A 72,089-nucleotide genomic window follows, 5' to 3' on the forward strand; every position below is an offset into this window, starting at 1 on the left:
ATCAGACCAGAGACCCTGCATCTTATAGAAGAAAAAGTAGGTCCAAATCTTCAACTTGTTGGCTTAGGATCAGATTTCCTTAACAGGACTCCCATAGCACAAGAAATAAAAGCAAGAATAAACAACTGGGATAGATTCAAACTAAAAAGCTTTCTCTCAGCAAAGGAAACTATCAGAAATGTGAAGAGAGAGCCTACAGAGTGGGAGAATATCTTTGCCAACCATACCTCAGATAGAGCGCTAATTTCCAGAATCTATAAAGAACTCAAAAAACTCTACACCAAGAATACAAATAACCCAATCAACAAATGGGCTAAGGAAATGAACAGACACTTCACAGAAGAAGATGTACAAGTAATCAACAGATATATGAAAAAATGTTCAACATCCCTAGTAATAAGGGAAATGCAAATCAAAACTACCCTAAGATTTCATCTCACCCCAATTAGAATGGCGATTATCAAGAATACAAGCAACAATAGGTGTTGGCAAGGATGTGGTGAAAAAGGAACACTCATACATTGCTGGTGGGGTTGCAAATTAGTGCAGCCACTCTGGAAAGCAGTGTGGAGATTCCTCAGAAAGCTTGGAATGGAAACACCATTTGACCCAGCTATCCCACTCCTTGGCCTATACCCAAAGGACTTAAAATCAGCATACTACAGAGATACAGCCACATCAATGTTCATTGCTGCTCAATTCACCATAGCCAGATTGTGGAACCAACCTAGATGCCCTTCAGTTGATGAATGGATAAAGAAACTGTGGCATATTTATACAATGGAATATTACTCCGCAATGAAGAAAGATAAAATTATGGCATTTGTAGGCAAATGGTCGAAATTGGAGAATATCATGCTAAGTGAGATAAGCCAATCTCAAAAAACTAAAGGACAAATGATCTCGCTGATAAGCGGATGAGGACATATAATGGGGGGTGGGACGGGCTAGCATTAGGTTTAGGGTTAGGTTTAGAGTTAGGCTAAGGAGAGCAGTAAGAATGAAGGAAAGAAGGACTGTGTAGAGGGAAAAGAGGGGTGGGAGGGGTGGGAGGGGTGGGGGGGGAGGGGAAAAATAAAATAAACATCATTACCCTATGTAAACGTAAAAAAATAAAAAAAATTAAAAAAATAAATAAATAAATAAATAAAATAGGCAACCTATGTTAATTATCGATTTATCAGTAAAACAAGCAAAATAATAGAAGTATTTTCATTAAAATCTCTTATAAAAATGATACTATGTGATACACTCCAAATGGATTATTGCAAATTTTCTAGCAGTTCTGTATCAGGAGACAAAATTTGTTCAGGTCATTACAGCACTTCTTTCAAGATGATAGAGATAGCTGTGACAAAGAGAAAACTCAAACTCCAGGAAATTGATTTCAAAATCTGAACTTTGCCCATTACACCTTTCTGTGTCCCCAAATCATAACTGTACTACAATTTGCTCATGGGAGTGTTTGAGATATCAAACTAGACAGGTTCATTAGGCAGAAAAGGTTTATTGGGGTTAGGCCTAATGAGTGTTTTTAACTATTCACCAGTCTTGGACAACTTTTTTCCTACTTCCACCAAGGTCTCAATAGTCTCATAAACAATATTGAAATGAGCTTGAAATACAGAGGAAACACTAATCCACTTGTGAGGGAGACGTGGAATGAACAAAACTCCTAGATTAAAATTCAGAGACTTTAACCAACACTTGTAGGTTAGTTTTAAGGTTATTCCATAGGCATAGAATAAATAGTAAGGAGATTCTGTTGTCAAAATGTAGGACTATAGAATATAGATGAATGGATAATGACAATGTGGTGTATATATATACAATGGAATATTATTTAGGTTTAAAGAATATTGAAATTATGGCATTTTCTGGAACATAGATGGAGTTAGAGACTATCATGCTAAGTGAACTAAGCCAAACCCACAAAATCAAAGGTCAAATGTTTTCTCTGATATGTGTACACTAATCACAAGGTAGGGGGTGATAGGGAAAAATAGAATTACTTTATATTAGGTAGAGTGGAGTAAAGGGAAGGGAAGGGGTATGAGGGTAGGAAGGATAGTAGAGTGAAACAGACATTATTACCTCATGTACATATATGACTGCATGACTGATGTGATCCTACAATATGTAAAATCAGAAAAGTGAGAAATTAAACTCCATTTATGTATGATTTATCAAAATGTATAAATGCATTCTACTGTCATATACAACAAATTGGAACAAATTAATTTTTTTAAAAAAGATTATAAATATAGGAAGAGTATAGTATATAAGGTATGTTCTAGAATAGAGACTATTAAAGGATATAGAATGTATAGATACTGACAAACATGTAAATAAATAATTATGAGAAAAACAGTGAGAGATTTGAAATTAGATTGCTTTGGTTCAAACATATATTCTACCACTTATTGATATTATAAAATCAGGCATATTAATCAGCATCCCACTCCAAAGTTTTTTTCATCTAGAAGTGAATAGATCAATAATCTTTTATTCAAATGTTGATAGAACGAACAAGAAAATATATAGCAATGTATTTAGTAAAATATGTGACACAAAGAAAGGACTCCAGTTTCTTTCTCTGTCTTTCACATACGCATGCATACACACATACAAACACACACATGTGTACTAACAAATATAATGAACTTGAGGCAGTCATTTAACTATGCCAAGACTTATCTTTCCATTTCTTAAATTAAAACAATAATACAATTTCTCAAAATAGTATCAGAGAATCAAAGGAAATGCTGTTTAATTATTAAACCGTGAAACATATAAAATGAAATCATTGGTATCAAAGCAGAAGGAAGTGCAATTTTAGTAGAAGAAAATCATAATAATAAAATGTAGGAATAAGTACACATACTTTAATATCAGGAGAAAATGTCACTAAAATTTTTAGGCAATTCAGACTAGGTTTCAGGTATGAATTCAAATAATAGAAAATGGAACATGGTATTTTGCACTGCAAGTACTGTAAACACAAAAGTAGCAGGTGGGAAAGTGAACACAGACATCTGAGAGAGGGAATACATGGTGAGACTATAGACAATCCCCTGTGAAGTAATACATTTGCAGATAATCTAGACAAAGAGTTTGAAACCAGATCATGAAAAACTTAAAATTGTATGTTTACGAGTCCAACCACTTGAGTTATATAGCAAATTAGGTTTATTGTCTATTCTTAGAAATAATATTTATTGATGCAATTTACAAGCAATAAGCTAGCCTAGAAATTAATTTTCATTTCCTGCTACCTACCTCATAATGTTGTCATAAAGATTTCATAACATGACAAGAACCTAGTATATCCTTGGAACTCAATAAATAAGAGATATAAACATGTAGGAGGTAATTTAAAAATAAATAAAATGAAGAAATCCTTTATATTGTATATCATAAACATATGAGATTATAATCTCAGAAAATTAGGGACATTGTGCCTGCAGTACAATTCTGAACATAACAGATTCTCAAATTTTATATCTTTACAAAAATTAAAAATAATTATCCCAGTGAGAATTAAATAATGTATATTAAAGCATTTTGTTGGCTTCAAGGTGCAATTTTAAAACAACTATTAATTATACATAGTTTGGGGTGAGAGTGTTTTTCAGCAATAAATCCATAAACAGTTAATAAAGCACCATGAACTCAGCTGGTAAAAGCTCACATGGCACATGGGAGTTACAAAGCCAACAGAGCTATCAGGACTTTTTGAAATAGGTTATATTTAGGTTTGAAAGTAGCCAAGAGATGAAGTCAATTCTTCTTTTTTTTTAATTTCTTTTTTATTTTTTAATCTGATTTGACCTTTGCTTATTTGCTTATTTTGCTTATTTGACATTTGCTTTTGATACTTGCTGTGAAAATACGGGAGAAATGAAGTCACCAATTCTGTACCAGTTTAAACATATGAGTTTCCTGCATTCCATGATATGGCATCCAGAGCTACAAACCCTACTGAGTAGTCTTGTCAGATATTGAATGGTAGTAAGTTGATTTCTCCAGTGTGAGAGAAGTATTGAATTAACCAAATTTCTTGAACTCTCAGCTCAGGACTTCAGTGAAGAATCACTTGTGGCATGTCTCTCCATCTGCCTGTCCTCTTTTCATCATTAATGTCCTAACCCATACCCAGGGCCATGCCTTAGTTATGAGCACTAGTCTGTCACACAGAAACAAAGTCAATCCAGAGCAGTCCCAAGGACAACCCTGCTGATACACAACTTCTATAGACTACAGATTTGAATTAGACCTGGGCTACATTTCATATAGAAAGCAGAAATTCTTTGCACTCTTTTTTTCTTTCTTTCTTTCTTTTTTTTTTTTTTTTTGTGGTACTGGGGATCGAACTCAGGGCCTTGTGCTTGCAAGGCAAGCACTCTACCAGCTGAGTTATATTCCGCCATAAAGAATGATAAAATTATGGCATTTGCAGGAAAATGGATGAAATTGGAGAATATCATGCTAAGTGAGATAAGCCAATCTCAAAAAACCAAAGGATCTCGCTAAGTGGATGATGACATATAATGGGGGTGGGAGGGGTTAGCGGTTAGCGTTAGGGTTAGGGTTAGGTTTAGGTTTAGGGTTAGAGAGGGGGGCAAGAATGGAGGAAGGAAGGACTGTATAGAGGGAAAAGAGGGGTGTGTGGGGTGGGGGGGAAGGGGGGAAAAATGGCAGAATGAATCAAACAACATTGCCCTGTGTAAATTTATGATTACACGAATGGTATGCCTTTACTCCATGTACAGAGAATCAAAATGTATCCCATTTGTTTACAATAAAAAAAAAAAAGGAAACAAATTCTTCTGAACAAATGGAAATTTCATATAATTGGGAGTCAGAGCAAGACAGCAGGTGAGTAAAATCTTTCAGTAATCATTTCCCTATAGACATACCAGTTTGAACAGCTATTCACACACTAAACTACTTTCACAAAAGCCAAGGAAGTCAGATAAAAGACCATGATGTCTGGTTTTCGTATAAGAACATAAACAACAACAACAGATACAACAAAGAAGTTAGGAAGAAGAGGGTTTCTGGTGTCAGTCTTCCCCCACTCTAAAGAACTTGGAGACACATGCTTCCAGATTGGGAGAAAGGGCGGGACTTAGTAAGCTTTAAACTTGACACCAAGGCAACACTCTGATACTGGGTGTCAAGATGTGCTGAGCAATGTCAAATTACCCTTACCCTGGAACCGATAACCACAAACTGAGCCACTGGTTCAGTTAGCCAGGTGGCTAACTGTTTCTAACACTCTTCTCCCAACTAGTAGTAGCTGGATGATCAATACTACAACCAGAGAGTAGGGCATGAAGGGTAGCATAGAACTTTGTGTTGGAGTTCAGAACATGGCCCACCCTGTTGAGAACCAGCACAAGGCAGAAACCAAACGCTTCATAGAGGGAACCTCTGAACCTCTCCCAGCATCTGGAAACAATCTGTGCACCAGCAGGAGAGACACAAGTTTTGGCCTACATCAGTGACAGAGTTATAGTAGGCCTAGGGAATATTTTTCCACTCCTGAGACTATGTAATTATCTGAACCTGTGAAACATGGGCGTGACCTAGGTTAATATCAGCTTAAGTAGTCAAAAGATTACCTTCCCAACCTCAGGAAGTATGGATATGGCTGTGTTAATGCTCTAATACAGCTGTAGTCCAACCCAGGACCAGGCAAAAACCCATGTGCTGGTGGAATGGACTCATGTTTTGATCTGCATTATTGCCAGCTGTGTCCAGGGCCTCGGTGGATCCCAGAGACCACATGTTCTTGTGGCTATCAAATGCAGTCACAACCCAGGTTAGTACCAGTCTAGGTTGCCAAGGAACTGCCTTCACTAATACTACCCAAGCTGGGGCAGCAAGTCCTTAGTCCAAGCTTTGCCTTGGAACTCAGTACTATGGCAGTGAAAATTAACAGTGGACAGAACCTAACACTCATCTCCAGGTTAGTTCCTGCTGATGGAGCCTTGAAACAGCCCTAGTGCCAGGCAGAGATATCCAGTTATAGTCTATTGGACTTTTATTCTGGACAGCATCACCTATGGCTAGGGGCAGTGAGCTGAGGTCACAAATTAACCTCTGATGTAGGTAGCACATGGCAGTATGGACCTTGTTTTTACACTGGGTTTTATGCTGTCTTGGCAAGCTGGGGGTCCATGGTGTGATTTAGCTTTGGAGATTTGGTGGTCACAGACATGGCATAAGGGTCTGAGATTGATCTCTCCAGACCGATTTTTCCTGGAGCCAGAATGAGTTTCTGTACTGCATGACCACAGGCCAGTAACTACAGATGAGGTATCTGGGCCTACCCAGTCTCAGAGAGAAATGTGAAGGGATTACTACATTTGTTAAGTATTCCCTTGGTGCTATCATTGAATTAAAATTGCCCACAAAGCCCATATGATAAAGGTTTAGTCCTTAGTTTAGCACTATTGGGAGGTGGTAGAAATTTTAAGAGGCAGAGCCTAATGAGAGGTTTTCTATTCATTGGGGACAGGTCTTTGAAGGGGATTGTGGGATCATGGTCTCTTTTTCTCTCCTTCAATTCCTGATGATGAAGTGAATAGGCCTCCTCCACCATCACTCATTCTTTCCATGATGTACTGTGTGGCCACAGCCCAAAGAAATAGAGCCAATTATTCATATATTTAAACTTCAAAAACAAAGTCAATGTGAACATTTTCTTTTTAAGTTGATTTATCTCAGGTATTTTTTATAGTAATGTAAAACTAACTAACACATGTGGCTCATGTTGTGCTGTATATCAAACTGTGGATTTGGGACAAACCTGGGCTTTGATCATCCTCTAGTGCTATAATGGTGACAACACACAACAGCAAACTCATGGCATATCTGGATTTAGGATGTTGTTTATTGGTAAAATAGAAGAAATGACTAGAGGACCAGAAAATAAGTGACTGACTTAGAATTTCTGGAAAGAAAGGCACAAACAAAGCCAGATCGTGAAGACTGGAATAAAACTCTCTCTTTCCACGGTCAGACAACATTGCACATCCAGCATCAAAAGCTTTTAGGAAAACATGACTTCACCTAACAGTCAAAATAAGGTGCTGGAAAATGATCAGATAGTAATCAGTATGCATGAACTCTTAGGTGGATAATTTAAAACAGAAACTTAATAAGTTAAAGAAACAATAAGCTTCATTAAAACAGAAAAAATTCAATATTCAAACTGAGAAATATAGAGATGGAAGAAATTTTTAAAAATTGAATGGAAGTCCTAATGCTGAGGGAAGGATAAGGGATTATACTAGGGAATAAGACTGATCAAATTGTGTTAAGTGTAGGTACAAATACGACAATATGAATTTCACTATTATGTATAATTATAATGCACTAATGAAAATTAAAAGAAAAAAGAAAATGTAATAGATGGCATCAATAGCAGAATAGATTAAACAGAAGAGAAGATTAGTGAGATCAAAAACAGGCTACATGAAAATACATGGCAGGAGTAGTAAAAAGAAAGAAGATGAGGAGGAATGAAGAAAGCCCATAGGAACTTGGGAATTTCATCAAATGCCCAAATATCTGGGTGACTGAGGTTCAAATGGAACTTGAGAATGCTCCAAGGATAGAAAGATTATTAAAATAGCAATAAGAGGTATGGTTGGCAAAGATATTCTCCCACTCTGTAGGCTCTCTCTTCACATTTCTGATAGTTTCCTTTGCTGAGAGAAAGCTTTTTAGTTTGAATCTATCCCAGTTGTTTATTCTTGCTTTTATTTCTTGTGCTATGGGAGTCCTGTTAAGGAAATCTGATCCTGAGCCAACAAGTTGAAGATTTGGACCTACTTTTTCTTCTATAAGATGCAGGGTCTCTGGTCTGATTCCGAGGTCCTTGATCCATTTTGAGTTGAGTTTTGTGTAGGGTGAGAGATAGGGGTTTAGTTTCATTCTATTGCATATAGTTTTCCAGTTTTCCCAGCACCATTTGTTGAAGAGGCTATCTTTTCTCCATTGCATATTGTTGGAACCTTTGTCTAGTATGAGAAAATTGTATTTATTTGGGTTTGTGTCCATGTCCTCTATTCTGTACCATTGATCTACCTGTCTATTTTGGTACCAATACCATGCCGTTTTTGTTACTATTGCTTTGTAGTAGAGTTGAAGATCTGGTATTGCAATACCCCCTGCTTCGCTCTTGCTACTGAGGATTGCTTTAGCTATTCTAGGTTTTTTATTCTTCCAGATGAATTTCATAATTGCTTGCTCTATTTCTGCGAGGTACATCATTGGGATTTTAATTGGAATTGCATTGAATCTGTATAGAACTTTAGGTAGTATAGCCATTTTGACGATATTAATTCTGCCTATCCAGGAACATGGGAGATCTTTCCATCTTCTAAGGTTTTCTTGAATTTCTTTCTTTAGTGTTCTGTAGTTCTCATTGTAGAGGTCTTTCACCTCTTTTGTGAGATTGATTCCCAAGTATTTTATTTTTTTCGATGCTATTGTGAATGGAGTAGTTTTCCTAATTTCTCTTTCTGAAGATTCATCACTTATGTATAAAAATGCATTGGATTTATGAGCATTGATCTTGTAACCTGCTACTTTACTGAATTCACTTATGAGTTCTAAAAGTTTTCTGGTGGAATTTCCAGGTTCCTCTAAATATATAATCATGTCATCAGCGAACAGGGATAGTTTGAGTTCTTCTTTTCCTATTCGTATCCCTTTAATTTCTTTGGTTTGTCTGATTGCTCTGGCTAGAGTCTCAAGGACGATGTTGAATAGAAGCGGTGAAAGAGGGCATCCCTGCCTTGTTCAACAAATGGGCTAAGGAAATGAACAGACACTTCACAGAAGAAGATGTACAAGTAATCACCAGATATATGAAAAAATGTTCAACATCCCTAGTAATAAGGGAAATGCAAATCAAAACCACCCTAAGATTTCATCTCACCCCAATTAGAATGGCGATTATCAAGAATACAAGCAACAATAGGTGTTGGAGAGGATGTGGTGAAAAAGGAACACTCATACATTGCTGGTGGGGTTGCAAATTAGTGCAACCACTCTGGAAAGCAGTGTGGAGATTCCTCAGAAAGCTTGGAATGGAAACACCATTTGACCCAGCTATCCCACTCCTTGGCCTATACCCAAAGGACTTAAAATCAGCATACTACAGAGATACAGCCACATCAATGTTCATTGCTGCTCAATTCACCATAGCCAGATTGTGGAACCAACCTAGATGCCCTTCAGTTGATGAATGGATAAAGAAACTGTGGCATATTTATACAATGGAATATTACTCCGCAATGAAGAATGATAAAATTATGGCATTTGTAGGCAAATGGTCGAAATTGGAGAATATCATGCTAAGTGAGATAAGCCAATCTCAAAAAACTAAAGGACAAATGATCTCGCTGATAAGCGGATGAGGACATATAATGGGGGGTGGGAGGGGCTAGCATTAGGTTTAGGGTTAGGTTTAGAGTTAGGCTAAGGAGAGCAGTAAGAATGAAGGAAAGAAGGACTGTGTAGAGGGAAAAGAGGGGTGGGAGGGGTGGGAGGGGTGGGAGGGGTGGGGTGGAGGGGAAAAATATAATAAACATCATTACCCTATGTAAACGTAAAAAAAATAAATAAAAAAAAAAAAAAAAAATAGCAATAAGAGTAAACTTTCCAGACCTAGAGAAAGATTCAAATATCCAGGTACAAGAAGGTCAAAAGTCACCAGTCAGATTAAACTCAACTAACTCTACAGAAACTCATTAAAATTCAACTCTAAAACTGAAAGATAAAGGGAAGATTCTCAAGAACTCAAGATAAAAGAAACAGATAATTTCATCTAACAGCAGACTTCTCAGCAGAATCTTTACAGGCTAGTTGAGAGTAATATGAGATTATCACAGTGTTGAAAAAAATATCAACTGAAAATATTGAAAATACTCACTAGAGCTCTTCCTCAAAAATGGAGAGATAAAAACAATCTCAGACAAACAAAGCTGAGAGAATATATCTCCACTATACCTATTGTACAAGAAATCTTAAAGGTTGTTCTTCAACTGAAAAATGAAAAGATGTTGAGTTAAGTGAAAATTTTGGAAGGAATAAAATTCACTGGTAAGTGTAAATATGCAGACAAATTCAGAATGTTCTAATATTGTAAATGTGGTACATAGCCATTTGTATCTTTAGTATGAAGACAAAAAACTAAAATAATTAAAAACTAATGACTACCTTAATATGTTAAGAAATAAGCAATGTAGAAAGATGTAATATGGGACATCAAAAATTCAAAATGTGGGTAAGAACGGAGAGAAGGTGTAGTTTCTTTATTAATATATTTTACTTTTCTCTTGCTTTTCTTATTATTATTATCATCTCAAGTTTTTGTTATTTCAATTTAGATTATTATAATCAAAAAATGATTTTTGTAAGCATCATGGTAACCAAAAGGCAAACAACTATATTTAACAAACCCAAAAGAGTAAGCAGTTAATCAAGTACAGTATTAGAGTAAAACGCTTAACCCAAAAGAAAATGTAAGAGAGGGGAAAAAAGAATTAGAATGAAGTTAGGAAAAAAGTTATAAAATGACTTCAGTAACAACTTACTTATCGATAATTACTTTAAATGTAAATGGATTTCATTCTCCAATAAAAAGCCATGGAATGACTGAATAGATAGAAAATCAAAATGCAACTATATGTTGCTTAGAAGAAATGCACTTTGCTTCTGAGGACTTGTGTAGACTGAGAGCAAGAAGAATGAAAACTAAAGTAGGCCTAATAATTAGATCAGATAAAACAGGCTTTAAATCAAAGGCAATACGAGAGACAAGAAAGGTCATCAGGTAATGACAAAAAAAAAATCATCAATTCAGCAGAAGGAAATAACAAATTTAAATATATTCACTTAATATTAGAACATCAAATATGTAAAGCAAGTATTGATAAACATAAAGGGAGAGATAGACTTCAATAAAATAGTAGTAAAGGACTTTAATGATACATTTTTAGCATTGGACAAATTTTCCAGACAGGAAGTAAAAAAACAAAAAAGTAAAATAAAATAAAAAAGCATCAGAGTTATATCCAAGATCAAATGAGACTATCATACATCAATGTAACATTCCATTCAATAACCACTGAATGAACATTTTTTCTCATTAATACATGGAAATATTCTAAGACAAATTATTTAATAAGCCACACAATAAGTCTCAACAAACTTAAAATTATTCAACTCATATTGAGTTATCTTTTTTGATCAGAATGCAATAAAACCAGAAATTAATAACAAGGAAAAACTTTGGAAAATATAAAAATATGTAAAATTTAAACATATTAATATTGAACAACCAATGAATCAAGAAAGCAATTAATAAGGATTTTTAAAATTATCTTGAAACAAATAAAAATGGATAGACAACATAGACAAATCTGTGAGATAGAGCAAAAAATGTTATAAGAGTGCGATTTATAGTAACCAATATTTACATCAAAAAAGCAGGAAGAAGTTGGGCATAGTGGCGTTTGCCTGTAATCCCAGAGGCTAGGAAGCTGAGGCAGGAGAATTGGGAGTTTAAAAGCAGCTTCAGCAAAAGCAAGGTGCTAAGCAATGCAGTGAGCTGTCTTTAAAATACAAAATAGGCCTGGGGATGTGGCTCAGTGGTCAAGTGCCCCTGAGTTAAATCCCCAGTACCCCAACCCCTCCCCCCCAAAAAAGTAACTGCTGTCTCAAGGTACAAGGAAAACAAGAAAAGACTAGACTTAAATTAGAAAGAAATCATAAAGAAGAATCCAAGTAATTTGAGACTAAAAAATCAAAAAAATCTCAAAAAATAATAAAATAGATCAACAAAATGAAGACCTGTTACTTTAAAATGATAAACAATTTGACAAGATGAAGAAAAAGATAGGGATAGGCATAAAATTATAGATAAAAAGGGAGACCTTATGTATGACACCCCAGAAATAAAAAGAATCATTAGAGATTATTATTATAACTACCTGCAAACCATTTTTATAACATATCAAAAATAGACAAACTCCTTGTTACGTATACCTTACCAAAAGGTATGAATCATGAAGAAATAGAAAATCTGACCAGATGAATAACCAGTAAAAAGATTGAATAAGTAATAAAGTTACAAATCAAGGAAAAGTCCAGGACCAGAGGAATTCACTGCTGAGTTCTACCAGACATTTAAAAATAATGCCGATTTTTCTGAAATTACTCCAAGGAAAAAAAATTGAAGAGTTTGGGATTCTCCCAAACTCATTCCGTGAGGCCAGCATTATTAATCTCAAACAAAAACCAGAAAAGAACTCAACAAAGATAACAATAATCAAGTGTTGCCAGTCAATATCCTTTAAGAACACAGATGCAGAAATCCTCAATGAAATCCTCAATGAAATGCTAGCAAACCAAATAAACAGAAGACTAAAAAGTTTATTCATAATTTTCAATTGGGATTCATCCCAAGAATGGGAAGGAGTTTCAACATGAGCAAATCAATACACATGATATACATTGCAATAAAGACAAAGCCCACAAGTTCATGTTAATAGGTTAAGAAAAGGCATTTGACAAAATTTAATATCTCTTCATGATAAAAATTCTGAAAAAATTAGGTATAGAAGGCACATATTTCAACATAATAAAGGTCATTTATAATTAGCCAACAGCTGAAAGGTTTCTTTCTATATCCAGATGCTACATAACAAAGATGCAAACTTTCACTAATTTATTCAACAGAGTTCAGGAAGTCCTAAAAAGAACAATCAGGCAAAGATAAAAGAAAGAAATTTAGGGCACCCTAATGAGAAGAGAAGTCAAATTTTCACTATTTGCAGATAGCATTATCTTTTGTGGTGTCTTTAGATTTTTTTTTTTGTTGTTGTTGTTCTTGTTGAAAACTTATGCATCCATGGCAACCAATTTTCAACAAAAAAATTTAAAGATTTCATAAAAAAAACTGTGAGAACTGATAATTTCATCAAATTTGCATGATACAAAATTAACATACAAAATCCGTAGCATTTCTATATATTCTTAGCATTTCAGAAACAAATCCAGAAATAAATCTCAATAGTTATAAAATTATAAAATGACTAGAGAAAATTTAACCAAAGAGGTTCTTATCAAACCTATAAAATATTGATGAAAGAAATTAATGAGACAATTTGAAAGGCATTCTATGTTTATTATTGGAGCGATTAATATTGCTAAACTGTCCATACTATCCAAGGTGATCTATTCAATAAAATTCCTGTCAAAATACCAATGATAATCTTCACAAGATAGAATAGTTAATCCTAATATTTATATGGAATAACTAAAATTTGTGAGTAACCCAAGGTCATCTTGGGGTGAAAGTAAACTACAAGAGATATTGCCCTTCTCTGACTTCAAAATATATTGCAAAACTCTAGTCATTAAAACAGAATGGCATTGACATTAAAACAAATACATATATTCATGGAACTTAATGGAGAGATTAAATTAAACTCACATACATCCAAGGCAACTGATTTTCAACAAAAGTGTCAAGAACACACATTGGAGAAAAGGCAATCTTTTCAATAAGTGGTGCTGAGAAAATTGCATATTCACATGCAGAATAATGCAACTAGATCCCTGTCCCTAATCATGTACAAAACTCAACTGACAACAGAATAAAGTTCTAAATGTAATATCCTAAATTATGAATCTGAGTTTATATTTTCTTCTGAAACCATGGGGAAAATACTTCAGGACATAGCTGGGCAGGCACAGAGGAAAAAAGGAAGCATAAACAAATGGGATTAAATCAAACTATAAAGGTTCTGCACAGCAAAGGAAATAATCACTAAAGAGACAATTTACAGAATGGCAGAAAATATTTGCAATGTTTACATCTGATAAGGGATTAACATCTAAAATATACGGAGAACTTTAAAAACTCAACAGCAAATATAAATAAATAACCTTATTTAAAGTTGGGCAATAAATCTAAATAGACATTTCTTTAAAAAGATATCCAAATGACCAACAGGTATGGGAAAAATTGTTCAGCACCACTAATCAAAAGCAAATAAAGACCACAAGGAGATAACCTCCTTTCAGTGAGAATAGCTATTATCAGAAAGACTAAAGAAGCAGGCATGGTGGGGCATGCTTGTAATCCTAGTCACCTGGAAGGCTGAGGCAGGAGGATTGTGAGTTCAAAGTCAGTCTCAGCAAAAGTGAGGTGCTAGGCAACTCAATGAGACCCTGTCTGTAAATAAATATGAAAAATAGGGCTCAGGATGTGGCTCAGTCTGGAATGCCCCTGAGTTCAATTCCTGGTACCCACATCCTCCGCAAAAAAAAAAAAAAAAAAAAAATTAAAGATGACAGGTTCTGGTGAGGACATACTTAAAAGTTAACACTTGCACACTGTTCATAGAATGCAAATTATTACAGTCTTTAAGGAAAACAGTAAGGAGACTTCTCAAAAAATTAAAATAGAATTGACATATGATATAACAATCTCACCCCTGTGTTTGTGTACAAAGAAAATGAAATAAGTACAGACAGAACCTCTGTCTCCCAAGTTTATTGCCGCACTACTCACAATAGCCAAGAAATGGGAACCAATTGTGTCCATCAGCTGAATAATGGATAAAGAAAATGTGGCACTTACACAGCATGGAATAATTTTCTCATAAAAAATAATGAAATCCTATCAACTTGAATAGAGCTGGAGATCATTATTTTAAAAGAAATAATTTAAGCTCAAAAAGTATCACATGATTTATTTATATGCAAATATGATCTTTACTTTGGCAGTACCAATAGTGCCAATAAATTAACTAAATCATTTTTTATAACTTTGTTTACTTGCTTTGGATTTTAACAAGCTCTAGGCTCAAAAGTCATACTTCAATATGGCCATCTCGGAACATTGGATCCAAATTTGCTTTACCCATTTAGTTAGATTTTCATCACTTATTTTTGTTGTCATTTTCCTTCACAGTTCTCTCAGTTCACTTATTATTTTTTCAGATGTTTATCATTCTCTTTCTGATTTATATAATCATTCCATTAATGTGTAGTCTACTAAGTGCCAGGCAGTAATCTAGGCAATGAGTCCACAGCATGTTTACATCCAATTAAAAATGACCAGTTTTACTTATTTCTTAACAGTTTGGTTGACAGAATCAAGACTTTAATGCATATTTTAGTCTCTTATAAATTTTTGTTTGAATTAATAAGAAAAATAAATAAATGCATAAAAGAGTATCCACTTCAAAGAATGCCAAAATTTAGCCTGCCCAGTGTATCAGGTTCTTCTGTACCAGGACCTATTCCTCAAGCCTGTTTACTTCAGTGTTCTCCAATCTATTACCGTCTGCTAATACATGCATCTCAGTTCATGCAGGTTTTGTCTGAAGCAGAGCATAAATGGAAATTCTTATACCCAAAAAAAACCTAGGGGCTGAAAGGAGTTAGGTACTCCAAGTCAATTGTCCTTCTCGTGCCATAATTCCAATGCATGAGTTATGTTGTTGTACTATGTCCCTTGCCTTTATTATGCACCATGTACTGGTTTTCTTCCCTTACATAGCTAAGTTGATGACTCTGACTCCTGTGTCTCCTGCAACCCCCAAGTAAATCGTTTGGATTAATTTGCTAATGTCAGGATCATCTTCTGGAGTATCCAAATTCAAACACACACTTCTTACATATATTAATTGAATTCTGGAAAGCCATATTACTGTGGTTAAGTTAGCACCTAGAAGAAACATTTGGTAGATCCTATGCCAATTGATAGTTCATCTCTGTTTTGAAAGAGGCCTTTGGTTTATTTCTCCTTTTGTACATAATCCCCTCCCTCTTTTAAAACACTGTGAAATATTTATGGGCTCATTACTCATTTGTCTCCAATGAATTCTAATTTACTTTATTCATCTTCCAAATCTATTCTAAAGTCTTCTTTTGTTTTACCTAGGAGAGAAAACCCCATACCTCGTTCCCTATTTGTATTCACTCTTAGATACCCGACTCATCTACAGAGTGCAAAACCTTTGCAAATAGTTTCTGAACCTTTGTTTATAATTGAACATGTTCATTTAATAATTAAGACTCCTACACAATTTTCAACATATATTCATCTCGGGCATGTGTATTTAATAAATCACCATGGATTATAAATTTTAATCTTTATTTGTTGAGTCACAATTTTAATTGCTGCAGCTCAATGTGCATTTTACTGTGATACATAAAATATTTAATTACAATTCCCATTCCACTAATTAAATCTATTATCCATCATGATCAAAAAGCAATAATTATTTTCTGTATAGCATTACACAAAGCAAATCATGTGTCCTATAACACTTTATACTCAAAATATAAAATATCAATGCACACCAATATCTTAAAGCATATATAGTATATATTTATAGTATTAATATTAAACAAATATTGATTTACATTTTAGTAAGCAAAGTAAAAATACTAAAATTCAAGTTCATAAAGTCTACTTTAGCAATTGAATCTATTAGAGTTAGAAGTTTGACTTAGAACTCCCTCAAATAGTCAGCTTCTCAATAAAATTATCACATTTTTCTTTTTTCTTTTTCTTTGTCTTCTTGTGCTGTGCTGGGGATGGAGCCCAGGGCCTCAAGTATATGAAGCAATGCTGTAACACTGAACCACATCCCCAACCCTCATGTGTTTTTCTTATAAAACACTTAACTTTATGTAATATTTTACAGCCACAATTCACTTACTGTGGCTCTTTATCTAACAGTTGTCAACTCCCCAAAAATTTTCTGTATTACTGAAATATTTATAAAAATAATTTAGTATATGTACTACATGGGTTAATTATATCAAATCAGCAAACCAGAACCAATATTTCACCAATTCAATACACATTGTGGATTAATTCCTAATCATGTGTATATTTGAGGTCAAAGGAATGTTGTGCCCTGGATTTAGATCAGTAATTAATAAGTGCTAATTCTGAAATTCACTTGGGTGCTATATATCTTTTAAGATGAAATATAGGACTTAAAGTAGTGAAAGATGGAGAACTCATCTGTTCTTTCATTTGTTGAAGGTTAGATTTCAAAACATTGTCATATCTTCAAAAGAATGGGGTTTAGTTTGTTGAAGGGGTATCTTCCATTAACTTGAATCTGGAGGGACAAGAACATTAAGGCAAAAATATCTAAATTAGATATATTGGAATATTGTATTTCTGAACTGGGGAAGGAATGGGAAGAAGTAAAATAAACCTATAAATCCCCAGACTTTGATGGTTATAAACATTGCCTCCCAAATTTTCATTAGTCCTTTCATTCAAAGAGTTGGGGGTCTTTCTCTTATGTCCATGAATTTCAGGTGAAATGGATTTATTTTAACCAAGGGAGTAATGACTTCCAGGGACAGAAAAAGCCCTGTCACTTCCACTTGGTTCTCTTAAAATGCTTGTTCTCCAGAAGCCCAGCCATATGAACAGACCTCATGCAAGTGCTCCAGTGGAAAGCCTCAGATCCATCCTTTTAGACAATACCAACCACTAGATATGTGAGTAGAGATGCTTCTAGGCAAGTTCAAATCTCAGTTATCAAGCTGCTCTCAGCCATGGTGCCGTTCCATGTAGAGATGTCGTGGAGCAGACGAAAGTTATCTTCTCTACAATCATCCCAAATTCCTACCCACTGAGTCAAGTGCATAATAAAATAACTGTTTTATTTTGGGGTTGTTTGTTACACAACAATAATAATTGGAACACCGACTGAGTAATTAATTATAAATGCTTTAGTAAAATAACATTGTAGGAAAAGAATGGTTTTAAAAGAAAAAGTTATTGGAATAAATAGTGTCTTCTAAGTTCTCCCAGTAGAACAATAATAGTGATTGTTTAATCAAGTTTATTAAAGATCATCAGAAGTATAGGAAGGCATTACTTCATTAGGCATTGGGCCAACTGCTTTACATAGGTGAACCACTTCACTCTTTGTATAACTCTTGAAGTAGATAATATATTCTCCCCTTTACAGATGAGGGTAGTGGGGTTTTGGAATTTTACGTAATTGATTTAGAGTCATTAACCCTAGATTAGAATAAGGCCCAAGTAGAAATATATTTTGTCTGCACACAAATCCTTTGTATATAATCTTCACTTTTTCCATGTGTTTTAACAGTTTGAAATATGTTTATTTAATTTTTATGTGAATTAGTTTTTCATGGCACTTATTCAAAATAGATTTTTGTTTTAGAAGTATGTGTGTGTGTGTGTGTGTGTGTGTGTGTGTGTATGTAATTGAAAACAAACAAAAGAAGTAATGCTGTACAGGGATTTAGGAAATTGAAAAAATAATGTGACTCACATAAGAATACTTGAGTTTTTATTTTTTTCAGGGAGTTTATTTTAAAAGAAATTTATGAATATTGTGTTCTCCAGCATTGATTTTGCTCTTCAGTTTTTATTAAAATAAAATCAGCAAATTTTTAAAGGCATTAGGGGCTTCCGCTGTATTTTTGTGTTACTTTTTTATAGGACAAATATTTAAAATATTTTATAGGACAAATATTTAAAAGATGACAAATATGAATTTATAACACATTCTAGAACTAAAAGGAGTGAACTTGACTGAGATTTGTTCAAAACTAATTTCAGTGTTAAATACATGCACTGATGTCCACTCTTATTCCTTTTTTAAAATATAGGGGTAAAAAGTTAATTGATTCTCTAATATAATAGCAAACTTCTTGAGGATAAAATTTCAAAGATACATTTCAATGCTTATCTGGATGATTTGGCATAATGTCAGCAAAAAATACTCTATTTCTAAAACTGAACACTTGGTATCATATATGCAGAGCCAAATATGAGTTTAGTTTTAGAAAAGTTAAAATAGAGTGATGATTTCAGTATTGTTTGTTCATTTGGTTTTATCTTTGCTGTAACGCCCACATTAGAAAAATCTTTATATTGGCCTAATGTAACATAAATAGATATACTGTGCCAATAATTGCAGGCTGACTTGGCCATGAATCTCAGAATTCTGTGTAAACTCAAATTTGGCTCTGAATGAATATATTAATAACATAATCTTATGTTAATTATCTATCAGTTTCTTCTAGTTTGTAAAAGAGTAAACTATAGATTTAACTGTTCATTTTCTCTTCCAATGTCATAAGCTAACCATTTTTGGAAAGTTTGAAAGTATCTTTTTTTTTTTTAATTGTTGTTAAATGAATCATTTAGAAGAGGAAAAATGAAATGAGAAAAACCTAGGGACTTCTGAAAAAGATATGTCTTGACTGAGGTAAAAAGACTATGGTTGTTGAATAAACCACATATACCACACACATACCACATATTTCCTCCACATATACCAACATACACACAAAATCTGTACCAAACATTTACCCATTCCTACAAACTGTTTAGGGTTTGTTACTGGTAACCTCATGCTATTTCTCACATCCTTTTCCTTAAAGATTTTTGTTATTTTTGCTTAGAAAATAATCAACTTGATAATTATATGCTAATATTTATAATATTATATATACATAAATATATAATATTTATTTATAGCTAAATTGAGCCCAAGTCTAAATTCTTTCAACTTTCACCAACACCACAAGGATATCTCTGGAAGAAAGAAAACTGAGCAAATTAGAGTAAGTTAATAGGTTCTCCCATTCTCCTCAGGTACAGAGCTGGGTTTTATTTACCTTAGAGTTTTTTCCAACCAGGACTCTTATTTCACCCTAAGCCAGTTGACAATTATTAAGAGTCTTCCTTTCTCTACTGGCTTCTCATACCTGTCAGATACTGAGGTTCATACCACATCAAATCTGACTATAATTTCTTTGAATTTGAGTGTTCCTTCCTCCAAGGAAATGAACTATTGTCCTTGAAAATTCATCCCTATCTCTGTATTGTTGGAAGAAAGAGCCAACCACTATACTAGGCTAGTAGATTAACCCACTGAAGGAAGGATTATAGTTGCCAATGAAGTAATTGGTCAAGGAGGTTATCATATAGCCACTTTTGGAAGAAGAAGTTTTGCTATTTGAGATTTCCTAAGAAAACCTAAATGAAGTATGTAAGGATCTTGAGCAGGCAAATGTTTTAGTGACCATTTACATTCTTAAAACATGAGCACAAATGTATCTACATTAGTTTCTAGTAATTATGAATATTCCAAATTATATCAATAAATGTTAATTTGTAGTTAACATTTAATTAACTATGATTTATGTTATTTGTAACTTATATGAGATGGTTTTGTATTCTTTCTAACTCTAACTGCTTAAATAAAAGCAGAATATTTCCTCTTTACTTTTTTTATTTCTTTTTTTGCTGTTGTTTCAGCTTTTAACTGTAATTTTTCAAAAGAGAGAACTCCTTGAAAACATATTTAAGATTTAAAGTATAGATAATAGAATAAGCTACATAATTACATTAAGCTGCATTATATGTTAAAAGACATTTTATGTGACTGTGCCAGGAGTATCCAACTGGGATTGTTCTGCCCTTGGAAAGGCAGTTTTCAAAATTTACTTTTTATGTCCAGTGTATTTTAAGTTTTACTTGGGTTAGTGCTTTCTTTGCATGCTCTCTCAGTATTCTATCATATTTTAGGGAAGCTGCCCAGATTGCCCAACTTAAAAATGGAACTCTTTTTTTACCCATGAATTTCTTTTGGGTTTTATGTATTTATTGAGACCATGGGCAATCTCATTCCCTCAGGCTCTCATCAGGGTCATCCCGATCTCTTCCCTGACACCCCCACTGGATTGCACAGGTCATACCATTTTCATAGCATTGTGCAATAAAGCACAAGTCAGTGCTCGGATTCAGATTTTAGAGTTCTGGTCTCAATTTTTAGAATGCTTTCTCAACTCTAAAATTAGAAAAGTTGCACCTACCTTATTTCTCTTATAAATATTTTAATTCAATAAGCGAAATGAATGAATAATTTTTCCTATATATGATCTGTTGAGCTGGGGAAAGTAAATACTGCACACTTTAGCTAAGAATTATGGTGTTTTGCTTTAAAAGTCCTTTTTTGCAAGAAAGACTCCACTTCTTCCATCAAATCTCCAACCTCTAAATTACTTTCTATACAGATATTTCTACTTTCCTAATTTGTTCCTATCACGGTCTCAGGGCTATGAAGCCTCATGAGATCCATAGTCATATTTTCTCAGGACAAACACAGTTATTTCTTCATTGTAAGTATTGCAACATCTTAAGACATTCTTCCTTCAATGACTGGAGATTTCATTTATTGAGTACCCTCTGCCTGGACGATGCAAATGGGGAAGAGTATTAGCAAAAATCAAACAACAAAAAAAGAAAATTAGTACTGTCCTCTTCATGTATTATACTATTCTCACGGAAAAGCCATAAACACATAGGTTTACAAATAATATCAAATAGGCAATGCCTGTAAGAACATTGTTGCACTGTAAGTGCATTAGCTTCATTTGAATATATATTAATAACACTATAATTATTTAAGTTCTTCCTATTTTATTTTTGATAAGCAGGTACATATGTAATCACTGAAATCCTCAAAATAGCACATGATATAGGATTTATTCAAATCATTTATGAGATGAAGCAATTAACAAATAACTTGCCCAAAGTCGCCAGCCGAGGAGCTATGATTTTAAGTCAGGTTTATCTAAATATAAATCTTGTGATTTTTTTTTACTACTATGCTTTCCCCCCATTATTAATGAAAGAAACACTCTAGATCTGGAATGAAAAATAACTACAGCCAACTTTGCTAATTGCTGACTAAAGTGCTAATTCTACCTACTTCCTTGTTAACAAAAAATTCTATTTTTTCAGGTGTTGCTGGGGAGGCTGTTTACTCAGAAAGGATTTTTCTCTAGCCTGTATTAGTGTAAATCATCATTGGTCTCCATTATGACATCCTTACTCCATTAGGGCACCAATTAACCAAGGGTTAGCATATGAACTAGTATTGCCTGAGGAGTTGTTAAGAAAACTGCCGAGGTTTCTGGGAAACAGTTTCCGTGCCCATAAGCAAGAGATTTTAGGTTATTCTGCCTCAAACTGGGAACTGTCACCTCCCAAGTTCCTATTGATTACGAGCATTTGTGTTTATTATTTAAGATTGTATATTTCAGGTTTTCAGCCACTTTGTGCTAAACATAGCTGGAAAGAAAAGGCCTTCAATAAATTGAAGAAGGATTAATTAATGTAATCTTATAAATTGATAAAAGTTTTAAAAAGCAATCTCATGTTTGTAGTTACATAGTTGGATTTTTAGTTTACAAATATAAGTTCACTCATTCTCTTTTTCTTACAAAATATATAATAAAAGGAGTATGATAGTTCTGAATAAACATTTATTCATTCAATAAATATTTATTGGTTACCTATTATACATTGATTATCTGGGGAATTTATCAGGGAAATAATTTACAAAAGTTCATGAAGTTTATATTCTAGAATTTGAGTGAAAGGGGACAGACAAGAAATATAATAAGTGAATAAAATTTGCACTATATTAAATATTATAATAAAACTATGGAGTAAATAGAGTAGAGAAAGTGAGACAGATTTTCTGGAATGGGGTGGAATTGTAATTTGAGTGTTCCTCAAATTAAAGGGAAGTTCTTCCTGGGAAGGAGACATTTAAGTAAAGATTTCAAAGATGTTAGAGGTATGTGAGGGATGTATACATGTGGCACAGGGAACAGAAAACGCACGTGACCTAAATTAGGCACATTTATTGCTTTCAGAAGATATATCAAAGTGTAGTCACAGTTGAGTATGTGACAGTCAGAAAAGTGACTTGCAAGTGCATCTGAGTATGACCTCTGGGCTTTTGTAAAGACTTTAACCATGGTTTTCTGAGAAATGGGGAGCCATATGGAGGATCTGAATAGAAGAGCAGTGCCATCTCAGTGTTGATTTTAAATAATGACTCCATCAATGCAGTTGAGATTTGTGGTACAGGCATAAAAGTACAGAAATATGAAGAACAGTTGGGAAGTTATTGGAATGATCTGAGTGACAGATGGTGGCATCTTGGGCCAGGGTGGTAGCAGTGTGAATAATACAAATTGGTCAAATTCTGGTTGTATTTAAAGTACACTCAATATGTCTTGCTTCCAGATTAAATGACATGTGAGACAAAGTTAAGAAGTCAATGATAATGAAGAACTTGGCTTCTGTATCTGGAAACATGGAGTTATTTCAAGAGAAACAGACTTAAGGATATATGAATAACTTATTTATAGATGTTTCATTTGAAATGTTTCTATCCAAATGGAGGTTCCATAAAAAGTTGGATATACTAGAGTACATACTTAATAGGAGAAGTCAATGTTGGAGATAAACATTATAGAGTCCTTAAGGATTGGATGGTAAAGTCAAGCATCTGGATAAGATCACTTAGGGAGAAACCTAGGTAGAAAACAGAAATGGTCCAAGAATTGAGTATAGTAGCTCTCCCATATGAAGAGTTCTGGGAGATAAGACCAAAATGGAAAATTAGATAGAAAAGAGAAACCAAGTTAGTAGGAGGGAAGCTATAGCATATTGTCAGTCTGGGGGAGGGGGAGAAAACAGAAAAAAAAAAAAAAAAAAAAAAAAAAACAGAGACATACAATATTAAATGCTGCTAATATCTTTTTTGAGTTTATTAATATGAAGATTCAAGTTTATGCTCTCAAGGGTGTACTGAGAGAATTATAAAGGTAAAGTCTGACTGAGGTAGTTTTAATAAAAAAAAAAAAAATAAGATGAGAAGACGTGGAGACAGTAAGCACATAAGACTCTTCTGCAAATTTTCCTGTAAGGTCCTCTACAGAAATGGGGCAGCAGTTTAAGGAGGAAGTACAGTGATTGGAAAATTTTCAAGTAAGGGAATTTAATACTTATTTAAGAATGAGAAGAAGATAGAACACTATAATCAAGTGGGTTTTGTCTCAGGGTTGCAAGATTGACTGAACATACACAAATCAATAAATGTAATTCACCATACAAATATAATTAGGAACAAGAATCATGTAATCATCTCAATAGATGCAGAAAAGACTTTTGATAAAACACATCACCCATTCTTGTAAAAAATCGGGAGAACTGGGTATGGTGGCCCCCACATGTAATCCCAGTGATTTAGGCAACTGAGACAGGAGGATCACAAGTTTGAGGTCAACCTTGGCAACTTAACAAAGCTCTAAGTAAGTTAGTAAGACTCTGTCTCAAAACAATAAAAATGGTCTGGGAATGTGGCTCAGTGGTTAAGCACCCCTGGGTTTAGTCCCTGGTACCAAAAAATTGATTCTGGAGAACCTAGGGATAGAAGGAAACTAACTCAACATTATAAAGATTATATAAAAACAACAACAACAACAACAACAACAACAACAACTAAAACAAGGCCAACATCATACTGAATGGAAAAAGACAAAAGCATTTCCTATAAAATTAGGAATAAGATAAGGATGTCAACCCTCACAAATCCTATCCTATTCAACATAGTTCTTGAATATTCAACCAGGGCAATCAGATAAAATAAATAAATAAATAAATAAAATTAAAAGGAAACATATAGGAAAGGAAATCAAATTAATTCTGTTCACTAGTGAAATAATTATGTATCTAGAAGACCCAAAACACTCTACTAGAAGACTATTAGAGCTGATAAATTCAGCTAAGTAGCAGGAAACAAGATCAACGTACTATAGTAGTGAATCTGCTGAGAAATGAATGTAACTATATTAAAAAAAAAAAAAGAAAAGAAAAATATTGGGAATAAATCTAATCAAGGAGATGAATGACCTGTACAATGAAAATCATAGAATACTATAGAAAGAAATTGAAGGAGACCTTAAATATAGAAAGGCCTCCAGGGCTCTCGGATAGGCAGAATGAATATGGATAAAACGACCATAAAACAAAAGATTCAAAGCAATCCCCATGTGTTATGTTTGGATGTGAGGTGTGCCTCAAAAACTCATGTGTGAGACAGTGCAAGAAGGTTCAGAGTAGAAATGATTGGGTTGTAAGACTTTTAACCCAGTCTCTGATTTAATCTTCTGATGGGATTAACTGAGTGGTAACTGAAGTGGCAAGATGTGGTTGGAGGAGGTGGGAACTGGGGTGTGACTTTGGGTATACATTCGTATTTGGTAAGTGGACACATTCTCTCTCTCTGCTCTCTGATCATCATGTGAGCTGCTTTCCTCTGCCATACTCTTCCACCATGATGTTCAACCTCACCTTGAGCCCAGAGGAATGAAGTTGGCCTTCTATGGACAAAGACCACTGAAAACATGAGCACTCTAATAAACTTTTTCTCCCCTAAAACTGCTCTGGTCGATCCGTTAGTCACAGCAGCCAAATAGCTAACTAAAATACCATCGAAACACCAATGACATTCTTCACAGAACTAGGAAAAAGAATTCTCAAATTTATTTGAAAGAATAAAAGAGCAAGAATACCCAAAGCAGTACTGAGCAAGATGAGTAACAGTGGAGGCAACCCAGTACCAGATTTCAAATTATACTATAGAGGTATAGTGACAAAAAACAAGACGGTTTCAGCATTAAAATGGAATAGAATATTACATATAGAGACAAACCCACATAGATGCAGGCATCTGATATTCAACAAAGATGCCAAACATATATTGGAGGAAAGACCCTTTTAAACAAATTGTGCTGGGAAAACTGGATATTCATATGTAGAAAAATGAAACTGAATCCCTATCTTTTACCCTGCACAAAAGTTAGTCAAAATGTACCAAAGATCTAGGAATGAGACCAGAAACTGTTAGAAGAAAACATAGGGTCTGCACTCCAACATATTGGTACAAGCACCAACTTCCTTAATAAGAACACCACAGCTCAAGAAATAAAACTAAGAATTAATAAGTTGGATAGCATTAAATCAAGAAGCTTCTGCCTAACAAAGGATATAAGAGTGAACAGAGAGTTTAAAGAATGGAAGAAAATCTTTGCCAATGACTCCTCCAACAGGTAATTAACATCCAGAATATCTGAAGAACTCAAAAAACGTAATGCCCCTCAAAATCATAATAATAACTCAATTAAATTGGCAAAAGAACCAAACAGATATTTCTCAAAAGAGGAAATATGACCCAAAATATATGAAAAAATATTCACCATTTCTAGCAATCAGGCAAATTCAAGTTAAAATTACACTAAGATTTCATCTCTTTTCAGTTATAATAGTAACAAAATAAAATATTAATTGAAATTTTTCAGTAAAGGCAAAAAAAAAAGAATACAAATAATGAACACTGGCAACAATGTGATAGTGGAGCTACACTCACATATTGTTTGTGGGACTGCAAATTATTTAGAAAACAATATGGAGATTCCCAAAATACTAGGAATAGAACCAACAGATAGCCCAACTCTCCCACATTCGTAATTTATTTACGAATATAATATAGGGATGCAGGCACATCAATGTTTACAGCAGTACAATTCATGATAGCCAAGTTATGGAGCCAGCCCAGTTGCCTGTCAACAGATAAATGGATAAAGAAAATGTGGTCTATACATATAATGGAATTTTACTCAGCTATAAAGAAGAATAAAATTATGACATTCACTGGTAAGTGGATGGAACTGGAGAACATTATGCAAAGTGAAATAAGCCAAAATCAGAAAGTCAAAGATAAAATGTTTTCTCTCATATGCAAAAGATAAAGGAAAATAAGTGGAAAAAGGAAGGAGATACTATGAAAATGGAGGGGAGATCAGTGAAGTAAAGGAAGGAGATAGAGGGGGACAGGAAGGATTGGAAAGGATTAAATGTGCAATCAAATCAACCAAATTATGCTATACACACACACACACACACACACACACACACACACACTACAGTGAATTCCACCTTTAAATTTATCTATAAAGTACCAATGTAAAAAACAATAAATAAATAGAAAAAGACCCACAGAATACAGGAGAGTGAATGCAGGGGAAGGGGAAGTAAGTTCTAGGGACTGAAATGGAGCAGATTATATTCTATGTATGTATGATTATGTCAAAATTAACCCCAACTTTATGTATAACTATAATGTACTAACAAAAACATTTAAAAAACAAAATGAGAATAATCAGGTAGGGAGAAAAATCTAAGGATACACTTGCTCCATATATAGTACTTTATAAACTCATGTATGTTTTCATTTGGTTTCTATACCTTCTAAAATTCTAATATAAACTATTTAAGCATCTGTCCTTAAGAGACCATTAAAGTTCACAAATAAATGAATGTATTTTTACTATCCCCAAGTTCCACTCAAATAATAGAAAATGAATTATATAATTCTAATTTTTGCTTCTTTCCAACTAACTTCATATAGACTTCATATTTTTTTCTTTTTTGTATTTTTATTATTATTTTTATTTAGCTTTTAATTTTTTATAGACTGCATTTTGATTCATTGTACACAAAATGGGGTACATAATTTTGTTTCTATGGTTGTACACAATGTAGATTCATATGATTTGTGTAATCATACATGTAGGTAGGGTAATGATGTCTGTCTCATTCCACCATTTTTAATACCCCCCCATTTTTGTCTACATATTCTAAAGTTCCCCCATTATTCTCTCATTCATATTTATTCTTTTTAAACAATGTGGTATTGAGAAATTATTTCAAAGATACCTTCCAATAAATGATCTCTGGAATTTAAAAAGAATATTCTGTTGAAGAATAAACCATAAGTACCTCACACAACTATGTATTTATTTTGGACTAAAACACATTGGATTTCAACAATGTTTGTATTACTTAATTCATAATTGTTCAACATTTATTTATTCTACATTTAAAGTATGAACAACTTAGAAACATTTATGGCAAACAAAGTTGATATATTTGTGAATGAATTTCTTTATAATTCTACAGGGAAAAATACATAATTCATAATAATTAGCAATATTTAACTGTATTCATAATTTAAAGTGCTATCCAAAGGAAAGAATTGAATTAAGTAAATCAGAGTAGATATTTAGAAATTTAGAGTAAGATCTTAAAATTCCATTCCTTCATGAAAGCAATGAGACAACTGACCCAAAAATTGCTCAAATCAAATTTTACATAATTCTGAAAATTAATCAGAGATTTCCAGTAGTACAAAGATCATATATTAAAGAAATATGCTGAAATGCAATATGAACTACAAGCTTTATGATATTTTTAGCCACTCTTTCCATGACTTCTCTATAGCCTAAAAGATGAGTAGTCTCACAGTAACTATGAAAATCATAATATAGCAAAAGAAAAATAAAAAGAAAGAAATAGGTTTAGAATGTCTGAAACTGGCCAATTTTGAGTGTTTGCTATTTAACTTATCTAGAAACTTCCTGAAAAAAGCCCTAGTCATAGGACAAAATATTATTTCTTTTTTCTGACTTGCTTAGTGGGAAAATCCTTATTACACAGATTATTAGAATTAAAGTAAGCATGTTCTCTGAAAAGAATAAAATGTATATCTATAACAATAGGGAATGAAATTTGGGGAATTCACAAATACATAGAAATTCAATGAAACCCTATTGAACAACCAATTTGTAATATGAGGAATGAAAAGGGAACTTTGGAAATTCTTAGAGATTAATGAAGAACAACAAAAAATGCATCAAAACTCATGAATGAAGATAAAGGAAAATTAGATTCTCAGAGTTAAATGATAATTACAAAAATGTATGTTTAAAAAATCTCAAATCAATATCCTTAGCTTCTACCTTAAGAACTATAAAAGGAACAATAAACTAACCCAGTGCATATAAAAGCAAGAATTAATGGTAATGGAATGGAAATCTGAAAACTAGGGAGTATAAGACCATTGAGAAATTCAGCAATAGCAAAACATGGTTCATTAGAATGACTGATAAAATTGAAAAAAATTTACTTAGACAACGCACAAAAGAGATAAGATTCAAGTTACTAAAAATAAGGAAAGTAAAAAAGTATCACTACTAATCTTGTAGAAATAAAGATAAATTAATTCCCATCCTTCATAAATTCTTCCAAAATATTTCATAAGGTGAATATTATCTTAATAAACAAATTCAGATAAAGATAAAACTAAAAACAAAAGATTAATAACTTTTATGACTATATAAACAGAAATTCCCAATAAAATACAAGCAAATGAATACAGAGACAAATAAAAAAAGATTATATACCCTGATCACATGGTATTATATCTGAAAAGGAAAGTTGATTTACTAGAATCAATCAATTACTGCAATACATCTTGCTGAAAAAGTAAAAGAGAAAAAGCATGTGATCACCTAATACATAAAAAAAAATGTTTTTCTGGAAAAATTCACCACCCATTAATGGTAAAGTATATGAGATGAATAAAAAATTCTTTAAGAATTTTTACTAAAGAAAAAGTAGATGGGCACTTCTTTGACCTAAAAAGAGCTTCTACAAAAAAACACAAATCACCATCAGATTTATGGCAAAACAATATTTTTCTCCTAATATAAGACACAAGACAAGAATGTATTTGTACTGAAGATTTTATGAAGGATAAATAGACACGAAAAAAACAAGTATAAAGTAGAAATATATATATATCTCCACATGTAGTCATATTTTTATATAAAAAATCCAAGGGAATACATACACAATTATTTGACCAATAAGCATGTACAGGAAGGTTGTGGGAAACAAGATTAAAATACAGATCTAATTGTATTTCTATACATTAACAATGGCCAATTTGCAAGTGAAATTTAAAAAGTCATTCCATCTAAAATAACATTAATAACAATAAAATACTTTTGAATAAATTAACAAAAAAAGTGCAAGTTGTATACACCGAAGAGTATATAACATTGTTGTAAGAAATGAAAGAAAACCTGTATTATGGATAGATAGAACATAAAAAAATGGAGCAGAGAACATTAATAGACTATATTTCTCAAATTGGTCTACAGACTCAACATATTAAAATAAAACCCACCTAGATCTTTCATGAGTTTTGAGGTTACTTTAAAATTTACATAGATGTGTTAGGTACTCAAAATATCCAAACCAATCCTGAAAAAGAAGATAATCGAAATGCTTATACTTTCTGATTTTGAAACTTACTACAAATCTAAATAATTGACACAGTGCTTTACGAACGCAACAGACATGTAGATCAATGGAATAAGATTCATGGTTCAGAAGTAAACAATTATTTTTATGGACAATTGATTTTGAGAAGGGTTCCTAGAAAATTAGATGCAGGGAAACACATTTTTTCAACAAGTGATTCTGGAAGAATTAGACATCCACATGCAAGCGAATGAAATTGGATCTCCAAGTTATTCAACACACAAAAATTATCTCCAAATGGATCAATGACCTAAATAGCAGAGCTAAAAATATAAAACCATTCTAAGAATACATATGAATAAATATTTGTAAGTTGGATTAATGTATTAGGATTCTTTAGAGGAACAGAACCAATAAGATTTGATACATACATAGATATAGGTAGAAATAGACATAGATATGATTCTAAAAAGGGATATTTTATATTTTAGATTAATTTACAGGATCAGAAACTGGATAGTCCCACAATGGCCATCTGCAGACCAAAGAGCTGGAAGAAACAGTAACTGCTCAATACAAGAAACTGGAGCCTCCGAAAAGAGGGATCAATGATGCAACCCCAGTCTGAACTGGTGGTCTGGGGACTTTCTGGAGAATTGTTGATCAGAGTCTGCTTTGGAAGAGTGGAGGAGGTGGAGTCTGATGTTCTGAGGTAATATCAGCAGTAATCCAAGTCCTGCTGAAGAGAGAGAAAGGGTAGTGTTGACTTCCTCCTTCCTCAGTCTTCTTCAGACCCCCAGCCTATTAAGATGCACTGCCTACATGAAGGTTGGGATTAGCCTCCTCAGGTTGCTCTCCACCATCAATACACACAAAAGTCTCTTAATCCAAACAAGTTGACAATCCATATTAATCATCACAGTGAGGCAATGAGTTCTTACATACAAAAGCAAAACTACAAGCAATACAAGAAATAATAAATTGGACTTCTTCAAAATGAAAAAAATTTGTACCTCAAAGGACATTAACAAAATGAAAAGACAATGTAAGGAGAAAATAAATGCATGATTGTGTCTGATAACATCCAGAATACAGAAATAATTCTTACACCCAAATTTAAAAATAGGGAAACAGTTTGAAAAGTCAGTTCTGCAAATTATATGTAGAAAGAATAAGTAGGCACAAAGAAAAACAACCAATATTATTAATCATCAGGGATATGCAAACCAAATGGTAACAATATATCACATTACATCCACTAGGATGACTAATATCTGAATGAAAGACAGTAGCATTTTTTGATGAAAACCTGAAGAAGTCAAATCTTTCAAATCATAAAATAGATACAAATTGATAGAAAAACTTTAGAAACAGTTGGGCAATATTTTATTAGACACTTTAATTATACAGAATAATGGGTTTCATTTAGTATATATACATACTAATAACTTACTTTGCTCATATAAACCCTCATATCCTCCTTTACCCTCCTTTCCATCCTTCCCCAGATCCCTTTCATCTTCTCTATTAGTTTTCCTGTGACTTTCATGTTTTTCCCCTAGATTCCAATATGAAGGAAAACATGTAGTACTTGTCTTTGTGTCTGTTTATTTTTCTTAGCATTGTAATCTTCAGATCCATCCATTTTCCTGAAAATAAAATGATTTCATTCTTCTTTATGGTTGTGTCGAACTCCATTGTGTATGTATGATATAAATATATATACATACATACCACACTTTCTTTATCTATTCATCTGTTCACAGGCATGTAGGCTGATTTCATAACTTGCCTGTTCTGGATTGTGCTTCAGTGAACATGGGAGTGTAGGTATACTATAGTATGCTGACTTTAATTGCTTTGTGTATATGATGAGGAGGGATAAAGCTGGATCATATGGCAGTTTCATTTTTAGTCTGAAAACGATAAACATAGAATGCTCATGTTACCCACTCTAGCTTGTCCTAGAAAAGAAAACAAACATTCATACAAAAACACAAAACATCAATATTAGTGATGCATATTCCTTTCTTAATGTATGGATCTTTGCAGAATCTTTTGATTCCTGATCAGCAGAAGAACCCCATTTCACTTGAAAGTGGAAAGTTCAAAGCCTCTACTGATAATAAAGAAAACAGATAACTATTCATTTAATAAAGAAGTTCTCAAAGCTGCCAAGATTACATTAAATTATGCCTTGAAACCAAAAGTCTGGAGAAAATAGAGAAAATTCTTTACTTATGATGCTTGGGGCAAAAGTCAAGTGTGCTCCATCTCAAACTGCCAAGCCTAAGAAAGACTGCTCTGAAAGCCTAATTTTCAAATTTTCAGTAAGTGCTTTTATAAGGCAACTATGGAATTTTTGTGCTTTCTTTTAGTAACTGTTATTGTTGGAAGTGATATTTCTATAAATAATCTCTCACTATTATAACTTTTAACATCAATCAAGAACAGAAAATAACATCTTCAAATGTCCAATGGGCTGTGAAAGTTTATTCAGCCTACAGAAGACTTAATGGTTACTGCAATATAATATACACAGGCTTATACAAAATGAAAGGACGAGGTGTTAGAAGAAAACTAATGTTATGTAATATTCATTGTCAATCTTTTGTTATGGAATATTTAGATACCTTTGTGTATCAAAATTGGTATATTTCTGGGGTAGCAAGTATAGCTCCATGGTAGAACTCTTGTTTAGCATGCATGAAAACCTGGATTTAATCTCCAGAACCACAAAAAACAAGATGGTAACATTTCTGACTTAGTTGTCTCAGAGATATCTTGAACACATTAAAGAATAGCAAAATTTAAGTTGAAGCGGTGGCTCCGCTTGGAGAGCACTGACCTAGCATACGCAAAGAATAGCAAAATTTAATGCTTTTGACGAAAATGACATCATAACCTTATCATGAATATGTTTGTGAAGAATCATGCTTTCTGTATTTGTTTACTTTTGTGAAATATGAAATTGGGCATAGCACTCAGTTGAAGATGAAAATTTTGAATCCATGCCTACTCTAAAAGTTAGCTACAGAGATCTTGCCAATGATAGATCTTGGAATGGAAAGAAATTTGAAAACCAGTACATTTATGATTAGCCCAAGGCAATGTGAAATACCTCAGATAATGTGCACATCCTCAGAAGTCCAGCTAGTAACCTTGGGTCAGGGAAGAAGAGAATGGTCTGTGACTATTCAGAGGCTATTTTTGTTATCAACTTACTAAAGGTCAAATTAATAATCAAATTAAAATCTGTGTAGGGAATACCCTTGCAAACTTTACAGAAGGCTTTGGTGTCCTCTAAAGGGTGGCATTTCCCAATATGTAAGCAAAATTTATAATTGTAATAGGAGTCTTTAATTTTAAATGAAAATAAAACCGCCAAAGAAATATTACATTTAAAACACTCTTGGGAATGGCTATTTGCATTTTTAAGACTGTATTTGTAATCAAACCACTGAATAATGGGACTTGAAGCTCCTATTGATTTGGCAAACAATAATTCTAGGGATTATGGGGTGAATTGATGAAGGAGGGAAAGTTCTCTGTACCTAACTCCAAGCCATGCAAGTACAAGCTTGTTCAAAATTGCCCTTTAAAAGGCTGGCTCAGCCTAGTTTAACTCCCAAAAATTTAGATGGTGAGGCCTGGAGAAACAGAACATAGTATGATTTCATTGCATAATTTTGTCATTTTAAAGGAATTTACTAAATTGTGGAATAATGTCCCATGGCATAAATTTTCCTTTCTTGGAAATAGTAGGAAAGCAAGAGACTTAATGGGGAAATGGGGACCCCTTCACATTTTGCAGGGAAAATGGAAATCTTGAAGGTTCTCATTTTTAGGAACATGCTTGCAGAGTCTATAAAATCAGTAAAGCATTTTAATTTTGTTGGAATTATGTAAATACAATGCTTTCCTTAATCAATTAAAGTCTTCTATAGACTAAAGTGCAGGGTCAAGTTCAGAACAGGAGAGAGTAGAAATGAGGAGTCTTTACATTGCCATTGCAACATAAATGCACTTGATCAGAGATGACAGCCCCTGCACAGTTGAGAAGGTATGTGTAACTGTGAACTCCCCCAAACTGAACTACTGGTGTCTTGCTGTTCAACCTCAGCTATACCAATAACACTCAATTAACACATATTTTGTATAATATAGTAATTATTTTATATGGTAAAAAAAGCAAGCATTGCAAGATATCGCTTTTTATTGAGAGTTTTATTTTATTGGAAATAATTAACTTAAGTGTTACAAAGCAGTACAGTATGAACTGCTGCTAATTTAATGCAGTTATGATTTAGTATTGCATCTTTATGTTTATTTACATTTTCTGTCTGCAAATGATGCCACATATCCTGTATGTGTGTACAAGCTTTGGCAATTTTTAACTTTGTAAAAAAATATATTTATGTATATTTTGTGATGGTAAATGATACAATAGGCTATGTCTACACATACTTTATACATTCATGATATAACTAACTTTATCTCAATTTTTCAATAGACTCAGAATGTGTATCTAGACATGTTCATATGTTCCTTTTTTCAAATTTTTGCAAATCTCCAATAAAAAAAATCTGTGGATATGACAGTTCAAATTTATACTGTTCAAGGGTCACCTGTAATTTTAATAATAATAGCAATGTTAATAATAGCAATACTAATAATTGAATGTTTATTTTATAGAGTAGTTCTTCACCATATCTCCATATTTGAAAATAGTTGTATTATTAATAAAATAAATATTACTATTTTATGCTTCATATATATGTGATAACAGTTCAACTTCAGTATTAGCATATTGATATTCTTCATATATCATAAAAACACTATTACTAAAGTAATTGTTAATCATTTCATTAACATAAAATTTAAGCCCTACTATATTCATGGTATACTCATGTGGTATTATGTTACGGTAATAATTGTAAAGTCATACAGACATTAAGACCTGTATGTTAAAGTTTATACTAGCTGTACTCATAATTGTCTACATCTAGAAATAATCCAAGTGTTATTCAACTTCTACATGAATAACCAAACTATAGTAAAACCATCCAATGGAAAACTAATGAGCAATAAAAAATAATGACTTATTGATATATGAGACAGCATAAATGTATGTCAGAGGTGGAATACTAAGTGAAAGACACCTGATAAAATAGACTAAAAATTACACATATTTGATATTCCAGAATATGTTCGAACTAGGGGCAAAAATCAGTTGGAGGAAACTGACTATAAAACAGCACGATGAAACTTTCGGTGGTGGTTACATAACTACATGAATTTTTCAGAGTTTATAAATTGTACATTCAAAATGAATAAAGTTTGTATGTAATTTATATCTGAATAACCCCAAATTTATGTAAAGTGGCCTTGTAGAAGTTAGGGTACATGACTAATTTTACCTTAAATATTCAAGAAATGTATTGAAACTTCATCAGTGTGCTTAGCAATGGTAATGTGGTCAATACTAATGCTAATAATAATGTAATATTCACACTTCAACACTGCTTGGGGGAAAATGGGGGTCTTACCAGCCAAGTGCACCACAGTTTGTTTGTTTCTGCTTAATTACATAATCTTATCATTTGGGGGACTTTGTTATAACTAGAATTCAGTAGTGTAATAGGCTTAGTATAATCCCTTTACTTCATACACTTCAGGTGATTGACCTTGGGACACTAGCAGACAAAGACAGATCAAACTTTTCACTTTGCTGCTGTCCTGACGCCACTGAGACATTGTCCCCCATTTTTTTTTCTTCCAGCAATGCCAACCTTCAACAAGTCCAACTTAAGTAATAGGATATCAAACTATCATAATCAACCATGAGGAAAACAGATGAAAATCAGCATGTAACTCTGGGCTTGACAGACTCATGCCAAATTATTATTATTATTATTATTTTAATTTCTACTTGTAGATTTAAATGTTCTTCTGAGATTCGTACAGGAGTATTTTTCCTCAACTGGTTTGTCTTCCTCCTGTCTCAAGTTGTAATGAACTGGCATATTTTAAAAATTATTACTTATATTTTTAGAACGTAAATATTATTTATAAACATCTGATCATTGGTTAAACTTAGTTTAGAGCTAGGTGATTATAGAAATAATTATATTTATAGCATTTCCCACTGTTTTATAATGTTCCACTGAATTATATTTAACAATTGGACTTCTACCACTTAAATGTTACAATCTACTAATGTTTATGTCATTATTCAGAGATTATATTTCAATAATATTTTTGTAGTGCCCTGACCATAAAATGCACTTAATGTTATTGTTTATTCAACTGAAATAATATTAACTTAGTGTTAAGAGAAATAGGATAAAAACAGAAAAAGGAAATTAATAGCTTGTGAAGAATGTTACATAATTAGAAGAAAGTACTTAGATTTTGAAAAGTTAGGGCAGTTAAATCTACAGTCTGGATGGTCCTTTCCTACTCTTAGAACAAAAACTACCTAATGTAGATGTTATTAACTCATATTTTTAAATGCAAAAAATAAGACCAAAGAGGTGTCAAGAAATACATCAAAACTCTTAAAACATACAGGTTTTTCATATAGAAGTATGCCTTTTCCATCAATTCATGTATACCAATATTCAAATGCCAGTTTCAGTTAACGTAATGAAGCAATACAGGAAAGAATAACACAGGAAGAAAAAAAGATCTGCATCCAAAGGCCTAAGCACACATTCACCAGCATGACCAAAACACCTGCTACATGCAAGATACCACATTAGCTTGGGTCTATTCTTAATTAGGTCAGACCAAAATCATTCATAGCACAAAGAACTTTAAAATAGGTAACTGGTATCCATCAGAGATCTACTGAACAAGGGAGTTCTAAAAATGAGACCAGAGGATTTGAGCATTTGCAATCTCTCTACCTTTTCCCAAACATATAAAAACAAACAGACAGGCAATACTTATTCACATTTGATGCTGAGGGCTGGTAAATACTGACTTGGGTAGCTTGAAGGTGAATTCTCATCTTGAATGTTTGTAGTGTCTATGATGAAAGTGATAGAGTAGAGTGCTCCAACAAGGAGTTCAGACCATTTTCTTCCTACTGTTCACTCTCTGCTTAGTGGTATGATTCATTTGGTCACTTTCCTTTAGCCTCTAGTTCTTTTAATTTAACCACAACAGGCTCAATCTTTTAAACTTTTGCTTTTTTAAACTTTTGCTTTTATGACCCCTACATCTGCCTTCTCAATATTATGTCTAGTCAAGACCACCAACTTTTTCAAAAAAGTCATAAAAAACCTTAGCAAATTGACTTAAGACAGATAAAAATCAGTGATCTGTGAATAAATAAGGTTACTCCTTTATATAAAATACCAAAGTTGTGAGCCTTCCGTCCTTTTCCCTTCAGTTACTTAAGAGGACATGCTGATGTATACCAGCTGAGAACCTTTAAAGTTTTTTCCTTTAATCTTATGCTCTGAGAACGATCTGCAAATTCCAATACCAAGTTTATGTTGGCCTTGTAAATGCCAAAGTTTTTCTTAGAGATACAATCATTCTGGCACTGAAGTTCTGCATATAATTCCTTGGAAGAAACTTAAACAAGATATTTATCTCAATATGTTTAAAATTACCTTTTTAGGAATTTTATTCCACTCAAGGACAGAGTTCTACTTGAATGATATCTTTTTCTTAAGATGAAAGAATTTGTAAAAAAGGAAAATTCTGAATAGAAATTGACAGGAAATTTCAAATAGCAATTCAAAGTCTCATTCTAAAACATGACTCTACATATAATGAAGCATGAAAGAATGATATGTAATTAACACAAACAAGAGGCACTACTTTATTTAACCTATTTGAGCATTGTATCAAGAAGAACAGGCTTCATTATGTTGATATTTTAATAAAAAACAAAATGTTAATGGGTTCAAAATAACATGTTTATTTCTCACATATACTATCTATTCAATGAAGATTGCTTTCACAGTCACCATAGGCCTATGGTGATGGAGGCTCTAACTTGACTGACAGAAGTTGGGAATGTTGTAAATTTTGCACTGACTATTAAAAAATCACAGCAAAATATGCCACACAACTTTTCTGTTCCCATTTAATGGGTCACCATGGCTTATGATTATATATAGCTTTAAAAAGTGGAGAAGATCAATCTCATAGATACATGAAGAAAGTGAGCAAGAAACTGTCGTGAACCCCACAAATTACCATTGCAGACCCAAGAGCTGGGAGAAATGGCATCATGTTATTGGAGATTATGATCAATGAAAACAGACCTGGTGAGTGATACAACATAGGGGAATGCTATCACAGCAGAGAAGCACATGCAATTAAGTAATAAACGCAGGGAAAGCTAGGCAGGGGAGTTAATCTATGTGCAAAGCTGAGGGATTAAATAATGGGAATCAGGAAATGATGGCTTCAAAACAGAAAGTGGGAAATGGAACTTAAAGCATTTTCTGAGCTGGTTAATAATCAAGTATAGAAAAAATTTAGGGTGTCTTGGATTTCAAAAAGAGGCATGCTCAGGGAGACTGGACATTATCCTTGTACATTTTTATTACATTGGGTATTAGATACAATAGGATGTAAACTCAACAGTGTATCATGGAATTTTTGTTATTAATTAATGATAAAACTATTCATATTAACATTTCAAAGCAATAATGTAATTTAAAGTAGTGTAGTAGGTACTTCAAAGTCAAGGTTGACTATATCTAAATTTATTTTACTGGAAAAAGTGAGACTGTCTGCCATTAGAACCCAGAAATGAATTTTCACTTCTGCAGGAACTGCTCTGTTTTCCTTCTTTGAGTAAAGGAGATGAATAATCAGGATAGTTAAGATCCGTGAACTGTGGTTTAATAATTTTTGATGATTAATTGATAACAATTGTGTTTTAATGATCATGCAGCAAATGGATATGATTAATGGCACCCTTAAAAGTAATACCAGGGCCTTATACAGAGCATTACCAAGGTTTAAAAAAAATCAAAATATTAAGCCTTTGCATTCACTTCTACCTCAGATCCTATCATGAGACACAAAAGTACAATATCTCTCCTTCATGAAACCAAATGATGCTTAGGACAGGGATTATGACCTTTTTCTATGATCACCATTGCCTAGTACAAGTTGTATGTATCCATTTTTAACATAGAAATAATTAATAAGGTCTTTCTTTGTGGCAGCAATAGTCTATTAAGACTCTATGACTTGCTTGGCAAATAAAATACGGGTGCATATGACATTATTCCACTTCTGTGCAGAAGCATTAAGAGCCAGTTTGGGGTTTACCATATCTGTTTTCCCACTACTGCCATAAATAACCATGACCTAGACAGAGATTCTGTCAACCTCAGCTAGCCCAGAAAGGACATGAGAAATATTCTTCATTGCTAAAATCAACTTAGATGTTAGGATTGCTCACTACCTCCCCATAATGTATCCTAAGCTGACCCACACATAGACTATTCAGAGCAAAGAATAGGATGTGAAAGAATGACATGATGCTGTTCAGAAACACAATAGCTGAAAAATATTCATGAATTAAAATTTAACTCTTTCTGTTTATAGGTAATTTCTCAGAATCAAACATACTCTGAATGTAAAGATTCAAGCTCAGAAAAGCTGTATCAGATGATTAGTTTCACACAAGGACTTTAAAATGCATGATCTTTACACTAGCCACAATGTCATGCATGTTTTCTTCTTGTTTTATATAAAAGAAAGCTAAGTTTTTGCCTCCATGCCTGGGGTTATTTTTGCTACCATATTAAGAAAGATACCTTCATCATTAGCAAGGAAAATTGAAGTCCATATATGGAAAATCATATATTTCAACTAACTGTAATTTTTCCTACATGCTCATTTTCCACTTCCTTATTCTTCCCACATCTAATTCATGTAGCAAATCAGAAGTAACATAGCTAAATTTCAGTCTCAACTTGCCTCTTAGTAGCCATATGGATAGGAACCTTAAGACCAAATTTTAGAAAGTAACAGTCCTAAATGGACCTCAAAAAATAAGTGTGAGAAAATCATTTCCCTTTCTTTGGCACCTACTGAACAGGAAAGAGCATTGTTGTTGGCATCAAGGTTTCTCAACTTTAGGGAAAGTGGATTAGATTAAGTATCCTGATTTCATTCTTACATGTTCAAGATGTTGGGAAAAGGCATTCTGCTGTCTCTTTGGCATTAGAAAACCAAACTCCAGGGCTGGGGAGATAGCTCAGTCAGTAGCTTGCTTGCCTTGCAAGTACAAGGCCCTAGGTTCGATCCCCAGCACCGCGCAAAAAAAAAAAAAAAAAAAAAAAAAAGACCCAAAACCAAACTCCAGCAATGTTCTGAATCCACTCCAGGATAAAAAAACTGATTGACAGGACTCATCAGGAATCTAGAATACTGAACAGCCAAATATAGAGTCAGGAGCCTGTTACAGACAGGTTCAGAGTCTGCCACTCATGCTACTCACCATGGCTTAGAGAAAATGAGAGATGCCCTAATAGTTTTACTGGACCCTGGTGAGATCAAAGACAGTGAGTAACTTGACTAGCCCTTTCTTCCCTGTATTCTCCCAGTCCTTCTGCTCTTCATATGATCCATCTGAACCCAGAAGCAGGATTCTTGGGGCTCAAGTGAACTTTGAGTTCTGATGAGAAGGAAAAAAAATCTTCTCTTTAAAGGGAAAATAGTAATTCTCAAAATGACATTCAATATTCATATTCTATTAGCAACTTCTATATATTCTATAATCCAGTAATGTGTCTACTTGACATTTATAAAAGACATCTATGCTGTATCATGCTATTTCCTCAGGGAAGTATTTATAAAATTGCAAGAATTCCTTCTCCATATTGTTTCTAAGGAAATACTGCAAATTGCTGGTGGAAATAAATTATTGTATTATCTACTCATTCCCTTGGTGAATAAAGTAGTCAGTTCCAGTTTTCTACCTCAACTCCCTTTAGTGTAGCACTTATTTCATTTAGCTGAGAATGGGGTTCTGCCAATGCTCCATATTATCCTCCAAAGTCTTCCTTTTGCTTAGGGTTTCTTCTCTAAATTAAATTTGGTACTTAAAACCCTGCAGAAAGCAAATGTATCTGCTCTCCATGGTTTCTTTACTTTGTAGGCAGAGGATGTATGGGTTATTTAATTTCCATTTGTTTGCCTACGAAAATATACTACCATCTTCTTCCTCCACAGTGGGAAAACATCTGATTTATCTTTCGCTTTCTGCACTAAACAGGAAGGCTTCAAGGCAAGTCTTTTATTCTGGGAAATGCTTATCTTTTACTGCAGAATTCTTTTAATGCTGTTCTAAATGCCTTACCCCTTGAAGACTGGCCAAACTGCTGACCAGGTTGAACAGTATATAATAAAATGGTTACCATGGGGCTACTGGCTTAATACAAAAGAATCAGTGGGTTGTGTCTGGGAATCAGCAAATCAGGTCAGAAAGAAAATTACCTATCCTTTTCATATGATTCAGTCAGTTTGGCTCCTGACTAAAACTTTTGCTTCACTCTAAAAGATTCCTTAATTGTCAAGCAAGGAAGAATCTGTCTATTTCTTTCTCCTCTAAAACCCCTGCATAAACTTAGAGAATCCCAAGAAAGAAAGAAAACTTAATTTTTTATTATGTGTACTTCTTTGCTGCCAACAAAACATATATTGAAACCTAGACTGTCAACATTTTGCTCCACTAAAATAGTCTGTTGTTCGGTTCAGGTGGTTAGCTCATTTTGATTAGTGCTAATGAGTCAGGGGTTATGAGTTCAAACCCCACATGTTTTTCTTGCTCCTGGGATTGCAAAATAGTCTGCTCTGAATAATAATATAAACAACTAAAAGAATATGCTTTCTTTATAAAGGGTTAATATGCATTTATATGCATGAAGGAAATCATTGAAAAGGTGTTGAAATTGTTCCATGTATAGATTATCTCAATCCTTCTCACAATGTCTCTGTAGTTCAATACTCATAAGGCAATACATTTTGTTTTCTATAATCTTAGAGCAGAAAGTCATCTCAAGAGGTCTTTTGCTCTGGATCCTTGCCTGCAAACAGGTGAGAATGAATTTAAAATATTGCTTAACTCACATTCACTTTAGAGATGGAGAATAGCTGGTAGGCATTTTCTTGGTAATACCCTTTAATACTCTTCAAGACAATAAAGTCACTCTTTTGCCTTTCCAACACATTAAACCATCCTAACTTATACAATATTTTAGGATTCCAACTGCATAATACTTAGTGTGTTGTGATTATCTTCATTTTACTATCAATTTTCTAGAAATTCATTACAATGGACTTTATAATTTTTCTCCTTTGCCTTGAACCACAAGCCTCTCATATAGGATCTTGAAGTAAATTATTTTAAACATGCTAATTTGACGATTGAAGTCATTTTATTAAAATAACTGTGTTCCATTTATATCATATCATGTTTCTTTGATGATGAAAGAAAAATGTCCTTAATAACTTCAGCATTTTTTAATGGAACTAGAACCACTTTATAAAGCAATTGTTATTTACTTACTGCAAAGACATTTCCAACAGGAATCATTATCACCCCAAGATAATGGTCCTGATTTGCCAAACTGGAATGAGTAAAGGGTGGTGGCACACACCCCTTTGAGAACTAGAGCTGCACATGGCACAGCTGTTCTCAATTTAAAATTTCCCATAACGAAAACCAGTTTTCCTTAGAACATTAGATGCTGCGACTTCGATGAGCAGCACTTAGGGAAGAAACCAACAAAAGTAGACAAAAAGCCCTAATATGATAGCAAAATTGTTAATCTTGCACATCACAACATTATTGGCAAAAAATCTGTTCAGACTGAAAATAAGGTGTTAAAAGACATTAAATGTGACAGCATAACAAAAAATAAAGCTTGGTCCATTTCAGTGTAGAAGTAAAATTCAGAGAAAATCTTACTTAAAAACAAGAGAAACAGTGATCAAGTTGTCGTAGATAGGAAAAGGCAAAATGGCTCATACCACTGCTTTGGCTGTGTCCCTGTAAAGTGTGTGTTGGAAACGTCTTGCTCAATACAACCCTGTTGGGAGGTAGGGCCTAACTGGAGTTGTTTAGGTCATGAGGTTTCATGCTCATGAATGAATATGTGCTGATTAGAGAAAGACTGCTGTCTTTAAAAACAATCTCTGATTCCTGCTCTTGTCTTCTCTTACCATTCCACCTTCCTCCATGGGAGGAAACCACAAGAAGGTTGTCAGTATGCTTGGGCCATGCTCTTGGATTTCACGATCTCCAAAACCAATGAACTTCTTTATAACATTACCATTCTCAGGTATTTTGGTAAAGAACACAAAAGAATTGAGAAACTTTTCATAGGAATAGCAGAGAAATTAAAATGAATGGGATCAATTCAGCATACTTAAGTTTGTGAATATCATTTGTAGTACTTCTCTACCTCAAACTGTATATAAACAAGTTTTATATACATATATATGTTATATATACATATATATGTACATATATATACACACACACACATACAAGTTTTGAACTACAGTTAATGCTATGCATGTTGAAGTATGGGGGAATGTGGATGGATGGGTGTTGACATCTGTAGCTTATTTTAATATAAATCCATGAAAGTGGATGAACTTACAGAGAAAAAAAGATGAAATAATGGGTGGAGGTAATTGTAAATAAATATTCATAAGGTTAATTTTAATATTTGCATAATGTCTATATAGATTTGTAATATAAATTTTTCAATTTGAAATTTTAACAACAAAATGTGGGGAAGAAAATATATGTATATATAAAATAAAGACAACAGAAGAGACAGCAATCACATAGGAGAAGAGCTGAGGTACTGATTCTAACTTTCAAGCATCTATTGCAACTTGTTCCAACCTTAATGTGAGACTCTCCTGTGGCTACTTTAAAAGCTGCATTTGCAAATTTTGCTTTGGTTCACAAAAAGTAAGGATCTTTTGTACCTAATTTCAAAAGATACCGTGGGTGTCTTTGAAATGCATTTACATGTATTCAGCCAGTTAGTGCAGCCACATTTTACTGCTAGTGCAGTATCATCAGAGCTCAGTTATGAAGCGATAAGAGAAGAACATAGGCAGAATCCTGTTCTTTCAAGGAAGAGAAGGGTGACTGACCCAGCTCTCTGCACTTGGGATCACATCAAACACCTAATTGTAATATAAGAATAAAACAATACTTTGTTCTTGATCAGCCTTTCCTAGTTTGAATTCAGTTTGAATGGGGTCTAGACACTCTACAAGCTGTTATGAACATTCCATCTCTGATATGTATATATGACTTCTGATACAAAACATTAACCATTTTTATTGTTTTTTATTTATTTATTTATTTCTAAGTACAGTCCCAAGGCACATAGACCCTTGTTCTGTCTTCATTTTGCACATCTTTATTTTTATAATTTTTTACTACAGATAATCACAATGAAAATACAAGTCATGGCAGTGCTAAAATGAATTTTAAAATTATCAGTGATTTTTTTATCCTCCAGTGACTCCTCTTCCTTCATCCATCACATACTCTACCACTGGTGTTAAAGCATCTTCACACAATTTCCTTAGTACTGCTATATAATTTCATTTTGCAAATTGATTTCTAAAGAACCCACTGCATTAATACTTTTAGTTTCTTTTCATTTATTTATTTATTAGTTGTCAATGGATCCTTTTTATTTTATTTATTTATATGCGTTACTGAGTATCAAACCCAGGGCCTCACACATGCCAGGCATTTGCTCTACCACTGAGCCACATCTCCAGTCCCGATATATTTTTGCTGCACTGGAGTTTGAAACCAGGACCTTGCACATGCTAGACAAGCACCCTATCACTGACCACTGAGCCACATCCCCAGGCCACTCTCTCTCTTTTTTAAAATCAAGTATCTTTTAAAAATATTATTTTAATATGTACTCTAGTTTTATACCCATTTTTCCTCTTCAAGCATTTAGTAACCACAGATCTTTAAGTTAAAATGTCAGTGATTTAGCAAGTTTCATCAAAATGTGTTTCCAAAGTGATGACTTGGAGAGACACTCAGATACTGAATTAAATTCTGAATTATTCAGGAAAGATTAAATTACCTGAAATGTTCATGCTATTCCCACTTGATTAGAATAAATAATATTTAAAAAAAACCCTCTTTGCTTGCCAATTAACAGTATTTTCTTCAAAGACCAGTTCAAACATTTTCTTCTCTGTGAAGATTTCCTGACTCCTTTCCTACATTTTAAACAGAATTAATTGCATCTTCTTCTCTGATCTTCTGTCTCTGCTCTTGACGAGAATCTGCTTCTTATACTTCTTAAGAGATTTGACTGAGACTACTCTCTGTGTTCTGCTTTTTTGTTTGTTTACTGTTTTGTCTTCAGTCTATATTCTCTCTAGTGAGATTGGTTACTTTTCACTTTTTCTTAAGTTTGATAGAATTTCTTTTGTTATTTCTCATTTTAGTATCATTTCTTTGTTATTTTTTCATTTATTGATTAAATTTATCATTTTCATAGACAATAATTATACACATTTATGGGACACATTGTGGTGATTCGATACATATATACAGAAATAATCAAGCCATGGTAATGAACATTTCCACTTCTTTAAACATGTACCATTCCTTTATGCTGGGATCCTTTGTGCTCATCTTTTTTTTTTTTAATTACAGAATAAATTGTAAAATATATTTACCTTACTGCCTTACTGGGTTGTAGAATACTAGAACTAATTCCTCCTGACTGTACCTTGGAGTGGTGTTTATTTTTAAAATACTATACTTAGTTGTATTCTGTAAAATTCTGGCCCTCTGCTTTACGATTTATATCCTAAGAATCCATTCAATGTGTTTATTTACATAGCTCTTGAGTTGTTTTCTAACTATAATCCATAATATAGTTCTCAAACAAGTTGCTTCAGGATTCAATCATTTAAGGAAATTGTCAAACTGATTCTTCAGTACAAGCCTAAATTCTCTGGAAAAGAATGTTTAGGATCAGATCTGAAGGATCCCTATGTCTAAGAACAAGCCATGTGGGCTGTATTGCACTGATAAGATTGGAAACCTGTCTATCACCTTTATTTTCACCCAGGATTAACTCTTGTTTTTTCTTTTTTTTTGGGGGGGGAACTGTCATGTTATGGCTTTTTCTTTTTTCGTTCAGTGTAAAGAGTTGTGTTCTCATGGGGTGTCCAGTTTCTAACTCCTCAGTATACAGCTCTATAGTATTTTCAGCATCTGATTTCCTGCACAGTACCATTAAATAATTCATTTTGTTCAGTAGCATATTAGACTCTGGTAAGAGCATCTTTAGGTTGAGGTCACACATTTAGATAGCCTTGCACACAAAAATAAAATTAGTAAGAAATATGGGTTTCTCAGGCACTCAGGATTTTCTGGTCAGTTCTGAATCAACATAGCACATTCTACTGTCATGTTTAACAAAATCCACACCCGAGGGACATTTTTCTACCAAAGACTTGCCCTATGTTTCTGAAATGAAAGACACCTATATCCAAATTGTTTGAAAGTTTGTGGAAAACATTACCATTAATGTCAAAGAAATCAGCATCTGACTGAAGAAAAGATTTGAGCAATGGAAACACTTAGATTAGAGGAAAACAAGTTAGGTTGACATTTTTTTTCAGAGAACAATAATGTAATATAGTCTTACATTTTTATGTGATAGTTGTATGATATTTATGTGACATTATACTGAGGATGAAAAATAATTTTTGAACTAAACATGATGCTTTGTGAATTATGTACATATTTAATTATACATGTAAATATCACTGCTCATTAACAGAATAACCATATTCTATTATGGCCATATGTTAAACCATTAATTTCTATGATGTTTGCCATATGACTGCATATAATATGAAAATCATAGACTTTCTTTTTTCTTTTTATAGAATGGTATTATCAGGACACCAAAGTGGAAAATGCAACATGTTGTATTTAGTAGGTTGTTAACTTGATTTATAACTTAAATATTTAGACACAGATCTGTTGCCTTTATTTATAAAATTGCACCTTACAAATTTTAATCATGGTTCTATCCCTAGTAACAGATGCAGTAGGTTGTTATTTGACATTAATTAATTTTATGGTTAGCCAATATCATTTAAGATAGACAGCTACACAAGGCCCACTCTGTGGACACATGAAGTAAAATTAAGGTCAATTCTACTGAAAGTTTGGCAACTGGTAAGTAGCAAGAGCAGAATCATGCCATGCTTAGGACCATCTGGAAGGGTTGCTCATCATGAATTTGTCAGAGAACAATATTAAGAGCAACATTTATCATTGTGTCAAAAATATAGTGTGAACTCAATGAGTTGAATTGGACTCATTTTCTCAAGAGGTAGTACACTGGAAGAAAATCATTCATACCATAGAGGAACTGGAAAAGCAAGCAGTTAACTAGAGTTTATAGCTTACCTTAAGGCTCATTATTTCTCATATGAACTATAAAGTCATTTTCCTAATGAACCCCCTGCCTTTCGTCTTGTACTCTACTGATATAATATTGTGATAATGTCCTAAGATAAAGCTAAGTAAGGGAACACATTAGGCAGTGTGTCCTGGATGGTTTCTTTGAGGAACTGATATTATGTTCCTGATAAGATGATGAATAGCACTCCTGGCAGAGGAAGAGCTGTGGCATCTGCTAGCCGTTAGGAAAGAGTTTGGTGTATTCAAAGTTGTGCTACTGCTTGTATTTTTAAAAAATAGGTGTTATCAATTTTGATATATAAAAGAGTGCACCCATTTTAAGAATTTAATGTAAGAATTTTAACATTTTGACAAATAACTAGGCCTGTGTAATCATCACCATAATAAAATTATAGAGTATCCAATGACCCCACTAAAAGTTCCATTTTGTCCCTTGTGATCATCTTCCGTCCACCCCTAGAAATATACAATCACTGATTTTCCCAATGCTTTAGATCAAAGTTTCTCAATCATAACAGTATTAATATTTTGGGGCTGAATAATTTCTCGCTGGTGATGGGAGTGTTTCTCTGTGCATTATAGGATTTTTGGCTTCATCTTTGTCCTGTGCTCACTAGATGCCAGTTGCATTCTCCCCTGAGCTTCTCAATCATGAAAGTAGAAATGTCTTAGACATTTCCAAATGACTCCTGGGGAGTATACCTCCATCCTGCTGAGACCTACTCCTATGGATTTTAGTTTTTCATACAAATGGAATCATATAGGATATATGCTTGTGTTAGTTTTTCATACAAATGGAATCATATAGGATATATTCTTGTGACTGTTTCTCTCTCCCAAAACAGTAATTTTCATAACCACAATTTGTTCTAACATTTTTGGGGGTTTTCCTTAATTTTTTTTTCTTCTTTTTTTTTAAATTTGTTTTTATTATTGTATACAAATGGGATACATGTTGTTTTTCTATTTGTACATGGAGTCAAGGCATACCATTTGTGTAATCATACGTTTACATAGGGCAATGATTTGATTCATTATTTTTTCCCTTCCCCCCCACCCCTCCCACCCCTCTCACCCCTCTTTTCCCTCTATACAGTCCTTCTTTCCTTCATTCTTACCACACTCCTTATCCCTAACCCTAAACCTAACCCTAACCCTAATGTAACCCCTCCCACCCCCCATTATATGTCCTCATCCGCTTATCAGCGAGATCATTCGTCCTTGGGTTTCTGAGATTGGCTTATCTCACTTAGCATGATATTCTCCAATTTCATCCATTTGCCTGCAAATGCCATAATTTTATCATTCTTCATTGCGGAGTAATATTCCATTGTATATATATGCCACAGTTTCTTTATCCATTCATCAACTGAAGGGCATCTAGGTTGGTTCCACAATCTGGCTATGGTGAATTGAGCAGCAATGAACATTGATGTGATGTATCTCTGTAGTATGCTGATTTTAAGTCCTTTGGGTATAGGCCAAGGAGTGGGATAGCTGGGTCAAATGGTGGTTCCATTCCAAGCTTTCTGAGGAATCTCCATACTGCTTTCCAGAGAGGCTCCACTAATTTGCAACACCACCAGCAATGTATGAGTGTTCCTTTTTCACCACATCCTCGCCAACACCTATTGTTGCTTGTGTTCTTGATAATCGCCATTCTAATTGGGTGAGATGAAACCTTAGGGTAGTTTTGATTTGCATTTCCCTTATTACTAGAGATGTTGAACATTTTTTCATATATCTGTTGATTGCTTGTAGATCTTCTTCTGTGAAGTGTCTGTTCATTTCCTTAGCCCATTTGGTGATTGGATTATTTGTATTCTTGGTGTAGAGTTTTTTGACTTCTTTATAGATTCTGGAAAATAGTGCTGTATCTGAAGTATGAGTGGCAAAGATATTCTCCCACTCTGTAGGCTCTTTCTTCGCATTGCTGATAGTTTCCTTTGCTGAGAGAAAGCTTTTTAGTTTGAATCTATCTCAGTTGTTGATTCTTGCTTTTATTTCTTGTGCTATGGGGGTCCTGTTAAGGAAATCTGATCCTAAGCCAACAAGTTGAAGATTTGGACCTACTTTTTCTTCTATAAGATGCAGGGTCTCTGGTCTGATTCCGAGGTCCTTAATCCATTTTGAGTTGAGTTTTGTGTAGGGTGAGAGATAGGGGTTTAATTTCATTCTGTTTCATATGGTTTTCCAATTTTCCCAGCACCATTTGTTGAAGAGGATATCTTTTCTCCATTGCATATTTTTGGACCCTTTGTCTAGTATGAGAAAATTGTATTTATTTGGGTTTGTGTCCATGTCCTCTATTCTGTACCATTGGTCTACCTGTCTATTTTTGTGCCAATACCATGCCATTTTTGTTACTATTGCTTTGTAGTAGAGTTGAAGATCTGGTATTGCAATACCCCCTGCTTCGCTCTTGCTACTGAGGATTGCTTTAGCTATTCTAGGTTTTTTATTCTTCCAGATGAATTTCATAATTGCTTGCTCTATTTCTGCAAGGTACATCATTGGGATTTTAATTGGAATTGCATTGACTCTGTATAGCACTTTAGGTAGTATGGCCATTTTGACAATATTAATTCTGCCTATCCAGGAACATGGGAGATCTTTCCATCTTCTAAGGTGTTCTTTAATTTCTTTCTTTAGTGTTCTGTAGTTCTCATTGTAGGGGTCTTTCACCTCTTTTGTGAGATTGATTCCCAAGTATTTTATTTTTTTCGATGCTATTGTGAATGGGGTAGTTTTCCTAATTTCTCTTTCTGAAGATTCATCACTTATGTATAAAAATGCATTGGATTTATGAGCATTGATCTTGTAACCTGCTACTTTACTGAATTCACTTATGAGTTCTAATAGTTTTCTGTTGGAATTTCCAGGTTCCTCTAAATATATAATCATGTCATCAGCGAACAGGGATAGTTTGAGTTCTTCTTTTCCAATTCGTATCCCTTTAATTTCTTTGGTTTGTCTAATTGGTCTGGTTAGAGTCTCAAGGACGATGTTGAAAAGAAGTGGTGAAAGAGGGCATCCCTGCCTTGTTCCAGTTTTTAGGGGGAACGCTTTCAGTTTTTCACCATTTAGAATGATATTGGCCACGGGTTTAGCGTAGATGACCTTTATAATGTTAAGGAATGTTCCCACTACCCCACTTTTTTCTAGTGTTTTGAGCATGAAGGGATGCTGTATTTTATCGAATGCTTTTTCTGCATCTATTGAAATAATCATGTGATTCTTAACTTTAAGTCTGTTGATATGGTGAATGACATTTATTGATTTCCGAATGTTGAACCAACCTTGCATCCCTGGGATAAAACCCACTTGATCGTGGTGCACTATCTTTTTAATATATATTTGTATGCGATTTGCTAAAATTTTGTTGAGAATTTTTGCGTTGATGTTCATTAAGGATATTGGTCTGAAATTTTCTTTCCTCGATGTGCCTCTGCCTGGTTTAGGTATCAGGGTGATATTGGCTTCATAGAACGAGTTTGGGAGGGTTCCCTCCTCTTCTATTTCATGGAATACTTTGAGGAGTATTGGAATGAGCTCTTCTTTAAAGGTTTTGTAGAACTCCGCTGAGAACCCATCTGGTCCCGAACATTTCTTTGTTGGTAGGCTTTTGATGACCTCTTCTATTTCATTGCTTGAAATTGATTTATTTAAGTTGTGTATGTCCTCCTTGTTCATAATTCCTCGTTACCTAATTCATATGTCTCTAGAAATTTGTTGATGTCTTCGAGGTTTCTGTTTTGTTGGAGTATAGATTTTCAAAATAGCTTCTAATTATGTTTTGTGTTTCATTCGTGTCTGTTGTGATGTTTCCTTGTTCATTCCGAATTTTAGTAATTTGAGTTTTCTCCCTCTTTCTCTTTGTTAGTGTGGCTAAGGGTTTATCAATTTTATTTATTTTTTCAAAGAACCAACTATTTATTATGTTAATTTTTCCAATTGTTTCTTTTGTTTCAATTTCGTCGATTTCGGCTCTGATTTTAACTATTTCCTGTCTTCTACTACTTTTGGTATTGGTCTGCTCTTCTTTTTCTAGGGCTTTGAGCTGTAGTGTTAAGTCGTTTATTTGTTGATTTCTACTTCTTTTGTTGAATGCGCCCCATGAAATAAATCTTCCTCTAAGTACTGCTTTCATAGTATCCCAGAGATATTGATATGATGTGTCTTTGTTCTCGTTTACTTCTAAGAATTTTTTAATTTCCCTCCTGATGTCTTCTGTTATCCATTCATCATATAATAGTGTATTATTTAATCTCCAGGTATTGGAGAAGTTTCTGTTTTTTATTCTGTCATTTATTTCTAATTTCAATCCATTATGATCTGATAGAGTACAAGGTAGTATCTCTATCTTCTTGTATTTGCTAACAGTAGCTTTGTGGCATAAAATATGGTCTATTTTAGAGAAGGATCCATGTGGTACTGAGAGGAAAGTGTATTCATTCTTTGTTGGATGGTACATTCTATATATGTCGGTTAAGTCTAAATTGTTGATTGTGTTATTGAGATCTATGGTTCCTTTATTCAATTTTTGTTTGGACGATCTATCCAGTGGTGAGAGAGGTGTGTTAAAATCGCCTAGTATTATTGTGTTGTGGTCTATTTGATTTCTGGAATTGAGAAGGATTTGTTTGACATACATGGATGAGCCAATGTTCGGGGCATAGATACTTATGATTGTTATGACTTGCTGATTTATGCTTCCCTTAAGCAGCATGTAATGTCCTTCTTTATCCCTTCTGACTAGTTTTGGTTTGAAGTCCACATTATCTGAAATGAGGATGGATACTCCAGCTTTTTTGCTGTGTCCGTGTGCATGATATGTTTTTCCCCATCCTTTTACCTTTAGTCTATGGGTATCTCTTTCTATGAGATGAGTCTATTGCAGGCAGCATATTTTTGGATTTTTCTTTTTAATCCAATCTGCCAGTCTATGTCTTTTGATTGATGAGTTCAGGCCATTAACATTCAGTGTTATTATTGTGATATGATTTGTTTTCCCAGTCGTTTGACTCATATTTGTTTTTTGACATGATTTGGTTTCTCCTTTATTTGGCTATTCCTTTAGGCTAGCACCTCCTGTTGCTGATTTGCATCGTTGTTTTTCATCTCTTCCTCATGGAATATTTTGCTGACAATGTTCTGTAATGCTGGCTTTCATTTTGTAAATTCCTTTAGCTTTTGTTTATCATGGAAGGATCTTATTTCATCATCAAATTTGAAGGTAAGTTTTGCTTGGTATGAGATTCTTGGTTGGCATCTGTTTTCTTTCAGGGCTTGGTAAATGTTGTTCCAGTCCCTTCTAGCTTTTAGGGTCTGGATTGAAAAATCTGCTGATGTTCTTATTGGTTTCCTTCTGAATGTAATTTGATTCTTTTCTCTCGCGGCCTTTAAAATTCTGTCTTTATTTTGTATGTTAGGTATTTTCATAATAATGTGCCTTGGTGTGGGTCTGTTGTAATTTTGTATATTTGGAGTCCTATAAGCCTCTTGTACTTGGTTTTCCATTTCATTCTTCAGATTTGGGAAATTTTCTTATATTATTTCATTGAAAAGATTGTTCATTCCTTTGGTTTGTTTCTCTAAGCCTTCCTCAATCCCAATAATTATTAAATTTGGCCTTTTCATGATATCCCATAATTCTTGTACCATCTTCTCTGTTTGGCCAACTTTGTTTTCAAGATTAAATATTTTGTCTTCAATGTCTGAGGTTCTGTCTTCCAGGTGTTCTATCCTATTGGTTTTGCTTTCTATGGAGTTTTTACTTGGTTTATTGTTTCCTTCATTTCAAGTATTTCAATTTGTTTTTTTTTCAGTATCTCTAACTCTTTATTGAAATGATCTCTTGCTTCCCGTATTTGGTCTTTTAACTGTTGATTGCCTGCATTTGCTCTTTCATCTCCTCCTTCAATGCCTGCATTTGCTCTTTCATCTCCTCATTTGTTTCCCTGATCGTTTTAATTATGTACATTCTGAACTCCCTTTCTGACATTTCTTCTGCTGTGCTGTCATTGGGTTTTATTGATATAGTATGTAGGTTTGTTTGGGACATTTTCTTCCCTTGTTTTCTCATATTGGTCAGCTGTCAGTGGGACCCTGAGATATTGCAGATTTTCTCTATTGGCTTATAGTGTCCCGGTAGATTTCCAGTGTATCACCTCCCAGCCTTCAGTAGCCTGAAGTCTTGGAGAAACTTGATAATGCGGTGCTTCCGAAGAAAACTGCCCCTACCTTCCAGGCTTGGAGCTGGCTCTGTGTGGAAAGGCTCTCACTGGGGGCCTGCACCGTGCGGCTGGCCATGTGGGAGGAGCGCACCGCCGGAGTGTGGAAGGTTACCTGGGGAAGATTCTAGCAGCCCTGCCCTGCTCTGATAAGCCACCCCTATCTGTGCCTGCCACCCAGGCCAAGCTTCGCCCAGTGGGGGAGACTCACCCCGTGACTATTTTTGTCCAATCTCTCAATGCCTCCCCTTCTTGAGTCCTGGGTTCTGAAGCAACTGGAGATGCAGTCACCCTCTAGTCCGCCATCTTGGATCGCCCCGTGGAAAGGGCCTGTGGCCGGAGTGGGCAGAGCCACCTGGAGAAGTCTCTGGCTGCCCTGCCCTGATCCCAGTGGCTGTTTGCAGATCGAAGTTCTCCGTTGGCTCGGGGGCTTGTGGCTGGTTCTATGTAGAAAGGCTCTCACTGGGCGGTCTGTTCTGAGAAGCTAGCCTTGAAAGGCGCCTCCCACTGCAGGGGGCCGGGCTGCTTGGGTAAGTCTCTGGCTGCCCTGTCCTGGTCCCCGAAGCCACTTGCGGGCCGGAGCCTTCCTTAATTTTTTAAATAGTTCTTCTGTCTTAGACTGATACTTTTGTCATCTTGTTCATTTTTAAGTTGAATTTTATTAACTTATTTACCTAGTATGGATCACATGTTTTAATGTTAGTGATTATTAGTGTGCTTTGTCAAATCTAAATTTTGCTGTCTTTAAAGAGTAGTAGTTTTGATTTTTTGTGAGTTTTTTTGACAGTTAAGTCACTTGTGGGTCAGTTTCATCTTTCAAGTTTTTTATTTTCTGTTAGGATGGGTGACATTACACGTTTTAAGATAAAAAATAACATGAGTATGTTTTACTTTTTTAAATAAACATAGTGATTTATACCTAGTTAATATATAAACATTACAATTTCAATTTTCTATGTAAAATTTTTCAAATCCTTCCAATGAATAAATAACAAATAAATTATACATCCCTTAGAATTTCTTGAAAAGTCCTCCATTATCAGGCTTCTGTTTACCTGTCCTGTTTCTTTTCCATCCATTCTTTGCCACTCCTATAATATGCCTTAAACATGGATTGGCTTTGATTCTTTGAATCTGACATGTTTTTCAAATGCATACCTATATTCCATAGCTTTTCTGAGTCCTCTTTCATTGGAAAAAAAAAAAAAAACACCGTGTCTATATCCTTGAAAGGTTATTTATACATACATATTTTCACAAATTCATACAGTTAGTGAATATTGTTCCTCTAGATCCCCATAAGCAAGTTAAGGAAATTGGAACTCATAGGGTTAAAGTAATTTGTTTGAATGTGTTTCTCATAACCAAAGTGTGATTAAGACTCAAGTTGTGAGTTCCCTGAAGAAAATTCACTGAAATGGTTTTCCCTCCTATTCCTCATGATAAATGAATATAATCTTTGCTAGGCATATAATTCTGCTCTATAAATTTATCAGATTGGCTAATCAAGAATGAGGGATCACAAATTCTGAAAAAGATGCCACATTTAGCTTCAATTTTCTTCATATTCTAAAGCATTAATTTTTTCAGACCACCATGGTGTTTGAGATCCAATTGAGTTGCAATGCTTAATTTGCAATGTTAATTCAACTTTTTCAAAATCTGGTAGTTACAGATTCTAAAATAGGTCAAAAGTTACAAGAAATTCATATTGTGAGTTAATAATCCAAGAGCAAGGGTCCCTTTAAAATACATAGATTGCATTTAGCAATTTTTCTCAAAGGGTACAAAACTTCTTATTTTATATCACTTTCAACAGAATAAATAGCAGCTATGCAGATAATTATAGCTTATCCATTGCATTTAAATTGAGTTTCGAAAATTTGGGTGTTGTGTTTATTTTGCAAGCCAAAAATCAAAATAAGATTTTACACTTAAAAAGGGATATAGTTTAGAAAGTACTTTCATATGCATTATCTTATTTTGTCTTCATGACAATCCTGTAGTGGGCTATTATTATCATCTACCACTTTACAAGTGCTGAAACAAACTCAGAGGGATTGCAAATCATCAACGTCACTCAGCATGTGGCTTTACTGAGACATATTTTGGGACTCAAAATTCACCCAAGTTTACAACCTATAATATAAAGAGGAAGAATTTTCAATTATTGGTACTCTGGTAGAATAGAAAAATTAACAGTAATTGTGTAGCCAATAAGAATAGAGAGAGTTATTTTTCATTCTGTAATGCTAGTTTTCAAACTTCTTTCATTCTTCAGATAAGCATGGCTTTTTAATAAGGTAAAAGAACAAGGCTCTTCTAAACATAGAAGTTTTATTAAACCTTGAAAACATTTCAATATGCAAAATATTACTCATTGTTTCAGTAGAAAAATGGGGAAAAAATTAAAGGTTTTCAGCAAAACAACTAGTTTAAATTGGGTGGGCAACGAAGGGTCAAGGAATTGCTTTTGTTTGATCTTTTGTTCTAGAAGCTTTGGTGTCTTCTCATAGATTGTACATATCTCCTTCAAACAAAGCAAATGAAAATATTAATTTTTTTACTCAGTATTATAGCATATGAAAATATGAATTATATGTCATCTGACCTCTTCTAGAGATTTGAAAACTATGAGGGAAGCACTCCAAACATAAATAACACAATGTCCTCTATGAAAGTGAGAATGTACCTAGAAACAAGTAAAATTTCTCCAGAATTTGTGCTTCTGAGATAAAGTCATATTCAGTGAAAATGGAATTTCGTGATTTTTCTGCTTCCTCAGACTTACAGACCTGCATAACTGAAGAGAGATTACCCTCAGGGAGAAGAGGTGAGACCTTTTTAAATGAGAGCAAATCCTCTGTGGGGTGATGCTGTAAAACTAGTACAGAGAGAATGTAAAGGATAAAAAGTTAAAAGCAAAACAAAAAGGAGACTACCTCTGCTCAAGTAAGTAAAAGGGCAAAATTAAAACATAGGTCCTGAGGAAAACAAAACTGAACATCTAGAAATATAGCCTAAGAAACTCAGTCATAGGAATAAGCTGCATGACATAACTGTGTGGGAAGTCATCCATGACTAGCAGAATCAGGCTTTGCTGAGCCATGGGATACAGAGGTCTGATTCCCAGGAACTGGCAGTCATGAGACTGTTTCAGATAGCCTGGGGCATGTGACTCTGTGCAGAAGTGGCCCACTGCCCGAGGAAATGCTAACTCTGGGATGACCCGCTAAATCAGATGGCTTCCCTAACTCCACCCAATACTGTTTCTCACAGAAGAAGCCCCTCCTGGTCCCTCCATACCTGTATGGCTATAAATAAAGGGAAGGTGGACTCCTCCATTTTGTTAGAGGCCAGATCTTGATATGTCTCGATCTGTCACACCCGTTTCCATTTGAAAAGATTATTGGCTCCTGTGTTTATTTAATTAAATGGGTTTCTTGGTGATTAATCAATAGCCAGCACTGTCCTCTGACATAAACCATTTTCCTCATGCACGCTGGACATGGTGGAATCAACCCCTTCTACAATACTGTATATGTCAAAGCTAGTAACTCAGGCAGAAGAAGTAGGTGAACAAAATTCAGAAAAATATTCAGAGTTCTTGGGCAACTACACATGAAGAATAAGACTATATGTTGTATTGATATTTCAGGGAGGTGAGGCAAAGAGTTTGCAGGTGTAAACACTGCTTAATAAAATTAAAGAAAATTTTTAAAAAATTATCTGACAGCCTCTTGGGAGATAAGAATAGTGGTAATTATCTGGTAGAACCATGCAAGGGTTGACAGAAGGTAAATGCAAATAAGAGATCTGTGCAAAACTGTGTTCTTCTCTCACCTGTGGAACATGTGAGTCAAGTGATGAGGCTGTTCAGTTTGCAATTTCACTTGTAAGAGTGATACAAGAGTGATGTTGTGTTCTTAAATGTAAGAAAGCATCATTATCTTTTGGCTTTGGAATATCCTCACATGTTTCTGAATGACTGGAACTTGTGCTACATGACATTCCATGGAATCTAGATTCTCTACTCAGTAAATAAATCAGGCAGGGATATAGACTGAAAACTAAAGTTCTCTAACAGCTCTGATTTCCCAGGCAGTGCTTGAGAAAATATATCCAAGGTTTCATTGACCATCAATGTTTGCCCTGTTAGCAGAAACAGCTCCACTGGGAAATAGCACATCTAATGTATTTATCTTTTGCAGAAATTTTACCATCAATCAATCAAAATAATAAACATTAAACATTATTATTTGAAATCCAGTTATGCCAGCTCTGTGAGGTACAATATAATCTTCATTTTGAGATCCGTGGTTTAAAAAACAACTTGAAAGAGCTCATTAGTAACCACAGTAAGATTCAAGATAATTTCTTTCTAGTCCCAGAGACTCTACTAAATCACTACTCTAGGATGCCTTTAGGAAGTCCACACACCTGTACTATATGTTTCCCTTATGCTAAATCGTAGGTGAACTAGTTAGTATTTGAATATCTCTTGTACAGGTTGAATATAGAGGAGTCAAAGCTCCAAGAGTGACAGAATATGAGAATAAGAGACAGCAAGGTAGGAAAAACAATGGATTCACATAACATGATGTTATAACGTAAGTTCTAAGATACTGGTCAGTTGGTCAGTGTATAGAAGTAAGACATATGAGATAGACTCACTGCTTACTGCAGCTGCAAGAAGAAATGATAGTTTATACACTTATGACTGATGGAGGATTGATAGTCATATTACATGTTAGAAGTAATTTTTTCCATTTGAACCATCACAGTACATAGGGGAATGTAGAGATCAAGGAGACTGGAGAGCAGAGCTATAGTTCTCTGACCATCTGGGCAGTTAGTACTTTTCAAAACAAAAAGCATCCTTAACAATACTTACGATACTTTATTTCCTGAAAAGTACTGTAATATGTAATGAAAATTTTTGAAGAAAGAATTTGTACATAGTATTGAAGGACTTGATATGGTCTAAATGTTTGTATCCCACTGAATTTACCTGTTGAAATCATATTCCCAAGGTGATAAAATTGACAAGTAAGGCCCTTAGTGAGGTAACCAGGCCACAGGAGAGGGGGCCTCATGACTGGAATCAGTGATTTTATGAAAGAGGCCTATGGGAGCTTGCTGGTTCCTTCCAACATATGATCACATACTGAGAAGGTGCTGTCTACAAGGCAGGAGCCTTATCTGGTAAGGCAAGCTAGGTAAGTCTGGTCCTTTCAGTCTCCAGGACTTTGAAAAATAAATTTGTTGCTTTTAATCTACTCAGTTCATAGTGTATTTGCTACAGCATCCCCAAAGTACTAAAAACAGAACCTGTAGGATGATCAGATTGCTAGCAGCTTGGGAAAAACTTACATTCATACCCTTTTTTTATTCCCTAATGTTGTACCTGCAAATCTAGTCACTTATGGTGTCATGAATTTAGCGCATACAGGAAGAGTATTCCTAGGGCTACCCTATTCATTACTAGTATGCAGCAACTTCTTTCTCCATCCTTAAAACTGACTTCCTAGGCTTTACTCACGCTCCAGATCTTGAACTTTTTATGGTTCTGGATTTGTAGCTTCATATTTTTCCTTAAACTTATTATCTCTGATCTTCAATTATCTTCTTCAGCTATTGTTTAGTCCTCTCCTTTGTATATGCCCTTGGAACCACTAATGTTCATATATATTTATATTGGCTTGTGCTTCATTTGATTCAGTTGGATTTTGTGCATGATGCTACCAGTCTGACCCACTAGGTCAAGCAAGGAATGAACTTCTTCCCACATTATTGAAAAATTTCCTGCCTTTATTTGGCATCCTTCCTGATGTAAACCCTGGGACCCCATTGACATTTTGATAAAGTAGGAAAGAAGACAAAGAAGGAAGAAAGGGAAAGAAGAAAATAAAGAAGGGAATGAAGGATCACAATGGTGGGAGAAGGAAGGAAAGGAGGATGGAAGAAAGGAAAAGAGTAAGAAGGAAACAGTGACAACTAATATCGTGACATGTTTCTAGGTAATTTGGTCTGACACAATGCCTAGGAATACCATATTATTTATTATACATCTATAATCTATTCTGTACTGATGGGTATAATCCAAAGCAGCACATTTAAAGCACAGCATCCCAAATAATTTTTCCTGTAGTTTATTAAGGAAAAGAAGTTTAAGGTAAATGAAAGAATTTCTCTACTTTTCTTCACTTGCCTAAGCATTTACAGAAAGCTTACAGACAAATGTTTCACCTCATGGATATGATGAAAGTAATAGGAAACCTATAAATATATATGGAATCAAGACAAATGCTTTCATCAATGGGTTGGAAAGATAGAGGATAAAAGTACAACTGCAAGTACCCCTTAAGTAGATGACTTTGCCTTGTTGAACTTATCTGAAACAAAAATCTATATGGTTCTTGGACTGTTCCTTTGACTAAATTTTGGCAGGACCAACTCCTTCTGAATGGCCTGAGGAAAGAATCACTTAAATAAAGAGAAATGTGGGAAGGATTAGGCTGGAATTGTTAATTTAGGAGCCAGTAGTTTATAATCATCAATCCGGGTATTTTTCATTTTAAGGGCCTATTTACTATTGCTATTTTCTTTTAATTCCTATTTATTATTAACGTACTGATCTACAAACTGAAAAAGTTCAACAATATTATAATAATCAAATCTGAACAAATAGAATTCTGATTCTTTGTAATTGCTATTTCATTTAACATGCTATTTACATTTGGTTCTTCTTCTCAGAAATTTGCAACAACAGAAAGTCAGAAAGAGACAGATTGTAAAAATACTAATTCAACTAAGAATATGTTTTAAGGTTAAGTAAACACTGACTACCTTTAATCAGTGACATTGTCCTGATATGGAAATTTCATTAAAACTATGCACCTTCAGAAACTTGAATTATAAATGTTTACAGTTCCTTATAATATTCATAAAATAATTTCATACATTCAACATTTATTTATTCAAAATATTTATTGACCCCTTGCAATAGGAAACACTATTCTTAATGTTAAGTATATAGTTATGAAAAATACAGATAAAACTTCTTCCCCTGAAGGAGCTTACATTCTACTAGAGAAGATATAAATTTAAATAAATAAAACATAAAATATGTGAATAACATGCATATATTGTAAGGTAAAAATAAATACTGTATGAATAAATAGGTGTCTATTTGATATATGAACTCTCTCTCTCTCTATATATATATATATGTATGTGTATGTATGTATCAAGGAAAAAGTATGAATAATCGGGATATGTTGCGATTCTATTTGAAGTATCCAGGAAGTCTCACCAAATAGGGGACTTTTGGGTATAGCCTTTAAAAAAAATGGCAAGAACGAATCTAGGCTGAAACTCAGACTTGGAAAAAAGATTCACCTGAATCTAATGACTATTCGCCTAAAAGTCCATATACTGTAAAGGATCAGATGCATACTATATGTTTTCTGAAACATCTAAATGGCAATTCCTGTCAATATTTTAATTTAAAATTGTTAGAGTTTTTGATGGGTAACAAAAAATGCCAAGCTGTTAAAAACATAAAAATAATGATACAATCTGAATTATGTAGGACCATAATTTAATCATGAACATAATAAATATTAAAATCTTCCTCCACTAAAATATCCCACACCTAGTTAAATTAAAAGGCATCACTGAAATGAAGAAGGAACAAACTTTTCTTCCATCTCAGAAGAGTGTCCTCTGGGAGAAAAATGGTTGAAATTATTTCTAAATAAGGTTTGTTATTTTAGGTTGTGGGAAAGAAGAGAAAAATATCATACCTTGTTACTAGGAGTAACTTGATTTTTTACTAATTAACTTACATTTTCAAAATAGCTTAGAATAGCTGAATATTTTGAGTATTTGGAATTTATGCATGTCATCTATTATACTATCATGAAACTTGTCATATGTCCTATTTTAAACACATTTCACCTAAAATTTATTCTGTCAGTGGACTATTTTTTTAACACTCATTCCTACAATCAATAAATATTTACTTAGTATTTCTTGAATGTAGTGAACTTATATAAATTAATATCATTACCTTAGCATGTTTTTGTTTTAGGATTTTGTACTTACTTTCCCCTCTATCTGGCATGTTCTTCTACCAGATCTTCCCAAGGGTGGTTCTCAAATATTAGCTGCAGAAAGAGATTTTCCTTTCCTTCATGGTCAAATCAATACTCTGCTTATTCTCCCTTATCCTTCTGACTTATTTTCCAATATTATGTCATATTATAATTTTATATTACATTATATTATCTTCGTGTAGTGTTGTATTTTGTTCCCTCCACCCAGAAGTGAATTCCAAGAAAAATAATTTATCTTATTTCCATTTTTTAACCATGTACTACACTACCTGTGACAGTGCCTAGAACATGTAAAGAGCTCAATAAGTGTGTCAATGAATCAATAAACTAAAGAAAACATGGTCATTGTTACCAAATCCCTACTGTTTGGTGGAACACCTTATATATGCAGCCTTAAAATTAACATGGCATAGAGTAGGTGCAGAAAAGTAACCTGAATTACATTAAGATTAAGTATTCTATAAAAAATTAGAATTATATTTAAATATCAGGAATAGAAAAACAGTTAACAGGGTTTCAACGTTACCAAAGCATTCTGCTCTCTTGTTATTTCTTATTAAGAGACAAAGAAAAGTCAAGTCCTGAAAAGAACCCAGTCATATTAATCACTATTTTAATTTTTTAATATGACTGGATTCTTTGCAGGACTTGGCTTTTATTTTTCTCCTAAGCCTCAGTCCTGGAGTCTTGAACTGGAATTTTTATGAGACATGCCTGATAATCTATATATTTAATACATGCCCAAGTGATTCTAATCTTCAGGAGAAGATTGGGAAACTTTGAGGTAAATGATACAAAAATGATAGATATTCAATTCTATCAGTGAAACAGGCCAAATAGGGAAATCACTTTTTGGCCAAAGCTTTATGTAATAGAAAGACCTGGAGCTGTGCTTGGACAAAAAAGAAAACATTTCAGAAAACTTGAACTCAGAAATGATATGGCATATGTAGGGACCATTAAAAAAAAGTGATGATTTTAAAAAGTATTTATAGTGTGGTTATGACAAATACCCTTTTCAAACTATAGGTTTAAATTTTAGAAAATACAAACAAAAACAAGCAAATTTTAGCACAACAAATAAAAATAAGCAATTGCTAGTAATGTCTTCATAGAACAGAACTTTTGAAGATAAGCTAAAGTCATTAAAAGTTGGTAATATAGGTGGATTAACTAAGGAACTAACCCAGATGGTTATACAAGATGCAAAGAATAAGAAAATACATTGAAAACAGAAAGGGATAAGGAACAGGTATTAAAAACTTCATAACTCAATAGTCATTTAGTTATTAAGTGACTACTGTGTACTCAGCACTGCCAATAATTTAGTGCAGGAAGATTTTAATATAGTGTAACATTTATGTGCTGATTTGAAAGCCTCATAATAATAAATCATGTTTTAGGTGATAATAACTATGATTGTAAGGTATGAGATTAGAAAGAGTTCTTGTAACTTAATCATGTATCTTTTGAAATTTCATTGATAAAATGGTGAACTGGAATCAGAATTTGCAACATTGATAATGAAAGTAAGGATCTAGCTGAGAAATGACACAATAAACTCGGGATGGGGACTGAGAGGATCCAGCAATTCTACATCAAGAGACCACCAGCTCTTTGCGGCAATTTCTAATTTTCTATCTGATTCATCTGACATTAAATGTGGAATGTGATTTAACACGCCCAAAGTGTATAGCTTCTCGAAACTTAGTTCTTCGACATACATAACAAGATATTTCCTTAGATATTTTCATTAAAAACAAAAGTCAGCTATGTTGCTCAGGGAATTTATTAACACAACAAAATCTTAATTTGAATTTGTTATAGACCACAAATTACATAAGACATGGGGATAGAGAGAGAATTAAAACATGTTCCCTTGCCTCAAGAATTTCACAATCAAGTATCAGCATGACTTGAATGCCAATAACTAAAAAACTCATTATTTTTTCAATTAATACATATTAAGTAGTAGATATATGCTAGAATACATGCAAGATATAGAGATGTAATGATTAACAAGTAGGGTAGGGAGAATAAGTTCCCTTCAAAGAGATGTCTATGTCCTAATCCACAAAACTTGTAAATATTATACTAAAGAGGAAAAAGAAACTGTGAAAATGTGTTTAATTAAGGATTTCAAGTTATACAGATTATCCTAGATTGTCCAGATGGGCCAAAGGTAATCACATCAGGATCAAAATAAAACAAGAAAAGAACCAGAGAAAGAGAGGGATTTGAGTAGGCCATGCTGCTGACTCAAAATGGAAGGTGTCATGAGCTGAGGAATGTGAGCGGCCTCTAAAAGCTAGAAGTAAGAAAACGGATTCTCTCACAGAGCCTGTGCAAGGAATATCCCCCTGCCAACACCTTGACTTTATTCCAGGAACATTCATTTCTTATTTTTCCCTCTGGAATTGAAATAATTAATTTGTATTGTTTTGGGTCACCACATATATGGTAATTTATTGTAGTAATAATTGGAAACTAATATAGTACAAAATACATGTTTTCTACCCTCATGGAGTGTATGCATGGTAGGGATTACAGAAAATTAAATGAACACATGAGAAAAAAAAAATAGAGATGTATAAATACTACATAGTGTAATAAATTAAAATATCAGAAATACATAATAAATAGTTACAAATTTTGAATCATAGTAGTCTTCAGAGAATAGATAATATTTACTGGATCCTGAAGAATGTCTCTGGATGTGTCAGATCACAGGTAACAGACAAGACATCTCAAGCAGAAGGAAGAGCATCTGAAAACTGACGACAGTTTAAGTCAGGGGCTTCATAAGACAACTGAAATTTTAATTGGGATTAAAGAGGAAAAGGTGAGTAAAGAGAAGGATCTTCACACTCTTCAACTCCAGGAGTTTGTTCATTTCCCAGCCCAGGTCAGGGTCTGTGCACTGGATGGCCCATACATGTGGTCACTAGGTGGACGTGAGGAAATGCTGGTGAACGGGCTGGAGCCAGGGTGTGGAGCACTACCACGGATAATGCAGATCTACTTCACAGTCTTTAGGGGTACACAGTGATATTTTAGATGAGAAGTATAATAACAGATCTAACTTCAGAAAGGTAACAGAAGAAGGGATCCAGTACAATATAAAAGATCTGGTACAGTGTGAGAGCTACACTGTAAATTTCTAATAGTAAAGGCCCTAGCCATGGTTCTGTCTCATGTAAACATCAAATCAGTCTTAAATAAGTCATAGAAGTGGAACACAGGAAGCAGTATCAAAATTTTCCAAGTCTCCAATTCATGCCATCTTTTTTCTGGTTCTGGGGATGAACCCAGGCTTCGCACATACTAGGTGAACACTCTACCACTGAGCTATATCTCCAGCTTTCCAACCCCTGCTTTTTGAGCTTAAGTTACTTAGTGGCATGAAACTCTTCTTTAATAATAATAATAATAATAATAATAATAAATAAGTATATATATATTTATTATTATTATTATTACTACAGTACTGGGGAGTGCACCTAGGATGCTCTACCACTGAGCTACAGAGTTTCTCAAGTTGCCCAGGCTGGCCTCAAACTTCTCATCCTCCTGCTTCAGCTTCCCTAGTAGCTAGGGTTACAGGTTTGTGAAACTGTGCTCTGCTAAAAATGTTTCTTCACTTATGATTTATTTTGTTTCATTATTTTGCTATCAATGAGAAAACAAAATTATCAAAATGAGGCCAACAACTGTTTTACTATGATCTTTATCGACATTTTGTGCTCATTAGAGTATGGGTCATATCAAACTGTCAAGTACTTCACTGATTCTTTACTATTCCCTTTGATTAACATTTCTCATTCTTGACCTGCACTGAGTTGCTTGCTGGGAAGTGGCAAAATTCACTATATTCAGCACCACTGATCCCAGAGACTGAAAGATTTGCTTTGGCACAACTCGCTTAAATCTTCATCATATTCTCTTGATCTTAAAAATAAGAACAGAAATACTAACCTTTATAACCTTATCAGAATAATGCACACTTTGAAAAATGTGCAGTGATAAAGAAAAGTTCCAACATAATTGAATTTAATGCCACTTTTGCATTATATGACCATGAGATTTAAAAGAAGGAAAGGGAGCACTTTTAGCTGGATGACTAAAGAACAAGAAGGAAAAAAATCTGATAAATGTAGATTTCCATTTGGTTTTGGCATTGTGTGGTAGAGTAGTCCTGTTCAGTAAAAAAGTAGGTATGATACCACAATGTGTTAAGATGACCATACTAATATGATTAAGATGATCATATTTTTCTGGTGATAACTACCACAACTTGTAATATAACACTTCAAAAACATGAGAAGAATTTTGATATTTTAAAACTGACAATAAATTCAACAAATCATGGAAACAAGGCTAAGTGATGAAAACAGTTAAAAACCAGAGCATTGACCTATTAGTTCCCAGAGCAACTGCCACTGTGTTCATAGCTGTTAGGTGAAAATTGAATCTTGTGGTAAAATAAGACTGAGAAGTGCTGAATAAAATAAAGTGGAGTGTACTTCTTTGCCCTAACTTGACACAGAATCATTAATAGACTAGTTAATGTGCATCCAACAAAAGGTCATGCTTCGTGGTCACTACTGAGTTCATTTGACCATAGAGGCCTTTTCTCCCTACCCAGCATTTAGAAACCCATTGTTCCATGCATGAAAAGTGCTGTTGTAGAGAAGATGAAGCAATATTTCAAAAACATTCATAAAGAATGATGAGGTCAATTACTAATGGTTATTGTCTTCGTCTCCAGAGATTCCAAAAAGAGTAAATGAGAGCCAATTAAGCAGGAGACACTTAAGGTTGATGAAAAGGAGTCATAGGAAAGCTAGTTCAGAAAAATGTATAGGAAGAATATAGCATTTATTATATTAAATGCAAGAAAGAATGGAGTAATTGCGCAAATTATCTTTTGTTTATCTAATCATAACAGTTACTATCAATATTTGAAAGGTACAGAATGGATGGATTATAATTATAGTAAGCTTATAATAGACAAGTAAGACATTCAAAAATTGAAAGGAATTACCAAAGATAAAAATGCTGTCTGTTTCAAGAAGGTTTTCAGATAAGAATAAAATAATGTATTCTCAAAGAATGAAAAAAGAAAGGCAATAGGTTCTCTAAAAGCTGTTGAAAGATATTTCATTGAGTGTGATAGAATTTGAGCAAAAATACAGAAAAATCGAAGGGCAAAATGAGATGCCAAAATTGAGAGGATCAAAATGATGAGGAATATAAGAGAAAGTCCAACAAGATTGAAGGCATTTCAGTAGATCCTTTTTCTTGAGTGAGTTTAAAAAAAACCAAAATGGGTCACTTATGAGTCTTTGATTGAGAAGATAAAGGTAACAGTCTTATTTTTTACTGAACTATTTTTGGAGTCAGTGGCAATTGTGCCTCAATATAAAGATGAAGAATTAAATAAAATGGATTTTTGACAGACATCAGAGCTCAAAAATTCAACTGACAATAAAAAAAACTTACGTTTGAGTTTTAGAAGACCAGGGGAAAATCTTTGCAGCTTAAAAGAACATATATGTAAATATACAATAGAATAAGGAATGAGCTAATGACATATTTTTAAATTTAAATTAAGATTAACTAATCATAAAAGCACGGATTTGTCCATTTTAATAGGTACTATATGACAGTGCAATATATGTGTATATTATGTAATGTTAAATCAGGTTAAACATGTATCTCCTAAGACATTTACCACCTCTTTATGGTAAAAACATTCAAAAATTTTCCTTGTAGTGTTCTGAAATATATAGTTACACAATTATTATCTATGGTCACCCTACTGTATAACAATAGCACACCAGAAATTTTTTTACTTCGAACTGTAATTAAACACAATTGATCAACATTTCTGCATTCCTCCTTCCCCACTATTCCCTCCAGGATCTGGTAATCTCCATTCCATACTGCTTTCATTTCTTCTGGGTATATACCCAGGCGTGGAATAGCTTAATCATAAGGTGATGCCATTTTTAACTTTTCTTTTTTATAGAAACTTTAACATCTTTCATAAGAGCTGTATTGTTCTGTATTCCTACCAGCAGTGTATAAGGGTTCTTTTCTTTCCCTATCCTGACCAACACTTGTCATCTTTAGTATATTAGATAATGGTCATTCTTAGTGCAGTGAGGTGAAATCTCATTGTGGTTTTAATTTGCATTTCTCTGATGATTAGTGATTAGTCATGCTGAGAATCTTTTCATGTATCTGTTAGTCATTTGTATGTTTTCTTTTGAGATATGTCTATGTGACCCTTTTTTAAATCAGGTTACTTGGTTTTTGCTACTGATATTATGGACATTTAAATCCCTCATCAGATGCATAGCTTGCAAATATTTTCTCCCTGTTTGTAGGTTGCCTCTTGACTATGATTGTTTCCTTGCTAAACAGAAGCTTTTCAGTTTGACGTAATCCCATGTGTCTGTGTTTGCTTTTGTTTCCTGCACTTTTGAGTTCTTGTTCAAAAATTCTTTATACATTTCAATGTCCTGAAGTGTTTTCCTTATGTTTCTTCTAGTAGTTTTGTAGATTCAGGTATTACATTTAAGCTTTCACCAGTTTTGGGTTGAACTTGTTAACCAGTGAGAGGAAGGTTCTACTTTATTCTCCTGCATGTGGATATCCAATTTTTCCCAGCACCATTTATTGAAAAGATTGTCCTTTTTATTCACGTGTTCTTTGCACTTTTGTCATAACCCCATTGACTGTGGACCAGAAGGTTTACATCCAGATTCAAAATTCTGTATTACCAATTTCTCTTTTTTATGCCAACACCATGCTGTTTTGATGACTACAGTTTTGTAGTGTATTTTGAACCAGATTGTGTAAAACCTCCTGTTTTGTTCTTTTGGGTTTTTGTTCCAAACAAATTTTAGGATTGTTTTATCTAGTTCTATAAAGAATGTCAATATGGGTTGTTCCATATTCAAGATGGATTTTTCCAATCCAAGAACACAGAATGACTTTCAGTATTTTGGTGAATTATTTTCTTCCTTTCACTAATATTTTATGATTTTCAATGTAGAAATCTTTAATTGCTCAGGTTAAATTTATTCCTATATTTCTTTCTTGATTTTTATTTAAGATAATTTGTTATTGGTATATAGCAATGGTACTGATAGTTTGATGTTGATTTTATATCCTGTAATTTTGCTGAATTTGTTTATTAGTTTTAATAAACATTTTAGTGAAGACTTTGGGTTTTTTTATGTAAAGATCTTATTATGTGCAAACAATGATAATTTGACTTCCTCCTTTCTAAATTAAATACACTTTCTTTCTCTTTCTCTGCTTCAGTTAGGACTTAATGAGCTATATAGTATAAAAGTGGTGAAAGCAGCAGCCTTATTTAAGTATATATTTGAAGTAAGTTAAATTATTAAAGTTGAGTCAACTTCTGTTCATCAGTATGCATTATAAAAGTTTTATAATACTTGTGCTGAAAATCTAATGAGAAAAGAGAGAGAATTACATGATACAAAAATGATTTATCACTTAAAATAGCTTAAGTGAATCATGACTTTCACTAAAGAATAAATGTGAGAATAACTTTTACCAAAAAAAAAAGAAAGAAAGAAAAGAAAATCAGCAACACAGCCTTTAAAAAAATCAATGTAAAATGCCAAACAAATTGTAAGCTAGCTGAGGGTATTGTACAACTATACACTTAAATGTAATGGATGGTGAAAATATAAATGAAAAATGAAACATAAATAAAAATAAATAAATATTCTTCAAGAAAGTTTTTTCAACTGTTTTTGACCACCTTATTTCTTATCTTAAATCAATGTAAACTATTCACATCTAGGATTTCTAGATTTTGGCTTTGAAAATATATGGTTTTCAATTCATTCATTTGGAAAATATGAATTTTTTTTTTGTGTGTGTGTGATCTGCCATATTCATTGTTATGCCAGGAAATGCAAGGTAGGTAAGTCACAGATAGTCTAACCTGAAGGACCTCATTCTATGACATCAACAACACTGTTGCTATGGAATGTCATTTTTCTTAATTTTACATGGGAAGAATAACATTATCTCATATGGTCATTATAAGGATTAAGAAAGTAATATGAATAACATCTAATCATAAGAACGCAATAAAAATTTCTTATGTTCTATATTGAAAGCATTGTGTTCCATCCACTAAAAGTCTTGCTATATTTTAGCAAATCTACATCGAAAGATTTCTATTCATTTTATTTTGTTTTGATTAGTTTTCTTTTCCACTGGATTATGATTTTCATATTGACAGAAACTTCAATTTGCACATGTTTTCTTCTGGGATATAGCTCAATTTTTAGTATAGAAAACAACAAATATTATTGAGTAAGGAAGAAAAAATGGAAATAATAAAGGGAAGGATAGAAGGAAAGAGAAAGTATGGGCACTACAGGAGAAAGATACCAAACTTCAGTTAGGTACAAGTTTTCCCAGAGAAACTGAAGAAATAATCACTAAAACAAAATGTAAAACCATTGAAGCAGGAGGAAATAGAAAAATATATACAACTGCTTCATCATTTTTGCTCTTACTGGTTTGCTGCCAACACAATGATTTCTCTTCTTGCTCTCCCCTATTTCCATTTAAAAGGCCATGTAAATGCTTTCACTTTTAGATTTTGCCTGGTTTGTTTTTTTCTATTTATGTTTGCCAACTGGCTCCACAATCTTCTTTGCTCTGCTGCATTCGGATGCCAGGTGTTCCTATGTAAAACCTGGAAAATGAGTAACTGAGAATTCCAATAACAGGGTTTGGAAGAGAAAATGCAAAAATGTCTTGAGGCTAAAAATAATGGAAGTTAAAAAGAACTAGCTATATGGGAAAATTGGGAGTTATCTTTGGAAAATATAACAAGACCAAGAAAGATCTGTTTTCCTTTTGTTAAATTTTAAGATTTTATGAATGACACCACAGAGGAAGAATCTAGGTCATGCCAGGCACATGACCAAGATTTTTATGTATGTATCACTTTTACTTCTTTAATATGTGCTTTACATTCTCCATGTTTACAAGCAACAAACTAAACTTGAGAGGTTATATAACTATTGCTCAAAATTCAAGAGATTATTAATGTAAAATTCATCTAAATTTTTTTTACATTTTTAATAGTGCATTACAGTTACACATAATATCAGGATACATTTTGACCTACTCATACCTGCATGGCATATAATTTGCTCTAATTCAGTCCTCAGTATTTCCACTTCACCTCCCCTCCTCCTTCCTCCTGTTCATTTTCCTATACTCTACTGGCATTTCTTCTATTTATTTACAGTTTTTTTCTTAAATTAGTCCACTATAGATATACAAAAAGGTGAAATTCATAATAGTATATTCATATACATAGAATAATTTTATTACATACTTCTTAATTTTTATTCTACATTAGTTATTTATCTCTATTTGTTGTACTTTTAGTACCTTATGAAGTTCCTGGTTAAGCACTGAAAAAAATCCAACTACAATATATAATGAGAATTTACATTTAAATTTGATGATATTGTTATTCTACTATAAAATGTTCCACATTATTAGATGAAAATCTAAACTCATTTGCATTTAAGAACATGTTTGTGATACTCAGCTGCAGCTTCCTCTTTAGTTTTATCTTTGATCTTTGCACACATTTTACCTTACATTTGAAAGATGCCGCAATGTTATTGAAATTGCAGAGGATGCCTTTGAACAGGCTGCCTTCTGCATGGAATACCTTTTCAAAGCATGTCTACTTAGCTAACTCTTACTCATCTTTTAGCTTCAGCATGAGTATAGAAGTCCTACATTCTACATAATGCCTTTCTTGATTTTATCAAGCAGACCAAACATGCTTTCTTCTGCAATCATGATGTTCTGTCAATATTTGCATTAAAACAAGTAATTTTTCAATTGCTAGCCATCTTAATTCACAGGAAAAGATAAAATTAGTTGAGACCTCATAAGGCACTTGTTTCAAATGCATTAAAATGCCATTATGCTTAATACCATAACTCATAATTCAACAGGCATATAGTAATAAATAATGCATACATACATTCATATATAAATGTAATATTTTAAAGACAGAAAAAACCTGAAGCTGATAATTGAAATTTTATTTCAAGGTGGTAATATTTTAAGCA

Source organism: Sciurus carolinensis, chromosome 11 (genome assembly GCF_902686445.1).
Source record: "Sciurus carolinensis chromosome 11, mSciCar1.2, whole genome shotgun sequence".
NCBI lineage: Eukaryota > Metazoa > Chordata > Mammalia > Rodentia > Sciuridae > Sciurus > Sciurus carolinensis.